Here is a 56,068-nt window from a genome sequence, read left to right on the forward strand (position 1 = left end):
TCAGTTGTTAGGCATCTGCCTTCGGCTCAGGTCATGATCCCAGGGTCCTGGGATTGAGCCCTGCATCGGGCTCCCTGCTGTGCAGGGAGCCTGCTTCTCCCTCTCCCACTCCCCCTGCTGTGTTCCCTCTCTTGCTGTGTCTCTCTCTGTCAAATAAATAAATAAAATCCTAAAAAATAAATAAAAAATCCAATCTGCAAACTTCTGACTGGCTAGTTCATTTATATTTATTATAGTTATTAATATACTGCACTGAATTGTGCCGTTTTACTTTGTAATTTCTATTCTTCCTGTTCCTCAACTCTATGTCTTTTCTTTTTTTTAGAGGGAAATTTATAGCATTCAATGCATATATTAGAAAAAAAAGAAAGATCTAAAGTCAATAATCTAAATTTTCACTTTAGGTAACTAGAAAAAGAAGAGTTAAATCCAAAGTCAGCAGAAGAAAACAAAAGTAGAGCAGAAATCAATGAAACTGGAAATAATAAAGAAAATCAACAAACCAAAAGCTAGTCCTTTGAAAACATCAATAAAATTGATAAGCCTCTAGTCAGACCAAAATAGAAAGAGAGAAGACACGAATTTCTTATATCAGAAATGAAAGAGGGGACATCGCTACAGATCCCATTAAAAGGATAACATTAAAAGAATAATAAATGAATTTATGAACAACCCTACACACAAATTTGATAACTTAGATGAAATGGACTAATTCCTTGAAAGACACAATCTGCCAAAACTCACACAAGAAGAATTAGACAATCTGAATTAGCCTGTATCTATTAAAAAAAAATGAAACATAATAACCTTCTAAAAGAGAAAGCACCAGGCCCAGAATTGATTTACTGGAGAATTTTACCAAACACTTAAGACACTGTACCAATTCTCTACAATATTGTCCAGGAAACAGAGTCAGAGGGAATGCTTCTTAACTCATTCTTTACGGCCAGTATTAGCCTAATACCAAAACCAGATACAGACATTACAAGAAAACTACAAAGCAGTATCTCTCACGGACACAGATGCAAGAATATTAGCAAAAATTAACAAATAAAATATTAGCAAATAAAATCCAGTATTGTCTAAAAAGAATTATGCACCAGGACCAAGTTGGATTTATCTCAGGTTTGCAAGGCTGGTTCAACATTCAAAAATAAATTAATGTCCTCTATCACACAACAGGTTAATGAAGAAAAATCACATGATCATATCAACAGACAGAGAAAAACAATTGAGCAAACTGGGGGAAAAAAAAGAGATAAATCTAGAAACAGACTCTTAATGACAGAGAACAAACGGATGCTTACCTGAATGGAGGGGAAGAAGGGGTTGGGTTAAATAGGTGATGGGGGAATTTAAGGAGTACACTTGTTGTGATGAGTACCAGGTGATGTGTGGGATTGCTGAGTCACTATTGTACACCTGAAACTAATATAACACTGTATGTTAACTGGAATTAAAAGAAAAAACAAAAGAAAAAATAAGATACAAGCATTTGATGAAATTCAATATTCATTCATGATTTAAAAAAAAAGCAAACTAGGAATACAGGGGAATTTCCTAACTTGATAAAGAGTATCTAGCAACCAATCAACCAACCAAACAAGACTCTTAACTATGGAGAACAAACTGATGGTTACCAGAGGGGAGTTTGGTGGGGGGGATGGGTAAAATAGATGAAGAGGATTATAAGTACACTTACCATGATGAGCACTAACATACAGAAGTGTTGAATCACTATATTGTACACCTGAAACTAATATAACACTGTTAACTATACTGAATTAAAATTTTAAACAATTTTTAAAAAGAGTATCTACCAAAAACCTTCAGCTAACATCATACTTAATGGTGTGAAAGTCAAAGCTTTCCTACAAAGATTAGAAAAAAGGCAAGATGTCTCCTCTTACCACTGCTTTTCAAAATTGTACCAGGAGTCCTAGCTAATACATGAAGATATGAAAAGGAAATAAAAGGTACACAGATTGGGATGGAAGAAATAAAACTGTCTCTGCTCGCAGATGATATGATCATCTATGTAGGAAATCCAAAGATTAAAAAGCTCCTAGAACTAATAAGCAATTATAGAATATACATTATAGGAGGGCGCCTGGGTGGCTCAGTTGGTTAGGCGACTGCCTTCGGCTCAGGTCATGATTCTGGAGTCCCTGGATCGAGTCCCGCATCGGGCTCCCTGCTCGGCAGCGAGTCTGCTTCTCCCTCTAACCCTCCCCCCTCTCATGTGCTCTCTCTCATTCTCTCTCTCTCTCAAATAAATAAATAAAATCTTTAAAAAAAAAAAAAAAGAATATACATTATAGGAAACTAATATACAAAAGTTGATTCGTTTCCTATATACCAGCAACAAACAAGTGGAATTTGAAATAAAACATTACCAGCAGAGCACAGAGAATTTTTAAGGTAGTAAAAATACTCTATCTTTCTGTAATGATGGATACATGTCATTATGCATTTATCCAAACCTACAGAACATACAACACCAAGAGTGAACCCTCAGGTAAACTATGGACTTTTTTTGGTGATTACGATGTCTTCATTGTAACAAGTGTACCACTCTGGTAGGGGATGTTGATAATGGGGAAAGCTATACATGTGTGGGGGCAGGGGATATACAGATCTCTGTTGCTTCCTTTAGATTTTGCTGTGAATCTAAAACTCCTCTAACAAAATAAACTCTTTAGGTACTTTCTAAAAATTATTTCCACTAGCAACCCTTAAAAATGAAATACTTAGGTATAAGTCTAACAAAGTAGGTATTAGATCTATATGAAGAAAACTATAAAACTCTAATGAAAGATATCAAAGAAGAATTAAATTAATGGAGAGATATCCCATGTTCTTGGATAGGAAGACTCAATATTGTCAAGATGTCAGTTCTTCCCAACATGATCTACAGATTCGATACAATTCCAATCAAAATCCCAGCAAGTTATTTTGTAATTAACAAGCCAATTTTAAAGTATATATGGGAAGCTGAAAGATCCTGTACAACCAACTCAACATTGAAGAACAATGTCAAAGGACAGACTACTTCAAGACTTTCTATAAAGCAACAGTAATCAGGATAGTGTGCTACTGAAATAGACAACAGATCGGTGGAACAGAATAGACCCACCTAAATATGGTTAACTGATTTTTGACAAAAAAGCAAAGATAATACAATGGATAAAAGATGGTCTTTTCAACAAATGGTGATGGAACAACTAAACATCAACATGCAGAAAAGATGAATCTGTCACAGACCTCATATCCTTCACAAAATTTAACTCAAGCTGGATCATAAACTTAAATGTAAAACACAAAACTATAAAGCTCCTAGAAGATAACAAGAAAATCTAGATGACCTTGAATATGGAAATGACTTTTAAAGAAATCAGTGATAAGCTGGGTTTCATTAAAGATTCTGTTCTGCAAAACACAATATAAAGAAAATGAAAAGCCATAGACTGCAAAAAAAAGTATTTGTAAAAGACACATGTGATACATAACTGTTATCTAAATTGTATAAAGAACTCTTACAACTTAAAAAAATGAACCACCCAATTAAAAAAATGGGCAAAAGAACTTAAAAGACACCATACTCATTTTTATTTTATTTTTTTAAGATTCTATTTATTTGAGAGAGAGTGAGAGAGAGTACAGGCCAGGGGGAGAGGCAGAGAAAGAAGGAGAAGCAGACTTCCCGCTAAGCAAGGAGCCTGACATGGGGCTTGATCCCAGGACCTGAGCAGAAGGAAGATGCTCAACTGACTAGAGCCACTCAGGCGCCCTGACATCATACCCATTTTTAAATTAGGATGTCTTTTTACTTTTGCATTTGTAAGAGTTATTTATATATTCTGGATTCTAGACCCTTATCAGATAAATGATTTCCAAATTTTTTCTCCCATTTCTGTGGGTTATCTTTTGACTTTGATAGTGTCTTTTAATGCAGAGACACTTTTACTGGACTTAATTTTGATGAAATCCAATTTCTCTATTTTTCTCTCTTGTTGCTTTTATGTTTGCTGTCTTATTAAGAAACCAATGCCCCATAAAAGGTCATGACTTACCCTTGTATTTTCTTCTAAGAGTTGTATAGTTTTAGTTCTTACATTGAAGTTTTTCAACCATTTTGAGCTAATTTTTATAAATGGTAGAGTCCAAATTCATTCTTTTGAAGGTGGATATCCAATTGTCCCAGCACCATTTGTTGAAAGACTATTATTTTTTCCCCTGTTGAATGGTCTTGACACAAATGTCAAATCAATTGACCATAAATAGGAGTTTATTTCTGGATTCTCAATTCCATTCCATTGATCCATGTATCTTAGGACTTTTAGTAATACATTAATCATTTATTACATCCATGAAACAAAGTCCTTGAAGGCAGGGGAAACATCTTTATTCACCGTAGTATTTTTTACTCAGCACTTAGCAGACCCTCAAAACATGTTCACTGAACAAATGAAATCAATAATTTACTTTTGAGGAAAGGAATAGGAATGGAGTCCACAAGAAAGATGGGCTCCTTTCCTCTCATACAGTACTTTACCATTTGATGTGGATTTGGAATTTTGGCATTCCTTCTCCATTATTTGCAATGGAATTTTTTTTTTTAAAGATTTTTTATTTATTTATTTATTTGAGACAGAGAGAACGAGAGAGAGAGAGCACATGAGAGGGGGGAAGGTCAGAGGCAGAAGCAGGCTCCCCACTGAGCAGGGAGCCCGACGCGGGACTCGATCCCGGGACTCCAGGATCACGACCCGAGCCGAAGGCAGCCGCTCAACCAACTGAGCCACCCAGGCACCCTGGAATTTTTTTTTAAGTTTCAGGTGTACAATTTACTGATTCAACACTTACTTACAACACCCAGTGCTCATCACAAGTGCACTCCTTAATCCCTACCACCTATTCTTAACCCATCCCTCTACCCACCTCCCCTCTGGCAACCATCAGTTTGTTCTCTATATAGTTAAGCATCTGTTTCTCGGTTTGCCTCTTTTTTCCCCCTATGATCATTTGTTTCTTAAATTCCACACATGAGTGAAATCATATGGTATTTGTCTTTCTCTGATTATTTCACTTAGCATAATACTTTCTAGCTCCATCCATGTCATTGCAAATGGCAAGATTTCATTCTTTCTTATGGCTGAGTAATATCCCATTGTGTGTGTGTGTATGTATATATGTATAAGTATGTATCTTCTTTATCCATTCATTGGTCAATGGACATTTGGGCTCTTTCCATAATTTGGCTATTGTTGATAATGCTGCTTTTATAAACATCAGGGTGCACAGTATCCCTTTGAATCAATATTTTTGTATCCTTTGGGTAAACACCTAGTAGTGCAATTGCTGGAGTGTAGGGCAGTTCTATTTTTAACTTTTTGAGGAACCTCTACCCTGTTTTCCAAAGTGGCTGCACCAGTTTTCATTCCCACCAACAGCACAAGAGGGTTCCCCTTTCTCCACATCCTCACCAACACCTGTTGTTTCCTGTGCTGTTAATTTTAACCATTCCGACTCATGTGAGGTAGATAGCTCATTGTAGTTTTGATTTGTATTTCCCTGATGAGTGATGCTGAGCATCTTTTCATGTGTCTGTTGACCATCTGTAGGTCTTCTTTAGAAAAATGTCTATTCATGTATTCTACCCAATTTTTAACTGGATTACCTTTTTTAGGTGTTGAGTTTTGTAAGTTCTTCATATATTTTGGAACCACAAAGGCCCCAAATAGCCAAAGCAACCTTGAAAAGGAAAAGCAAAGCTGGAGGCATCACAGTTCAGATCTCAAGTTATATTACAAAGCTGTAGTGATTAAGACAGCATGATAACTGGCACAAAAAGAGACAGATCAATGGAACAGAATAGAAAATCCAGAAACGAACTCAACTATACGGTGAATTAATCTTCAACAAAGCAGGAAAGGATATCCAATGGAAAAAGGATGGTCTCTTCAACAAATGGTGTTGGGAAAACTGAACAGCAACAAGCAAAAGAAACTGGACCGCTCTCTTACACCATACACAAAAATAAATTAAAAATGGATTAAAGACCTAAATGTGAGACAGGAAACCATTAAAATCCCAGAAGAGAGCACAGGCAGTAATTTCTCTGACATCAGCAGTGGCAACTTCTAAATAGGTCTCCTGAGGCAAGGGAAACAAAGGCAAAAAATAAACTATTGGGACTTCATCAAAATAAAAAGCTTCTGAACAGCAAAGGAAACAATCAATCAGCAAAGGAAACAATAAAACTAGAAGGCAACCTACCAAATGGTAGAAGATAATGGCAATTATTCATTTTAACATTTACTGAACATCCTGTACAAAAATATGGGCACCCTAAAGTTGGCAACTGAGGAAAAGAGGTCATGAACTCAAACACCAACAATTAAAAGCTGTCAAGTGTTGTCAGATAACATAAAGAAAATGCTCCTGAAGATAGAGCAGAAATCACTTTCAACCAGGATAGCTAGGAGTATCCCCCTCTCACTCATAAAGTCTTCTTGAAGGGCAGTTAATACCTCAAATTTGCTGCCAAAAGAATTTTTTGGGGAAAAAAAAAGGAGACAGGAGTTTGAATTTTACTAATATTGTTTGGGGGTTGATTAGCTCTCGAGAGAAAGAACAGCTATTCTTCTAAAGCAAATTCCTGGGACCTACTGTTTTGGTTTGTCTGATACATATACCTCAAAAGTGTAACATGACCTATAAAATTTTAAAAACATAAATTTTAGATTAACACAGGATTAAATTCAGATGGCACAGGACTTAGGCACCTAAATCCATGGATCTTAATTATAATTTTAGGCCTTCCCTTCACTGCCTCAGCCAACCCAATTATTGTCGTGCTGATTTTTTTTCCCCCCCCCCCAGAGAGGAAGAGAGAGAGAGGGTGGGAGGGAGGGGCAGAGAGAGAGAGAATCTTGAGCAGGCTCCACACCCAGCACGTGAGCCTAAGGTAGGGCTTGATCTCACAACCCTGAGATCATGTCCTAAGCCAAAATCAAGAGTCAGATGCAACCGACTGAGCCACCCAGGTGCCCTTCTGTCATGCTGATTTTGAAGAAAGATATGTATTCAAAGCTTGGATATAAGATTTTTTTAAAAATCTGCTAGTAGAACATGTAAATATAAACTTACATTGTGTGAGTTCTTTCTTATTAAAAGATCTGATACCAAAAATAGATGAAAAAGAAGTAGAAGACAGTGCCATATATGGGAAACAGTCTTTGGACTTGGTTAACAGTTTCTCCTAAATATGACCTGAATCTCTGAGCTTGTGTGTGTGTGCATAAAATGGAGGTAATCTCCTTCCTCAGAGTGGTTATAAGGATTTCACAAGATGATATATATGTCCATAAAGTAGGTAATCAATAAGGTTCCAACATTTCATAATGGGAAGAAAGATTAACACTATTTAAAAAGCCTTTCCTAACAGATACTCAATACCTTTAATGCAGAGGGAAAGATTATCAAAATATTCCCAAAAGCACAACTCTGAAATGCCAGTTTTGTTCTTAAAGGACTCAAAACTTTAATGGTGTTTACATCATACAGTCAGGAAGTAGAACCACCCCTCAAAAAAGAAAAAAAAGCAAAAATGCCAAGATCTTCTCCAACCACAATTATTTTTACTATGAAACAGAATTTCCTTACAAATTAAGTAGTTTTTACAGTGGTGACATTTATCACTGATGTGATCTGTTTAATATGACTGTAGTCAGAAGGGAAGTTGGGCCTGTTATTTTTCCAGAAATTGAAAAAAGTACCATCATTAAGATAAGGAAGAGAAAGATTTTTATCCATCTTTCTGGGACATGTAAGGTGAGAGTGCAGTCTCACAGTTGGAGAATTTGTGGATATTGCTGGAGGAATTGGAGATGCTCTCTAGCAAGCGAGTAATCCCTCTTCCCCGAACACTGCTGTTTTGGCCAGAAATTCTCACCCCAGATGGATAGTCACCTAAGGATACTGGAAATACAAGAAGAGAAATGTAGCAATTTTATGGTTTTATTATATAGAGATCCCTTGATTGACTCTTATCCCACTGTAGACCTTTCATGAATAGGACAGAAATTCTTAGTAAAGGAAAACAGATGCTCAGAGTAAAGGCAAAAGGCTGAACAAGAATATTTTTGTTTTTAGCCCCAGAAACCTTAATTGAAGTTCTTCAGGCACCACTTGAAATTTTATGTCCCTAGGTTTTAAATTTTCCTATCTGCCCAAAGACATCACAAAACTATAAAACTATAGCTGCTACAAGAATAACAGGCTTTATTTTAAATGCCTTGAACAAAATTCTGGAGGCTAAGTTAAATTATATTAAAGTGATACAAAAGTGTACATATCCAAATTGTTTAAGGTGCTAATAATGCCAAATTAAACTCTCAATTCAACAAGATCTGTATCTTAAAGCTAATTTAGAGCATCTGTTTAAGTACCATACCATACGCTATACTTGCTAAGGTACATTCTCAGGAAATAGAAGGTGCTTACCAGTGGGTGTGTTTGGTCTTTGTTCCTGATTAGAAGGGCTGAAATGAGAAAATCCTGGACTCTCAACCCTCAGCTTCTATAAGTAACAAAGAAAAATACAAGGGAAAGTTTTATTTCTTATCCATTGTTGGATCATTTACTTCAATTTCAAATTATTCTTTGTAAAATACCAACTAACACCCATTTATCCAACATCTAATCAACTTTTGAAGAGTACTGCTGTACAGGGAAGCAGAAGGTAGTGTTTGGAGGGGAATTACAGGGTCAAGAGAGGGTATTTTTAAAGATGAGATTATAGCATGTTTCCTGATAAGAAGGATTCAGAACTGAGAGAAACCCTGATGATGCAAGAAAAGAAGTAAATTGTTGGGAGACACATCTTTGAGCAGGTAAGAGAATAAGATCTAAAACATAAAGAGAAGGACTGGTTTTAGCAGGAGCACAGACAATTCATGCATTAAAACAGGAGTTAGGGCGCCTGGGTGGCTCAGTTGGTTAAGTGACTGCCTTCGGCTCAGATCATGATCCTGGAGTCCCTGGATCGAGTCCTGCATCAGGCTCCCTGCTCGGCGAGGAGCCTGCTTCTCCCTCTAACCCTCCCCCCTCTCATGTACTCTCTCTTTCTCGCTCTCTCAAATAAATAAATCTTAAAAAAAAAAAAAAAGCCAGGAATAAAAGCAGAGTACATGGTAGGTGTGGTGGTAGGAATATGTAGAAAATCTCTTCTGACTGCTTCTATTTTCTCAGAGATTTGGAGGCAAGGGCATCAGGTATGTCAAACGAGGATTGAAGTAACCCTAGGAGACTGGGAGAAATGGACAACTGACAGTGTTCCACTAAGGGCTCACGTGAAGTTGGTAGCGATATTTAATAAAAACAGTCAGTATAGACAGTTTCTTTTCAGCCTCATTTAGCTTCATGAGTATAGGAATAGAGTACGTGAAGAGTTAGATTTAATCAGGGTTAGTGTTTGCCAACCAACTACTGATTATATCAGTAGTTTATTCTACTTTGGGGGTTTCCTTTCATTGTTTTATGAACTACTTTTAAAGAACAACATTTATTTATTATCTACTATGTTCCAAGGCAGGGCTCTTGGCATTTTCATATACAGTTGCATTTAATCCTACAACTACTAGCCCTTATTACTGTTCTTGTTGTACAGATAAGGAATCAGCACAGAAAGTTCAAATAACTTGCATAAAGTCACACAGCCTGTATGGAGCAGGCCTGAAATCCAATTCAGGAATTCTAACTCCAGAGTCTATACTCTTAGCTGCTACGTTGTTAGTAGTATATAAAGGCTTACTAGTAAATAAATTGCAAAGAGGGAAGAAAGGCGGTAGGGAAATTAGGTAGATTTTAATCAAATTCTGAATCAGGTCTTATACATTTTTGAAGTAAATATTTTCAATATTTACATTATCTACATTCATATTTTAATTTTTGGAATGAATTTTGGAGATGATTTGTATAAAGACTAATTGTTAATGTTAATTTTCTTAAAACTTCATTAAATATAGTAGAAAAATACACCAGGAGGGAAAAAAGATTTATGCAACTGGGTCCAACTGGATTAAGAAGTGTTTGACATTCCAGGGGTGCCTGGGTGGCTTCAGTCAGTTGAGCAGCCAGCTGACTCTTGATTTCAGCTCAAGATCTGAGAGTCCTGGGATGGAGGCCTGTCCACCCTGGTCTGGCTCTGAGCGCAGCAGGGAGTCTGCTCCCTCTCTTTCTGTCCCTCCCCCTGCAAGCTCTTTCTCGCAAATAAATAAATATTTTTTAAAAAGTGTTTGACATTCCATAAAGGATTTAAAAAAAAAATGTTTTAGAAAAAAGGGAGAACCAAAGTCTCGATCTCTAGCTGCTATTGACCAGGACCACACTGAGTAGCACATATAAAGTGATCAGTAGCTCCTAAAAGTCAGTTACCTGGTAACGCCCTGCATCCAATACAACCATTTTGGGTGTCACACTATTGCTGGCCTCATAATCCTGAAGCGGTACATGAGTCTCTGTGAGCTGGATTCCAAAGAGAGTGGCCAGAGAGTTACTGATGCAGTACCTTTAAAAGGAAATAAGAAAAGCTCATTATCAGAATCTGATCTAATTCATTCTAAAATGATTCATATTTTAAAAATTTCTAATATAAAGAGAAAGCATGTAAGATCTATTGTCCTAAACTGGGGGGAAAAAAGAAATTTAGAGATTTGGAGAAGAAATGGGAATGGGTAGCAATACATATCATAAACTGGTCATTAATGGTAAGCAATACTCCGATTACCAGATAAAATTTCAGGTTCATTATAAGGGAATAGGATTAAGAGTAAAGATTACCAGAATTCTCCAATGTTTAAGGCAGGCAAAGGGCAGCAACAGAAATTAGGCTACAACTTTATAAACACTTTTTTATCCTCAGAACCAACTGTAACCAGCCATGTAAAGGGACCACCAGAGCACCCAAAGATCCAAGGCTCCAGGTGCTTTCACTATAAAAGGAGAAAAGTATCTCTATTTTTTGAGCACTTTAGCAAGGAAATGCTGTTGCTAATGATATTAGGGATTTCATGTCCTACAAGGAAAATTTTCAGTAAGTGCTTCTGAAGGTTCACCCAAATTACTCAGGTGGTAACTATACTAAGAAGTATGACATGGACAGAATAATAAAAGGAACATGAAGTTTAAAAAAAAACCCAAAAAACCAAACCTGTCTTAGGAGAGAATTATGGAAATAGAGGTGAAAAGCAGCAGCAAGCAAAATGGCAAAGAACTCAGTGCAGAATACAGCATTACGAAGAAATGCCTTTCTCCAACTTACGCAATTTTCTTGCAAACAGCTAAAGCACAGAAGAGAATATCGTTTTCTTCATGCCACTTGCACCTGTACAAAAAACAGGACTTTAATATCCTTAATGGCAACAGCACTGCTTAAAGATTTTTATATGCCAGATTTCTAACTTACCAAGTTAAAATCATTTAAGAAAAACTGACACTATTACTCAAAGATTAAGGTTTTTCATTTAACAAACAAAAAATAGATTTTTAAAAAAGGTTTGTTTAAAATGTTATCTCCTCTGATGTAAATTCATGATGCTATGCAAACCATACATAACTGTAACAGGTAAATTCTACCTTGAAATAAAATAAGTGTTACAGAGACGCATTAATGACTGGTTAATGTGCAGTTGTTCGACAACTGTTTACTAAGTGCATACTATTTACCAGGTATTGTTCTTGGCACTAGGGACACAATATTGAATGAAACATGGGCTCTTGGGCGTGGAGCCTAGTTTAAAAAAAAAAAGGGATGGGGGAGGAGGAGGGAGAAGAAAGAAGAAGAAAAAGAATGAAACACAGAAACTCTTACCCACACAAAACTTACTTTCTAGTAAGGAAGACAGATCAAAAAAGATGTAGGCATAATACACAGTAAATTAGATAAAAACAAGTTCTAAGGAGGAAAAAAATATAAAGATGAAAAAAATGATATGAAATGTTGGAGAGGTGACATTTTAGAAAAGGTAGCCAGGAGAGGGACCACTGAGAAGCTGTTTGAGTGGGGACCTTAGAAGTTTAATAATTAAGAGGAACTGCCGAACAATATATTTTTACAATGGAAGCCACTATATACCTGTATCTTTTCACTGAGCACAGTCTACTGAGACTCAGAACAGTACTACCTGCATACTAGCAAGAATTATTTAAAAATTACAAACATGCTAAACACTAAGTGTAAAAAAATCAGTTAATTACACTTAAGTTACTTAACTGAATGGAAGACTACACCTAAATATAAGATCAAGAATTTCTCCTACTGCTTTTCTAAAAAGTGATTCAGTAAATAGGACTCATAAAACTGCAACTCTAAAATGAAGGCTTAGGTTGAAACTAAGCCTATGTTCTTACATATGCACAGAATCAAATATTTAAATTTCCAGTTAGTTTTGCTCCTTTTCCAGAACTTAAACCCCAAGTTTAGTACCTCATATACACATTTCCACTGCAGATCATATCTGAAATAAAAGCAACTGAAAAACCAACAATGTATTCCAGGATTAAAAACAAACCCAAGAATAAACCTATAGAAATCTGATCCCAGGGAAAAATACTTCCAAACCTACAGTTACACTGTTAAAAATGACACTGTTTTCATCTGTTTTTACTTAAGTTTTTATTTAAATTCCAATTAGTTAACATACAGTGTAATATCAGTTTGGGGTGTACAATTTAGGGATTAAAAACTTACATACATCACCCTGCACTCACCACAAGTGCACTCCTTAATCCCCATCACCTGTTTCCCCCATCCCTCCAACCCCCTCCCCCTGGTAACCATCAGTTTGTTCTCTATAGTTGAGAGTCTGTTTCTTGGTTTGCCTCTCTCTTTTTCCCTCCTACAATCATTTGTTTCTTAAATTCCACATATGATGAATCATATGGTATTGGTCTTTCTCTGACATTTCTTCTTGATTCTCTTCCCCAAAATCATCCCACCAATCCCCCTAAAAATAGGAGTGTATTTTCTAGTAAAGAAAAATTCACTCTAAAAATCTGTCAAAAATCAGAATTGCTTTGTACACTTTGTTAAGCTATTAATATTCACTTTGCAGTCTCAAATCTAGCCCTAGCTTTGACACATCTTATATGGGCTTCTTTTATGAAATTTTACTCTAAAGTCATAAGGTCACAAGTGAGTCGGGTCTTTTGGGTAAATCCGTCCAACACTATCTCATTCACTCAAATGATGTGTCACATAAAGGCCTTGACACTCCTCTTTTCTTATCTCAAAAGGTCTCAATGATCTCCTTTCCTCCTATTTCAGGATTACGATCCCGCCTTCTTTTCAAGGATAACCCAGCCTTTCCCTTGCTCATAACCATGATCACCTGACAGGTACAGAGGTTCTGTACCCTAGTCAAATGGAGTCACTAGCTTCTCTTCAACAGTTTCTGTGCTTTCAGTCCTTTGAGTCACTGTTCAGGCCCTTTTCTCCTCTTGGAAGTCCTCCTTTCAACCTAAATCTCTGCTCATAGAAATTCTATTCATCTTTTCAGGAGAACCATTTACCCCATAAAGTATTTCATATATTTTTAGCCCTTACACTCAAGTGATTTCTCCCTGATGTATCATAATCTTTTGAAACACTTTTATGAATTATCAGAAATTATCATATACAACTCCAGTGTCTTTATTGCTCTTGTCAGACAGGAGGCACTGAGGGCTAGGACAATCATGCTACTCTTTCCCATATTTCCCACAAAACCTAGTCTCAGGCCTTATGTACAAGAGCTACCCAATATTGGGTTAAAAATAAAAAACTCGATAAATTGTGCTAAGAAAAAACAATTCTAAAGTGACATCAAAATATAAAACTGCACCCCTTAAAACTACAATTCTGGGGCTTCTGGTTTAAAATGCATAAATTTATCTCCTTTGCTCCCAAGACTCTACCAAATGACAGTCAAAGAATAAAAACAGTAGCAGTCCACAATAAAGGGAAAACAGAAAGAGGCCTCCATGGAAGAGAATTTAACATATGTGGGATACAGAAAGTAAATGAGGGCATAGTAACCAAGGAGGCTAGATAAAGGAAGTCACAGCCTTCAGTCCTCACAGACCCAGCTGCACAGGAGATCTGCCTACCAGAAGTCAAAAGAGGCTCTGAACCCATGCACATGTCCCTGGCCAGAGAGCAGAGGTAAGACAGGAAGCTGAACTTCTTCTGAACAAAGAATGGTCAAGTTCCCTGACCCTGTACAAAGAAGTAAACTGCTCTTAGGAGAATCAGGCAGCGAGAATGGGTGCTGGTACCTCAAGGCAAAGCCCACAATATTGTGGCATTTAGGATTCTGCCTCAGCTTAACATCTAGTTCCCTCATCTTCTTCCCCTACAATAAAGCCCAACTAGTTGATAATCCCCAATGAATACAGAGCATTTACTCAGCTTTGCAGCCCAATTTCTAAACATGAACACAACCAAGGACAATCATTCAAAGAAAGCATGCAACACAAGACAGGAACACAACTCACAACCCCAAAGAATGAGACAATCCAGAGAACAAAAGCAAACAAACATCCTTGCCCCACCAACAAGTACCCCAATGAAATGTGAAATTATTGCATCTATGATCCTACTTTTCTTCCTCAGATCTTTAACCCAAATCAACACTGATGATGGCTATGACAATATGTAACATGATAGTAACTGCAGGCTGAGAGGTACTGAGACCTCCAAAAGTCAGCCGCTGCCCAGTTTTAAAATGTCAGACCTTGTTAGGGCTCTGTGCTGGGTCCTCTTCTCTTTTTGCCCTCTGCCAAAGTGACCTCATCAATATGCTGTAAGATCCATTAAAGCAGAAGACTGGTCTCTCTTCACTGTATTTTCAGTGCCCAGAACAGTGCCTGGCACATAGTGAAATGAATGCTAGCATTATCCAAACCTCTCCACTGAGTTCTAGACCAGGACCACCAGCTGCCTGCTTGTTATTTCTAGAGCTTACCTCACCAGGGCCTCAAAACATTCTAAACTTGCTCCTCTCTCTCTTCCCCATCTATAAACCTAAGCATGGTCTTTATTTCTTTTCAATCTCCCTTCCGTATCCAGTCCATCAGCAAGGTCTACTGGTTTTTACCCAGATGAAATCTACTTATTCCTCTCCGTTTCTACTGTCACCCCTCTCCAAGCCATTTCTTGTCTAGACTAGAGAAATAGTCTAATAGTTATAGACTGTACTTCCTTGTTTGCCCCTTTTCAATATATCCCTTAAAAACTCAGGAGATCTTTTAGAAACCTAATCAAATTCTGTTAATTCCATTTGATAAAATTCCTTCCCGTACTCCCTAAATACAGAGAACTGATGGTTGCCGAAGGGGAAGTGGAAGGGGGAGAAATGGGGAAAAATTCCTTCCTGCAGCTAAGAAGGCTTATGGTATTTATGGTCCTTGCTTATTTCTTTAACCTCACCTTGTGTATTCTCCCCTTTGCTCACTACTTCCAGTCACACTGACTTAACAATTTCCAGTAAACACCAAGCTTTCACCTCCAGGCGTTTGCACCTCTCTGCCCAGGATGCTCTTCCTTCCATTTTTCACATGGCTACATCGCTCTCTTGCTTCAGATCTCAGTTTTAATGTTACATCCTCAAAAAAAAAGTCTTCCTGAATATTCTAGAAAGTAGTCTATCTTTCTACACACTCTGCTTAAAGAGGAACAGTATCTTGTTGATTTCCTTCTTAGCACTGATCACAAGCTAAATTTACCATTTTGTTATTTACTGAAAGTTTCACTTTCCCATTAAAATGTTAGCTTCAGGGCGCCTGGGTGGCTCAGTGGTTAAGCGACCGCCTTAGGCAGAGGTCATGATCCTGGAGTCCCAGGATCTAGTCCCGCATCGGGCTCCCTGCTCAGCGGGGAGTCTGCTTCTCCCTCTGACCCTACCCCTCCCGTGCACGCTCTCTCTCACTCTCTTTCTCTCAAATAAAATCTAAAAAAACTTTTAAAAAATGTTAGCTTCATGAGGGCAGAGACCACACTAATCTTGTTCACCACTGTACCTTCAGCACAGTGCCTGGGACAGAGGAGATGCTCAATAAATACTGGCTGATTAAATAAAAGCTGCCTTGTTTCATCCATCAGTCATACACAGTGAATTAATTCAAAGACAATTATGACAAGAAACAAGGAGAATGGCAGATTTGTAAGAGTTATAAATATTCTAGCCTTCAAAATACCAGGATAGTCATCAATAGCCTGTTTAAGATTCTGATACTCACTTTGTCTAACTGTTCTCAATTTCACCAATACCTACCCATTTCTCCTAAAGCTAGAGACAAAAAATTACAAACTTTAACGTAAAAGCAGAAGTTTAAGAGAAGTGTTTGAAATGAGCCCCATCTGCTTATATTAACAGATTCCAACAATAGTTTCTGTTGGCTACTAAGCCCAATCTCCCTTCTAAAATGCTATATATTGGAATCTTACATTAGGAAGCTCAGAAGAAGGCAGACCCATCCTGTTCAAAGCAATTTATTACCAAAGTGCTTATAGTACTATGTAATAGTTTCATCATAAACAAAACCCATGGCACAGCCCTCAATGTCTTACACCAAAGCTACACTTGTTGCAGCCTGTACTTACCCAACTGAGCTCAACACTATTTTTTCAATTTTAAAACATTTTTTTTCACATTTTAACTGAAGTTGGAATGCATCTTACAATTGAAGGTATTTTACAATTGCTATTGGTCAGTCTAGAATTAGTTGCATTGCCTGAACATGTACAAATTTGCTTGTTCTTGATGATAAACAACTATAACTCATTTTAGTCAATAAACCATTTGAAGATTATTTGAGAAAGTATTGGTTTGTCTCTGAACAACTTCTGCTGATATCATCTGATAAGATCAAGAAAGAACCAGCATCAAAACTCACAGACAAGGTGTTTGTCAGTGGCAAAAAAGTATTTTAATAGATTGGCATATAAATACATATAACCATTAGTAGGATTCATTCTAATTCATATCATTCACTTTCTTTGTAGAATACTTACTCAGTCTATTCTCTTTTTTCTCCTAGTAATCATATATTTTATCCCTCCCCTAAAATATTTTTCATTTTTTTTAATTTAAGTATAGTTGACACACAATGTTACATTAGTCTTAGGTGTACAACGTAGTAATTCCACAAGTCTATACATTACACTATACTGACAAGAGTAGCCACCATCTGTCATCATACAACACTATTACCATACCATTGACTATATTCTCTATACTATACTTTTTTCTTTTTAAAGATTTTATTTGAGAAGCATGTGCACACACAAGCAGGGGAAGCAGGAAAAGGAGAAGCAGACTCCCTGCTGAGCAGGGAGCCCAACACAGGGCTTGATCCCAGGACCCTGGGATCATGACCTGAGCCGAAGGTAGATGCTTAACCAACTGAGCCACCCAGGCGCCCCTATATTTTTCATCCCCAAAACTTATTCATTCCTTAACTGGAAGCCTGTACCTCCTACTCCCGTTCACCCATTTTGCCCATTCCCCCACCCTCCCCTCTGGCAACCATCAGTTTGTTCTCTGTATTTATGAGCCTGTTTCTGCTTTTGTTTTTTAGATTTCACATATAAGTGAAATCCTATGGTATTTGTCTTTCTCTGACCTAATTCACTTAGCATAACACCCTCTAGGTCCATCCATGCTTTGCAAATGGCAAGATCTCATTCTTTTTTTATGGCTGAGTAATATTCCTGTGTGTGTATATACTCATATATATAACATCTTTTTTATCCATTCATCTATGGATGGACATCTGGGTTGTTTCCATATCTTGGCTATTGTAAATAATGCAATAAACACAGGGGTGTATATCTTTTCCAATTAAGTGTTTTCATTTTCCTTGGATAAATACCCAGTAATGGAATTACTGGATCATATGGTATTTCTATTTTTAATTTTTTGAGCAACCTCCATACTGTTTTCCACAGTGGCTGCACCAATTTACATTCCTACCAACAATGTACAAGGGGAAAAAACCTCTTGATTTCCAGTGGAGTGACTTCTCAAGTTCACACCCGAGCCTTTATATGGGGAGTGGAGTCCACCAAACACTGGGGGAGAGACAGAGGGGAAATAGAGAGCCTAAGATTAAATTATAATTATTCCACAATGAGAAGATCTGTAAATATTCAGAATCTTGACAGATCAGAGGACTGACCACAGCAAAGAGACTTAAAAGTGCCTGTGAGGCTCTAGGAGGTAGTCTGGAAGGGAGGGAGGGAGGGAGGGAGGGAGAAGAGTCATTTAGAAACTGTGTGGAGGGGGAAAAAAGCAAAGAGGAAAGGGGAAAAATTTAGGATTTTTCAGGACAAAAGAAAACAAAGAAAAATGGGAAGCCCCACAACCACATCCCTGCCACCCCGAAAGTATTCAAAGAAACCAGTTTGCTACAGTGACAGAAGAGGGAGCACTTGAACTATGAATCTCAAACCTCCCCAAACCACCAGCCCTGTCCAAGAAATACAAAGGAACAACATACCTTCATCTACAGAAAGCTACTACAAGAAAACTGAAAATGAGACTCAAAACACTCTAGCTGATAACTCCTACCCTTACCTTCTTCCCCTCCTCTGCCAAAAAACCATGAAGGGAAAACTGTAACATAACACTCTGTTGAATTAAATATCCTCAAACAAGAATTTTAAGATATGAAAACATGCCCTGAATGAGAAATTTCAAAACTAAGAACAGAAATAAAAAGAAATAAAGAGTTGACAAAACTCTGGAAATAAAAATTACAACAGAAAAGAACTAAATTACATACACATGCTGGACTCCCTTCAGAAGAGAAATTAAATAGAGGAGAACTAATATTAAACTACCATCAAAGACAAATCTCCAGAAATAAGACCTGATTCTGCATACTGAAAGGGCTCACCAAGCAGATGAGAAGACGGATCTGCAATAATATATTCAGAGAAATGTACTAATAAAACTATTAGACTTTAAATATGAAAATATATTCTTGGGGCGCCTGGGTGGCTCAGTCGTTAAGCGTCTGCCTTCGGCTCAGGTCATCATCTCAGGGTCCTGGGATCGAGTCCCGCATCGGGCTCCCTGCTCCTTGGGAGCCTGCTTCTCCCTCTGCCTCTCTCTCTCTCTCTCTAATGAATAAATAAATAAAATCTTTAAAAAAAAAAAATTCTTAAGGTCTCCAGGCAAAAAGATCAACTTAGAAAGGCCAAGAGAATTAAATGAGCAAGCTTCTCAAAAGCAACACACAAAGACATACAAAAAAATACAGCTGTATTTTCTAGAAACTCAAGGAAATACAGGTCAAATAAAAAGTTTTCATAAGGCAAGAACACCGGGACTACTGGTTCCTAAGAGCCCTAATCAGTCTACCAGATCAAGATTCAGCAAAATTTTTTTCTGTAAAGGCACCAAATACCACAGTAACCAGCTTAAAACTACAGAAGATGTAATGAAACATAGAAACACGATAGTAATAGGAAACTTTTAATACACCATTCTCAACACATGACAGATCGAGTAGATATAACTCAAGCAATTAAGACAATTTTTTTTTTTAATAACGAAGTTTGTAGCTCTTAATCTCCTTCACTTATTTAGCCTATCCCCTCACCCACCTTCCCTCTGGCAACTACCAGTTTGTCCTCTGTAGTTAAGAGTCTGTTTGGTTTTTTATTTGTCTGTTTTGGTTTTTAGTGTCCACATATATGTGAAATCATGGTATTGATGTCTTTCTCTGACCTATTTCACTCAGCATAATACCCTCTAGGTCTCTCCATGTTGCCATAAATGGCAAGATTTCATTCTTTTTTATGGATTAGTCATATTCCAGTGCGTGTGTGTGTGTGTGTGCGCGTGTGTATGTGCGTGCGTGTGCGCATGCACGCGGTGCACATGTGTATTGTGTATACCAATCTTCTTAATCCATTCATTTATCAATGGACACTTGGGTTGCTTCCATATCTTAGCTATTATTCCAAATGTGTATTTAAGGGTGCATGTTCTTTTTGAATTAGTGTTTTCATTTTCTTTGGGGAGATATCCAGTAATGGAATTAACTGGATCTTATGGTATTTTTATTTTTTAATTTTTTGAGGAACCTCCATACTGTTTTCCACAGTGGTTGCACCAGTTTACATTCCCACAAGTAGTGCACGAGGGCTGTTCCCTTTTCTCCAACCCGTCTTTCTTAAGAGATGAAACAACTTAAACAACTCAAAGTAGATCTCATGGATAATAAATACACCCTAATAGTAAATATTCTTCTCACACACCCACAGAACATTCACAAAAATTGATTTATATATTAAGTTAGCAAAAAACTGCATAAAGTAGAAATATTATGAACAAAACTGATCACAGTGCAGACACCAGAATTTACTAACCAAACTAGAATGGCCTTTACATCTGGATATTTAAAAGCCTTATATTAACTTGTGGGTTAAAACTACAGAATTTTTTTTAAATGACAAAATACTGTATATGTTAATCTAGGATAAATAAATAAAATCTTTAAAAAAAAATTAGAAAATTAATGAAGTCTGAGCCCCCAAAATAGAAAAAGAACACAGTACCAAGAAAATAAAAGCAGATAATGAGGAAGAGAATTAAAAAAAATCTACATCTAATAAAATCCTGTTGTTCTGGGAAAAAAAAATAGACAATACATTAGCTTCATTTAAAGAAAAAAAAGCACAAATATACAAGAATAACCACTGAAACAGAAGGAATTTTAAAAGTTATAAGAGACTAACTTTGCAGACTTTTAAACAAATTTGGAAACATATAAATGTACAATATCCTAGAGAAATACAGATTACCAATATTGATCCCGTTAAAGTTAGAAAGCCTAATCAAACTGATTTTCATAGAACAGATAAAAGTTATCAAAGAACTGCCCCACAAAAATTTGCGCAGTCCCAGATATGCACAACTTGTGTAAGAAAATGTTAAGTCTTTAAAGACCCAAAAGTAGATTTGAGAAATGGAAAGACATCTCTTGTCTTTAGATAGAATTCAACATTATAAACATTTCAGTTCTCCCCAAGTTAATTTATAAATTTAATGCAATCCAAGGAGTTTTATGGAGCTGGATTGAAGTGAAGTGATACTTCTGAATATACGTTTTTGTTTAAAAACATTAAAAAGATAAGAGAATCAACAAGGATGGGAAAAAACAGAAATGGAATAAAACAAGCAAATGGACTGAACTATATTTCAAAGGAATAATTTAACCACACTGAAGAAGGGGGAAGAACCAACCCAAATAACTTTTGAACAAAGTATTTTGACTATATGCCTTCAGACTAAAAAACAACTGAAAGCAAATTCTGAACTATTAATTTTTTTTTTACAGGGTATCACTTAATTCTCTAACAACTGATTTTTAATTAATGTATTCTAGGACTAAACAAGAATACTGAGTGCCAGGTTTTTCGCTCAGAAAAGGGAAATACAAAAATAGAAAACTGGAAAACAGTATGTGTTGAACTGGAATTATAGGTAATTAGTATGAACTCATGGTGAGACAGACATAAAAATGTGTGTGGAGGGAGTGCCTGGGTGGCTTAATCATTAAGTGTCTGCCTTTGGCCCCAGTCATGATCCCAGGGTCCTAGGATCGAGCCCCGCATCGGGCTCCCTGCTCTGCAGGAAGCCTGCTTCTCCCTCTTCTACTCCCCCTGCTTGTGTTCCCTCTCTCGCTGTGTCTCTGTCAAATAAATAAAATCTTTAAAAAAAAAAAAATGTGTGTGGAGGCTGTGTATATATGTAGCTCTCTCCACCAAGGGGAACTAGAATCAATAATGCTCTAGCAGGAATGAGCACACCTAACACCCACACCCTATCTCCTAAATATGTCTTCCATTTAAAGGAACCAGGGCTCCATGGAGAAATGGGTAATCCAAAGCTGAAGCAGGGAAAGCACAAGGATGAGCCTGGAACATATTAAGCCAGAAAGCAAAGCAGCATTCAGAGAATGATGAAGAAATGTCAAAAGGACACAGAAACCACTGCTTTGAAGGGACTCCCACTGGCCATAAACATCAGTCAAACCTAGCATAAAAAATAAGTTGATAGTAACAGATTATAGCCCATTAAAAAAATAGGAATCCATGAGGCCATACTCATTATTTTTTAAAAATAAAAGCTCTCTTGGGGTGCCTGAGTGGCTCAGTCGGTTGAGCAGCTGACTCTTGGTTTTGGCTCAGGTCATGATCTCAGAGTCCTAGGATCAAGCCTTGTGTTGGGCTTCCTGCTCAAAGGGGAGTCTGCTTGAGGATTATCTCTCTCCACCCCCCCCCTCGACGACTCTCTCTCTAAATAAATCTTAAGAAAATAAAAGTAAAGCTCTTCCTTACAGTAGAATGCCAACTAATAAACATAAAGGGAACAACTGGATTAGAAAAATCACCAGTCCATAAATATAATAATTACTGATTCAGGCAAAAGCCATCAATGGATGTGAAAATTAAGAGGCAGACTGAAGTTTGAGAATATCTACCAAATTTCAAAATATTTCCCTATAAAATATTAATCACAAGGTGAAAACCAGTAACTTTTCAAAGGAGAAATCTGGGAGGCACCATCTTAAGTGATCAAAGTTATCATCAGTAATGGAACAAAAGGACTTCATATGCATCCAATAGGACACACTGAAAAGAACACACTGAGAAGACACATAACGTACGTGGTACTCCTGCCAAAAATATATAAACTCAAACTAATCATGAAGAAATACAGGCAAACTAAAACTAAGAAACATTCTATAAAGTAACCGGCCTGTACTCTTCAAAAATGTCAAGATCATGAAAGTCAAAGTAAGTCATTTGCAAATATCTTCTCCCATTCTGAAGGCTGCCTTCTAGTTTTGACTTTTTTCATTTGCTGTGCAGAAGCTTTTTATGTTGATGACATCCCAGTGGTTTATTTTTGCTTTTGTTGCCTTTGCCTCAGGAGATATACCTAGTAAGAAGCTACTACAGCTGATGTCAAAGAGGTTACTGCTTGTGTTCTCTAGAATTTTGATGGTTTCAGGTCTCACATTTAGGTCTTTCATCCATTTTGAATTTATTTTTGTGTATGGTGTAATAAAGTGGTCCAGTTTCATTCTTTTGCATGTTGCTGTCCAGTTTTCCCAACACCATTTGTATATTTATAAAGAACTGATAAAACTGAACACCCAAAAAACAATCCAGTTAAAAGGTGAGCAGAAGACATGAACAGACATTTCTCCAAAGAAGACATACAGCTGGCTAACAAACACATGAAAAGATGCTCAATATCAAAACTACAATGGACATCACCTCACACCAGTCAGAATGGCTAAAATTAACATAGGAAACAACAGGTGTTGGTGAGAATGCGGAGAAAGGGAACCCTCATACACTAATCGTGGGAATGCAAACCGGTGTAGCCATTCTGAAGAACAGTATGGAGGTTCCTCAGAAAGTTGAAAATAGAGCTACCCTACAATCCAGCAATTGCACTACTAGGTATTTACCCAAAGGATACAAAAATACTGATTTGGGGGCATGTGGGTGGCTCAGTCGGTTAAGTGTCTGCCTTCAGCTCAGGTCATGATCCCAGGATCCTGGGATCGAGCCCCGTGTCAGGCTCCCTGCTCAGTGGGGAGTCTGCTTCTCCCCCTGCTTGTGCTCTCTGTCAAATAAAATCTTTAAAAAAATACTGATTCGAAGGGATACATGCACCCCAATGTTTATAGCAGCATTATCAACAATATCCAAACTATGGAAAGAGCCCAGATGTCCATGAACTGATGAATGGATAAAGGAGATGTGGTGTATGTGTCAGCCATAAAAAGAATGAAATCTTAGAGGAGGGGGGCAAGGTGGTGGCAGAGTAGGGGACCTTGTTTCATCTGGTCCCTCGAATTTAGCTGGATATCTATCAAACCATTCTGAACACACACAAATTCAACCTGACATGCAAGAAGAATTATCTGGACCTCCACGAGCAGAAAAATGACTACTTTTTGCAAGGTAGAAGGTACAGAACCTTGAATCTTCAGGGGAAATATCGAAGATAAATGAAGAGGGGAGGGGGCCTCCATAAGCCAGCCACTGGAAAGTGATATAACACCGGAGTAAAAAATCAGGCCCCCTGGAAATCTGCTCTAGTGAGAGGCACCCCTTCTGAAAAGGGCACAGGGGATGAATAAGGCAGCATTCTAGGGGGATCATTGTGGTCTCAGGATTCCAGGAGACTCACAAAGAACGGGTGAGCCTGAGCCGATAGAGTGCCCAAGCAGTGGAGTGGGGAGACTGGTTGTGGTCAGCGAGCCCAGAGGGGACTCTCAGCTCCGGACACCATAAACTGTAAGCTGCACTGGTAAAGAGATCGCCCTCTGCCTGACCACCCTGAAAAGGACTAGAAGGTGTGGGCTGTTTAACATCCTAGGAGAGATGTAAAACAGCTTGTGCCCAAGACAGGGCAACAGCATTCAGGGCGGTGTGGCCCACGAAAGGACACTGGGGCAGCACCCAGCATGACGAGGGAGCTGCAGAAGAGGGTGCATGCATGAGCCCATGACCACTAGCAGTTGTGGAGTTACAAAGCGCAGAGATGCTCCTGGGTCCCCGTGACTCCCCTGGGAAAGGCGTGGCAGGCACGAAATGCACAAGTCTGTGGAGCTTGATACGTGCAGAAGTAGAGATGGTTTGACCCGGATGGCGTGGGGACAGCGACATTGCGGCTGTGGGCCAGAGATTCCCGCACGGCCATATTTGTTCCAACCCTCTAAAGAGAAGTGGCAAGCCACCAGGGAACAAAAGCCACACAGCCAACCAGCTCACATTAAGCCCATCCCCCTGACAAGAGGTGGGGCAACTCCACGCAGGCAAAGAGGCCTGAGAAGCCGAGCAGCAGGCCCCTCCCCCCCGAAGACAGACGAAGAACAGGTGAAAGATAAGCTTACTTCCCAGAGGACTGTAAAACTCCAGCACCAGGGGAAAATAATATAGGGAGCTCCAGGTGTTCCCTCACTACTCCTTTACAGTTCAGGCTAAAATTTTCTTTTTCTTTTTTTTTTTTTTTACCCTGTTCCTGTTTCAAACAGATTCTTATTTCCCAACCTGTTTTTAAGTCACTTAACTTTTATTTTTTTCACATCTATATTTTATAGATTTATACCCAATACTAGCCCATTTTTCACTCTATTCAATTTTATCTTGATACATACACACACACACACATATAAGTTCTGATTTCTTTGCAATTTGGGGATATAGTGTCTTCTAACATACAGACCAAAAATCAATCAGGAACAGGCAGATCACCCTGCTTTGTCCACCCTGAGAGATGATAATCTCTCTCCCCGCTCCCGCCCCCCCCCTTTTTTTTTTCCTTTCTTTTTTGTTGTTTTGGATCATCTTGGCCTTGGTTGCATCTGTGGTAGCTTTTGACCACTTTGGATTTTTTTCTAAGGTGCATCTTGCTTGGGTCATGGTTGATACTTTGGACTCTGTTCATTCACTCAACCATCCCTCAACAGAATGACTAGGAGGAAGAACTCCCAACAAAGAACCAGAGACAATGTCCTCTGCCACAGAACTTGCTTATATGGATATAAACAAGATGTCAGAGATAGACTTCAGGATAGCAATTATGAAATCAATAGCTAGGCTTGAAAAAAGCATAAGTGACAACATAGAATCTCTACGGGCAGAAATGAGATCTAACCAGGCCGAACTTAAAAATGCTCTGCATGCGATGCAGTCTAAACTGGATACTGTAACAGCCAGGGTAAATTAGGCAGAAGAATGAATCAGTGATCTAGAAGATAAGCTGATAAAAAGGAAGGAAGCCGAGGAAGACAGGGATAGGCAGCTAGGAGCCCATGAAAATAGAGAGGTCAAGGACACCATGAAACATTCTAATGTCAGAATTACTGGGATCCCCGAGGGGGTGGAGAGAGAAAGAGGACTAGAAGGTATATTTGAGCAAATCATAGCTGAGAACTTCCCTAATCTGGAGAAGGATAAAAGCATTCATGTCCAAGAGGCAGAGAGGACCCCTCCAAAAATCAAAAATAGATCAACACCCCAACCTATAGTGAAGCTTGCAAATCTTAGAGACAAGGAAGCTATCCTGAGAGCAGCTGGGGGAAGAGATTTCTTACGTATGGATGGAGGAGCATCAGAATAACATCAGACCTATCCAGAGACCTGGCAAGCCAGAAAGGGCTAGCAAGACATATTCAGGGTACTAAATGAGAAGAACATGCAGCCAAGAATACTTTATCCAGCAAGGCTGTCATTCGAAATGGATGGAGAGATAAAGAGCTTCCAGGACCAGCAAAAAATGAAAGAGTATGTGACCACCAAGCTAGTCCTGCAAGAAATATTAAGGGGGATTCTATAAAAGAAGAAAGACCCCAAGAGTAATATAGACCAGATATTAACAGAGACAATCTATAGAAACAGGGACTTTACAGGCAATACAATGGCACTAAATTCATATCTGTCAATAGTTATTCTCAATGTGAATGGACTGAATGCTCTTATCAAAAGACACAGGGTTTCAGATTGGATAAAAAAGCAGGACCCATCCATATGCTGTCTATAAGAGACTCATTTTGAACCTAAAGACACCTCCATATTGAAAGTGAGGGGATGGAGAACCATTTATCATGCCAACGGACCTCAAAAGAAAGCTGGGGTAGCAATTCTCATATCAGACGAATTAGATTTTATTTATTTATTTATTTAAAGATTTATTTATTTATTTGAGAGAGCGAGAAAGTACATGAGAGTGGGGAGGGTTAGAGGGAGAAGCAGGCTCCTCGCCGAGCAGGGAGCCTGATGCGGGACTCGATCCAGGGACTCCAGGATCATGACCTGAGCCGAAGGCAGTCGCTCAACCAACTGAGCCACCCAGGCGACCACGAATTAGATTTTAAACCAAAGACTGTAGTAAGAGATGTAGAGGGATACTCTATCATACTTAAAGGGTCTACCCAACAAGAAAATCGAACAATTGTAAATATCTATGCCCCCAACATGGAAGCAGCCAACTACATAAACCAACTAATAACCAAAATAAACAATCATATTGATAATAATACATTAATAGGAGACTTCAACACTCCACTGAGAGCAATGGACAGATCATCTGAGCAGATCATCAACAAAGAAGCAAGAGCTCTGAAGGACACATTGGACCAGACGGACCTCATACATATTTACACAGAACATTCCATCCGAACACAACAGAATACTCATTCTTCTCAAGTGCCCATGGAACTTTCTCCAGAATAGACCACATACTCGGTTACAAATCAGGTCTCAATCTATACCAAAAGATTGGGATTCTTCCCCGCATTATTTTCAGACCACAATGCTTTGAAACTGGAACTCAACCACAAGGAAAAATTTGGAAGGTACACGAACACTTGGATGTTAAAAAGCATCCTGCTAAAGAATGAATAGGTCAACCAGGAAATTAAAGAGGAACTTAAAACAATTCACGCAAACCAATGAAAATGAAAACACATCAGTTCAGAACCTATGGGATACTGCAAAGGCAGTCCTTAGAGGGAAGTACATAGCCATCCAAGTCTCTCGCAAAAAATTAAAAAATCCCAACTGTACAAGCTAACCTTACACCTAAAGGAGCTGGAGAAAGAACAGAAAAGAAAGCCTAAACCAAGCAGGAGAAGAGAAATAATAAAGATTAGAGCAGAAATCAATGAAACAGAAACTAGAAGAACAGTAGAACAGATCAACGAAACCAGAAGCTGGTTCTTTGAAAGAATTAGTAAGATCAATAAACCCCTAGCCAGACTTATAAAAAGGAAAAGAGAAAGGACCCAAATTAATAAAATCTTGAATGAAAGAGGAGAAATCACAACCAATACCAAGGAAATAGAGACAATTATTAGACCTTATTACCAGCAGCTATATGGCAACAAACTAGGCAATCTGGAAGAAATGGATGCATTCCTGGACACTTATAAACTACCAAGATTGAAACAGGAAGAAATAGACAATCTGAACAGACCCATAACCAGCAAGGAAATTGAAACCGTAATCAAAAACCTCCCAAAAAATAAGAGTCCAGGGCCAGATGGTTTCCCAAGAATTCTACCAAACATAAACATGAAATTATTTCAAAATAAAAAATACTTTCAATTTATTTCACTTACATATTTCTTATGTGTAAGTCTAAGAATCCTATGTAATAAAACGTCTGTTTAAATAAATATATTCTTTCATCAGTACAAAAACCCTAAGTGATAAAGCACCATGTCAGTTATTTGGTAGTGTGTTTTGTTTCTAGTTGTAGACAGAATGACAATCAATGGAATTTTATTATTCAAAGAAATAATAATTCCAAAGTTTCATAGGAAAATACTGCCTGTTGATGAGAAAGGAAAAATTAATCCTGCCATATTTTCTCAGTTCAAAAAGTCATAATCACTATCACAAAACCACCATACCTTGTGTTGCTAGAATAATCCCACATGGCCACATCTAGGAGGCTCCGAACCCAGGTTTTAGAGGGCTCCTTAAGAAACTTTTGCTGGTAGATCCCCACTACAAGATCTTCTACAGTGAGAAGTTCTAGATCTTGCCTGATTTCTTCCATAGGTAAACAGAAAAAGACAAACAATTACTGAATTTAGGCACAGAGAACATGTATACCAAAACGGAAATAGAGTTATTATAATGCACTTCAACAGTGACCTAGTTTTACTTACCTGATGCCTTTGCCATATGCTTCAAACACCAGTTGACTCTGGCTCTGTCATCAGACTGGAGAAGGGAAAAAAACTACTTTTATTTTCTCCTACATTGAGTTAATTTTAATCAATTGCTGTCCTTTCAAACTGGGGAGGTGGGGGTGGCAGGAAGGGAAAGACTAAAGAGTTTGTGACAACTAAATGAGAACCATAAAAAAGAGCAACATGTATTTTAAAAGACTACTGCTTTTAATAACCAGTTACATTTATAAAGCAATGTTAACAGACTCTCTGAAAAGCAAGGGAAATCTAGGGTAGGCACATGAAGAAACCAATGTTCAGAAAAAGATAAGGTAATCTGTTCATGGTTACACTAAAATAGTAAGGTTAAAACCCAGTTCTTCAACTACTAGCTAAAAGAATTTAGACAAAATAAAGAATAAAGGCTCTCTAAGATTACAAAAGAGGGTCAAGAGATTGCTACAAAAACAGTTCTGAATAAACAGTAATCTTACTTAGAAGGATGGGTGTGTACAGATTAGAACACCCTTTCTTCAGAGTAAAAAGATACTGAGAAGATATTTCAGCAGGAGAAACTAAAAACATGAGATCAAAGTAGAAATACATTCAGCTTTTGCAGTCTTCAGAATCCCTATAAAACCACAGGAATTATTATACCTAATCACATTCAAAACAATTCACAATGAACACGTTTTAACACACACAGCTAACATACAAGCAAACTTACTTTCTTTGGATATCTTTCATGGATCTTTCAGTATCTAAGTGGATGCCTTAAAAAAAATTCTTACAAAAAAAAAAATTCTTACAATGAAATTACCTTGCAGTAGATAGGTGGCCAGTTTCCTGCGTTTGGGTGAATAAACCTATAAAGGTTTTGTAACACAGTTGCTTGGTCATGCCCAGATTCAAAGTTTGAAATAGGAATCTTGTGACTAGAATCACCTGAAGGGAATAAAAAGGAGGAAGGAGTTCAAAATTTGACCAAGACAAATATTATGAAGTGGGTAAGGAAGTAGGAGTTCAGGAAGACAGTACTGGGTAACTCATATTTAAGCACTTGTACCAAGCCTAGTTATGGTTAGGTACTTTTTTATCCCATAATCTTATGGGATAGGGGATATACACATATTAGAGAAGACACAACTGACAATCACAGAAGTTAGCACAGTAGGTTAATAGTTGGCAAACAATGGAGTCAGGACTCAAACCCAGATTTAAGAGCCTCTATGTTTTCACTATTCCCATCTACCTTTCATGAATCTGTTTTATACATATAAGGCTGAAGAACTTAACAGCAATGACTGCTGTTTAAAAGGTTGTAGGATTAAGATTTCCACTTCCAGTAAAAAAAATGGACAAAATAATTCAGACCAACCTCCCACAAAAATTTAAAATATCTGAGGATATCAAGAGCACACACAGTAGCAAGAAATTATTAGATCCAGATGCAAGAGAATACAGAAATCCAGAGAGGCTCTCCAGAGAGCCTAGCTTTGGGGGCAGTTTTCCCCCTGCAGTTATTTGCTAATTCCAGAAGAGGAAATTGAACAGCTGAGAAGTGTGCTTTTGACAGCTTTTGGGACCTGGTTTGCTCGGCCCCCAGCTATCTAGCAAAAGCAAACATAAATCCTCTCTGGATGAAGGGAACATCGTTATAAGCCCCAAATTACTTTAAAATCATTTTTTCAGCATGGCAGGGAAAAGGGTGGACAGGAAGGTGGAAGAGGAGAAGCCTGAGAAGCCAAGGTAAGCTGGAGCCTCTGGAGTAATGGAGGGGAAAGTTCCAGTCGCAGTGTTGAGAAGCGAGCTGCTGAAGCAGCAGCTTGCAGACTTCCCAACAAAGCCTACAAACATCTCCAAGTTTGGATTTGCCACAGGTAGTCAGACAACAAAGAAAGCCTCAGCCATATCCATCAAACTTGGATCAAATAAACCTAAAAAAACGGTTTCAACTCTTGCTCCAAAAACCTTTTCAGTAGCAGCAGCTTTTAATGAAGAGGAAGACAGTGAACCAGAGGAAATGCCTCCAAAGATGAGAATGAAGAATACTGGAAGGGATACATCTACATCCCAATTCCTTCAATAAAGTAAAGCATGGTTTCTCTGATAACCAGAAGCTATGGGAGCGAAATATAAAATCTCATCTCAGAAGTGTCCACAACCAAGACAAATGATGTGTTTTGAAACTGGAGGATGGCGTGGGTGTAAAGTTAAAAGGAATCCTTTTTTAAAGAATGGTAACAGAATATCCTTGGAGCCACCATTTTTTTTTTTTTTTTTTTTTAAGATTGGGTGGTGGTACTCTAATAAGAGTTTGAAATTAGAGTTAATTTATGTTTTGTATTCAGATTTCACGACGTTTGCTAATTTTGTAGTATCATGTGATTAGTTTCCAAAAGGTTACAGATAATTAAAAAAAAATCAGAAATGGTACTTTTCTAAGAATTGCATATTTTTTTTAAGACACAACTATTAGCACATTAAAAGGGAGGCAAAAAGTTATCATCTATTTAAACTGCAAGCAATTACTCTTAACTCCCTTATTAACCTAACCTGTCTGGCTCCCAGGAACAGCCTTATAGAGAGGGAGTATTGTATTGGGAGGAAAATGTTACTGGAATATATTAGATAAAATTAAAATACAGCTTTTTTTCCTAACGGGCCTTTGTTTTGTTTCAAGTCATCATAAACGAGGTATTGCACTGCTATCAGTTGGTATAGATGCTTAGCTCTTTAAAAAAATTTTTAAATTTCATGTAAATTGTTGAGTATTTGAAATAGCCCACTTGACCTTAATGGGTCTTGTCTACCTTCATTAGTCTTCAAAGACCATTTGCTACCAAAGTAAATCAGTATTTTGAATGTGCTTCCCTTGGTGTTTGTTATTAGCTAGTCCCTGTAAGCATTTCCACCAGATCCTGAGGCATCACAAGGAAGCGCTTTTCAAATACAGACCACCACCAAAAATTTAAATGTACATATAATAAATATTTGGCTGGGTTTTTTTTTTTTAAAGGTAGAACCAAAAAAGCAACATTGTATGAAGATGAAAAGGAGAATGATGTACTTTCTGCAACTCTGTTAAAGCTTAAGTTACTAATTTGTGAAAGTGATTTGGTTGGACTTAATACAAGAATTCTTATTTTAGCACAGTAATAGGATTCAAAGTGTATACATATTAATCAATGACCTCTCAAAAGTACAGCTTAGGTACTGAAGGTAAAAGAAAATGTATGGGATCTTTGACCACATATACTTTGTTAGATCTATGTATTGTAGGGTTTTAAAAAAAATTTTGTATATTCTTTTCATGTGATTTTTCACATCTTTAAAAGCATAGACACAGATAAAAGAAACATACAATATAATGATTTCCTTGAAAACTCCTGCAGTGTTTAATTTGGAAGCAGCTTCAGACTATTTTATTGGTGATAACTACTGGCTGGGCTCTTTTAATAGGTAATAGAGAAGCAACCTGTATACATCCCTAACACTTTGTTCATTTGCATTTAAGTTTAGAGTAAGCCCCAAACAATGGAAATGTATATAGAACTATTAGTTCTTACATGATTTAATTATATCAAGATACATGAATTTAACTTGCTTTAATGTAAGTAAACTTTCCACTTTTGTCCATTTTACTGTTTACATTAACATCGCTCTCCTACATGTTCTTTTCTGGACTCAAATGAAATATTAACCTAAGGTCAAGATGGGAGAGGAATGACTGAGATCAATGCCTTTACTAAAATGCCAATAAATTTGGGGTACCTGTGTGTCTCAGTTGGTTAAGTGTCCAACTCTTGATTTCTTTGTTCATGATCTTGGGGTCCTGAGATTGAGCCCCATGTTAGGCTCCAAGCTCAGCGGGGAGTCTGCTCAAGATTCTCTCTCTCCCTCTCTCCTCCTTCCTGCCCTAAAATAAATCTTAAATACCAATAAATTTGTCACACTAAAAAAAAAAAAAATCATTTTTTCAGTCTATATGAATAACCAGGTACAGGGGCGCCTGGGTGGCTCAGTCATTAGGCGTCTGCCTTCAGCTCAGGTCATGATCCCAGGGTCCTGGGAGCAAGCCCCACATCGGGCTCCCTGCTCAATGGGAAGCCTGCTTCTCCCTCTCCCACTCCCCCTGCTTGTGTTTCCACTCTCGCTGTGTCTGTCAAATAAATAAAATCTTAAAAAAAAAAAAAAAAGAATAACCAGGTACATGAAAAAGAATGAAAACCAAACCAAATTTGACAGGAAGAGATCCAAAGGTATTCCAGCTACTGAAGTTATTCAGCACAGATTTTAAATAATCATACTTATATCTGAGGAGATCAAATTATGAATTTCAGCATATAGTTATAAAAAAGGATACAGAAGAATTTCTGACAATGACAGACTAGAGAAAAGCTGAACAAATGAAACACCTGCTTGAAAGCACTGCAGATAAAACAGCAGCAAGGAATTAGGGGTCCAAAATCCTGAAGAGGAAGAAATGCTAGAGAGCTTCATTCTGACATTTGGGTTCATTGGTAATTTGGGCATTTACCAATTCTGGAAGAGGAGATTTAGATTCTGAGAAAATGAGTTTTCAACAGACCTAGACTTGTAAGAATTAAAAATATTACTCTACGGGCACCTGGCTGGCTATGTTGGTGGAGCATGTGACTCAGTCTTTGGGTTGTGGGTTCAAGCCCCATGTTGGGTGTAGAGATTACTTAAAAATAAAATCTTTTAAAAAATATTACTCCAGTATTACTTGAATTTTTAATTATATATTTAATATATACAATTGTCTTCTGGCTTCCATCGTTTATGCTATCAAGTCAATTACAAATTTCACAGAGGGTCCTTTGGTGGTAATCTACCTTCCCTCTTTTTTATAGATCAACGAGAAATAGATGGGACTCTTAAAATGTCTGAACCCAATTTTGTATTATCTCAATCTCTGAAATTGGACTATGGTACTCTGAGATGGCTAGTGACAGTAGCTTTCTGCCAGAATCAATCATAAATTTTTTTTGGAGAGGAATAACAAGTTTTCCTACCTACTGTTCAGCACTCAAAGATAATCAGAAATATGAAGAGATCTGATACCGTGACTGAACATCAAGATAACCAACAGATCCATAAAGAAGATCTCTATAATAGGGTTATCAGACATAAGACTTTTTTTTTTTTTTTAAGATTTTATTTATTTGACAGAGAGAGACACAGCGAGAGAGGGAACACTGCAAACAGGGGGAGTGGGAGAGGGAGAAGCAGGCTTCCCGCTGAGCAGGGAGCCCGATGCGGGGCTCAGACCCTGGGATCATGACCTGAGCCGAAGGCAGACACTTAACGACTGAGCCACCCAGGCGCCCCAAGACTTTAAATGTTCAGGAAAATAAAAAAATAATTGATAATTTCAGCAAAACCATAAGGAACCAAAGGTAAATTCAAAAAACTGAAGACACATTCTCTAACCCATATTAGGACGGCAAAATAACCCTGGTAACAAAATTAGGTAAGACTAATCTCAGTCTTTAACATGATTGCACAAATCCTAAAACAAAATATGAGCAAACCAAATCCAGCAATTTCTTTAAGAGCTATGTAGTGACTATATTGCGTTTACTGCTGGAATTTAAGGTTGGTTTAGCATTAGCAAATTACCAAATGAACAAAAGACACAAATCAAGTGAGACACAGAAAAACCACTCATTAAAAGGTACAACTGGTATCTCTAACCAAGCTGGGAATAGAAGGGAACTTCTTAACCCTGATCAAGAGTGCATACAAAAAATGAGAGAAGAAAAAAGAAACAAAAGGCACAGCAAACAGCATACTCTAATGGTGAAACATTAGAAACCAGAGTTCCTAGCCAGCACCCTAAAACAAATTTTTAAAGTTTTAAATAAAAAATATATAGATTAGAAAAAGGTCATTTCACAGATATGACTAAGGAATTTACTAAAAACTCAAGAGTTATAGTTTAGCAATGGCTGGATAAAACTAAACTACAAAAGTAAATAAAAATATAATTCTAGGAGATATCACTTATAAATAACAAAATTTATAAGCTATAAATTTAAGATATTAAGATCATTGTGAAAAAAATTATAAGTATTATAAGGCCTTACAGATCTAAAAAAATAAGTAGACTCCTGTTCACTGATAGAATATCATGAAGCTGTCCATTTTCTCCAAAATGATCTGAAAATTTAAAGGGAATCCCAATCTAAATGTCAACAAAGCTTTTTGTAAAGCACTGATACTCTGACTCTAAATCGTATGGAAGAACAAAGGATCAAGAATAACGATGATGTTCCAAAACAAAGTCAAGGAACTTGTCTAAGTATTAAAATATTGTGTTTAATGGTATGGGTACCAAAAACCAAGTAGACCAATAGAACAAAATAAAAGATATCAAAAAGACCCAGGCATCAACAGAAATGTGGCACTACATACTGAGGAACAAATTGCTTATTGAATAAATGATGCTGAGACAACTGATTATCCACATGGGAAAAAAATGAAAAAAATCTCTACTTCACACCATACACAAGTCAATGCCAGGTGGACTAAGAACTTGGATATGAAAAACAAAACAATAAAAACTATCATTTGGGGCCTTCAGGTAAAAGAGGATTCTTAAATAAGACACTAAAACCCCTCAAAACGTAAGGGAAAAGATTGATACATTTACTAAATTAAAAATAAACACTTTTAGTCATTAAAAGACGCCATAATGACAATAAAAAAATATAATGCACAAACTGAAAATAGGTATCTGCAAATTAAATCAATCTGCAATTAAGTCTGCAATTAAATCAGATACATAATAAAATTCCACAAACCAATGTAAAGGACAATCCAACAGAAAAATTGGGAAAAGATAATGTTGAGTTAAAAAAAAAAAAAATACAGGCACAGAAAGAAGCACTCAACGTTAATTATATAAAAGTTAAAAAAAAAAGCAAAATTAAATACATAATTTAAATAAATATATATTCACAGGATGCCTGGGTGGCTCGGTTAGCATCCAACTCTTTTTTTTTTTTTTTTAAGATTTTATTTGACAGAGACAGCAAGAGAGGGAACACAAGCAGGGGGAGTGGGAGAAGGAGAAGCAGGCTTCCCGTGGAGCAGGGAGCCCGATGCGGGGCTCGATCCCAGGACCCTGGGATCATGACCTGAGCTGAAGGCAGATGCTTAACGACTGAGCCACCCAGGCGCCCCAAGTGTCCAACTCGTGATTTTAGCTCATGTCATGATCTCAGGGTCATGGGTTTGAACCCCAAGTGGGGCATGAGCACCGAGCCTGCTTAAGATTCTCTCTCTCCCTCTGCCCCTCCCCTCCATCCCCCCAACCCCCACTCATGCATACTCTCAAAAAAAAAAAAATGTACTCACAATAAAACTATTCAGAAAAGAAAGGAAATGATTAGCACAAAATTCCAAATAGTGTCTCTCTTATAAAGAGGGAGGGGGATGCAATCAAGGAGAGATATAATGACCTTCAATGATAGCACACTGCCCTTATTTCTTCTGCTGACTGGAGAATGCACTGCTGTTCATGAATATTCTTTATACCTTAAGTCAATGTTACATTCTTTGTGTATGAAGATTTTAAAAGCTGATAGACCTTTCGTATAGGAAGCTGAAAGCAGTTCTCAAAGCTTTGCTTGTTTTAAAGCAAAACTTCTCCCAAGAAAATTAAGCAGTAAAATGGACAGAATCAGAGCTCCACTGGTTAAAGTGAGGGAGAATGAGAAGGACCAAAGACCTCCTACCCGCACAAACTCATACAGAACCTGAAGTACCCTTTCCAAGAAAAACATGGCAATGAGGATGAGGAAATCAATAGATTCCATATCAATACCTCTTCCAAACTTGAAATTCTTTGATTCTAATGTGCTAAACCATCATGCCCATCCATGAAGTATTCACTTGATCTCACTTCACTTTCACTTAGCACAGGAGCATTTGAAAGATCTACATGTACATTCCTTAGCTCCTACTCACTCTGCATCCACATGTAAATTTGCTTCAGTGTATTCCTCTATGAACCATGATCTTTTCCTAAGCATCAGGTTGATTACACCAGCATAAGCATTTTTAGTTATGTCAACATAGCCATCACTCTAATACAGTCATTTATGTATCTTCTTTAACCGGCACACTTCCCAGGGTTACCAAATTGGCAATTTAAGACCGGTCTAAATTGGTGAACTCCCAAAGCAGCTCACCAATGAGCTTTCCTGAATGAATTGTATTCAATGTTAATTAGTTTAAAAAATAAATTAAGAAAACATTCCTAGAGTCTTTAATAGGTTTCTCTTAATCTGGTTAACTTGAAAATGTTGTAAAAAGAAGCCTTAAAAACTTTTTAAAAATCAAGTATTTATCAGAACCAAAATAATGAACAGTAGGGCCAGTGGCCTGCTCGCAAACAGCAGGGATTCCAATGCACTCAACCAATGAAAAAACCAGAAACAGCTGAAGTAAAAATGAAGTTAATCACCAGCTAAGTTTCTATTTTTGTCTTACCACCACCTATTTAGTTAATAACTTCAGATGATGTAACACGTGGGGAGATTAGCTAGATTCACACTTCAAAATCTACAACAGAATTCCTCTTCTGTACTATATATGTTTTTCATTCAAAGCTATAAAAGGACCAACTAAAAAAATTTGCCCCTACTTTGTTCCACAGTCTACTGCCCTGATCCCAGGCAAACAAAAAAAGTCTAGTACATATTTTTCACTAAGACTGGAAAAAACTCAAAGGACATAACCAAAAGGGACTCTAAAATATTCTTTTCATTTATAAAGAACAGCATTATAAATATAACAAAATAGCTGCTTGTTATGGCAGATTTGAAAAACTTATTTTTAATTTCAAACACTTCTATAGGCTAGTTGTCTACATTTTTAAGTAAAAAAAATGACACTTTTGAATGTAAATTAAAAATAAAACTATTATCATGATTTTCATTCTAATCACAGAGGAAACTGGTTAAAACCTAGTTCGTAGAAGAGTTCAGTTCAGAGTTTAGGTATACAGTCATATCCTTTGGTATCCCACAAGTCTATTTAATTTTAAATTTTTTAAGGATCACATACACCACCTACCATTTCTATGAAGATTCTCCAACAATAACGTTATTCTTCCCCCAACTTATGTTTTATGTGTCCATGTAAAATCTTAACCAGGTACATACACACTCAATGCCTATTATTCTATCCATTCCCCCATACTTACTTGCAGCCTGACAATGAAACCGAAATCCTCGTGGAATTTCACCTGTAATACAAAATATTTTGTTGAGAGCAGCTCTCTGGTTTTGCTAGAGCCATATGCCATAGGATGGACTGAGTCATAACATAGGTAATGGCTATTGCTATGTGAAAATACAAAAAAAATTAAACTTTCATAGAAGTTTATTTTTTTTTTAAACCAAAGGAATGATGACTATTAAAGAATTTTGGTATATTTGGTATATTGTCTAAACTACTTTAAAAAGGAAGTTACTCCTTACAGAAAAGAAATAGTAAAGAAAACTTGCTTAAGGAGTCTTAGCTAGGGGTCCACGAGGCCCTTAACATAGGGCCTCATGTACGTAGATCTAAAAAAAAAAAAAAAAGAAAAAGTCTCCAAATTCAATCTTTTTATAATGTTTTACAACTGTATGAAGAAAAGTAGTTATTTAATTTATCCTAAGCAGCAGCTCTCACAAGTGTGAGTAGGATGATTAGTTTCTGTCATTGAAACACAAGAAAAAGCGCTGGCTTATTCTAATGAATTTTAAAGCAACTGACAAAACAAAAGATGAAGTTCTTCTTTCCCCAACCTCTACCCCTTCACTCTTCTCCCTATATGTTTCTCCTACCTGCCTTTAAAGGTATACTGGTCCTTTAACTATCCTCTTGGGAACCTAATGGAATCCTAGGTCTTCATCACTACTTGGTTTGCTGGGTGGAACAGCCAGAAGAGCTCCTGAGAACATCCAAGAGACTATTACGTGTCAGGCTATCTTCACACCTTCTCTCGTACTCCTTAGAGCAGCCAACGATACGTATTAGTCCCACTTTATAGATAAGCTAATAAGTTCAGAAAGGTTAGGAACTTTGCTCAAAGTTATAAAACAACAGCAGGTTAAAATCTAGTGATCTCCAAGGTGAAGGATGGGTTAAAGAAATAAAAGCACAAAGGCATAAAAAGCTTTTAGAAAATTCCAAGATGTAAGGCCACAGGTAAGCAAACAACAGGCTATTTTTCAGTCATACTATCAACCCAACTCTAATACTTTCTTGAGATTAAAAGCTTAAACTAAAAAACTCTGTGTAAACACCTAATTCTTAACAATTTTTCAACCAATTATAATGAAGTCTTACTACACTTTAAGAACTATACATCAGCCCTTAAGAAAACAAATCCTGTTGAATAAAGTCAACATAAAATGAATACTGTTTAATATCTAGCATCTACTCACTCTACTTACCAGGATTTATAAAACTGTGGAAATCTGCCATAATACCTTCTTGGAGAGAATATTTAACACAGCCTATTTCACAAGGGAGGAAGCGCTGTTCACAATGAGGAGGTAGCTCACCATGGCTAAAAATGTTCAAAAAATAAAAAATGCCTCCAAGGAGAGCTAAAAAAAATAAAAAGAAAAAAAAGTAAGACAACACAAACAGTTGAGAGTTGAATCCTCTACAAAAGCAAAAGTTTTAGAACCATTTTCCTTGTGTTCCCATAATCCTAAAAGCTGGAAAAGAGAAAACTAATCATCTGTACCAGATAAATGAATCAAAATTTTTATAATTACACTTATCAAGAATTACAGTGGTAACCACTCTGCATGAAGCAACGAAATTATTCAAACTTGAAGCCAGCTCTACATAATTTAGCTAAACATAAGCCCCGAATTTTAGGAATGACTTAAGAAAAGCTGTGACCCATATTCAACAAATACAAGAGGTTTGGGAAATAAAGCCAAGTAGAATCAGTATAGAAAAACTCTGATATAAACTATGGACAATTTAGTTCACTCTTCACTTTTTACCAATATAAATAAGAACACTGATAAATTCTCTAAAGAAAGAAATATGAGAATGTGTGAAGGGTCTTATTTAACAGGATTGGCCACATTTAAGAGTGTTAAAAGTTGGGACACCTGAGTGGCTCAGTTGGTTAAGCAGGGAGCCTGCTTCTCCCTCTCCCTCTGCCTGCCATTTCCCCTGCTTGTGCTCCCTTTGTGTGACAAATAAAATCTTAAAAAAAAAAAAAAAAGACTGTTAAAAGTTTATTAATCTTCAACAAAGTCAGAACACAAAACAGCCAGAAGGAATAACAAGGATTCTTATTAGCTAAGTTCTTTCCTAGGCTAGCTCAGTAATTCAACCTCTTTATAATTTAAATGTATTTAAGGGTCTAGCTGTAAACACTTAAATTTAAGAAGTATATTTAGTAACATATAAAGTGGTTATTAACCAAGAGACCAGATTTTTGTATAAAACCAAACAATCTCTCCACTGTTATTTCAACAAATGCAAATTACCCGATCTTTTACAACTTTAGCATTACCATATTTGAACCCTTGTAGGCGATTATTCTGAAATGCAGGATCAAAATGAACAGAACACATAAGTACTGATCAATATATCATTATGTTTTGTGCACCCACACTTATCTAAGCGTTTTGCTTTTGGGATTACTCTACCTTGATCACTTTTTAGAGACAAATTTGACATATCCGGGGGTGAAACATTCTGCCTTGGTACAAGCATGCCTGGCCACCTCAGTGGAGTGGAAACAGGTTTCTAAAGAGGAAGAAAATAATTGATCACATACTCAAACTCTTACTGGGCACTTTATACAAATACTTAAATTCAGCAAAATACCTGAAAAACAGTTCACAGATTACTTCAGTAACCTCTGTAGGCCAATGAGCCCAATGAGTAAATAAGCATGTATTTGTCAGTGACACCAACTCCCAAAGGCAGACAAGGGCAACATCTATAAATATTCTGAATCAAAAGGTGAGTGGTAAATGACCAATTCAACAACCATTTGCCCACTACTGATAATCTAAATTAATCCCCCAGTGGCCAAAAGAACATCATTCGACAAAGTAATTTGTTTTTCACTTAAACTAAAAACCCAATCATGCTGACTTCAAGACTCAATGAGTACATATACAGCATGGCTTACATTTTGAGGGAAAAGGTCTTATAAGAAATTATAGTTAAAAAAAAAAAACCAAAAAACCAAGGTTCTCCCGTATAACTAAGTACCAATTCAACTGATTAGAGCTTCTATTCAAACATACATCCACAAAATAAAAATCTCTCAAACCTAAAGCAAGCAAAGCGCTCTTGAATTTCAATCCAATGTTGACAGTTTAAAGAAAGAATGGAATTTTACTATGTAAGAATGGAAACAACAGGGGCGCCTGGGTGGCTCAGTCGTTAAGCGTCTGCCTTCGGCTCAGGTCATGATTCCAGGTCCTGGGATCGAGCCCCACTTCAGGCTCCCTGCTCTGCAGGAAGCCTGCTTCTCCCTCTCCCACTCCCCCTGCTTGTGTTCCCTCTCTCGCTGTGTCTCTCTCTGTCAAATAAATAAATAAAATCTTTAAAAAATGGAAAGAACACGGAGGGGGAAAAGTCCACAATTACCCTGAATTTTCCTGATACAAATCAACAAGAAAATTTTTATTTCGTACTTTACCATTCTACTACACATAAATGTACCCAAATCAACTTTATTCAACTCTTACCTATAAGGCACACTAACATTTACCAACATGTGCAAGTTTTGTTATTTTAATATTTTAAACACAACAGCGTGCCTGGTTTCAGGTGTAATTTAAAAAGAGAGAATGGTCCAAGCTACTTTTTTTTTTTTTTAAGATTTTATTTATTTATTCGACAGAGAGAGACAGTGAAAGAGGGAGCACAAGCAGGGGGAGTGGGAGAAGGAGAAGCAGGCTTCCTGCAGAGCAGGGAGCCCGATATGGGGCTCAATCCCAGAACCCTGGGATCATGACCTGAGCCGAAGGCAGACGCTTAACGACTGAGCCACCCAGGCGTCCCGGTCCAAGCTACTTTTAAACATTAAAAAAAAGGGGGGGGTCTTTAATCATAAAGGGGTTTAAAGGAACCCTTAGAGATCATCTAGTACAAACCTTAAAACCCAACACTCTCATCACTGATCATGGTTTATTGGTTGCAGGTTTCCTAACAGGAATTCCCCCAGCCTTTCAACACCAAATAACAACATGTGCCCTAGTTAGGAAACCTGTTGGCTTTTTAACAGCATTCTGACACCAGGGGAGAAAAAAAAGAAAAATTCTTCTTTGCGCTAAACTGAATCACCCACTAGTCCACCCTTGGCATTCACCCACTCACTCATCCAGCATTTAGTGAACATGCCTATGTGCCAGGCGGGTAGCGGCTCTTCTCAGGCTAACTTTACCTGCTTCTCTGAAGGCCCAGCGTCCTTTCCCTGGGCCGCTCTCCACTCTCGAGCCATTTCTGCATATTTCTCCTTTTCTTCCTCCCTCAAAAGCTTGGGGACATTTAAGGGGGTTGAGAAAGGAGAGAAACAGCAATGAGGACCGAGCGCCCTAGGCCCCAGAGGCAGAAGCCCAGACATTACAAGTGGTTCCTGCGTTGGTTTGCCCTAAGGCGGGAACGGGGGGCTTCCTTCCCCTCCAGCAGGGGCCAAGGGGTCACTGGCCTCCTTGAGGCCTCTTTCCTTGTCGCCTCGCCCTCCCACTTGCCCAACTGCCTGGTCCGCCCCCCTGGGCCCCCCTGCCCCCCACTCCCTCCAGTCTTACCGCCCAGTCAGCAGAGCAGTAGGGGATGGCATTAGCTACGCGAGCCACAGGCAGCCCTCGCCTCCGTAATTCGGGGATCTTCTCCTGCACAAAGAAATAGTAGGCATTACGGCTGGCCCTGCGGTTTGGCATGGCGAGCGAGGTCAGGATTCGACGACGTGAGCCAGAGACACCACAAGCCGCCGGCGCCCTAGCCGGGCTCCCGCCCTTAGTAACCGAGGCAGGCGCCTGCGCGCGAAGGCCTGCAGCTCTCGACCAATTAGGGCGCTGTGCGCAGCCGCACTGGCCTCACTGGGAGAAAAACAGTCTGAGACTGACTCGTGGGGCAGTGGGGGTGGGGTGGAGGGGGAGCTTGGTCACAGGTGCAGTGCATTCTGATTGGCTGGGTTGAGGCGTTGGCGGGGTTGCTGTCGCGTGGAAGGTTTGGCGCAATTCCTGTACATTATTGCGTAATATGTGTCAAAGCCGGTAGAGGAAAAGAGGACTAGTGAGTGGTTCAAGTTCTTTCATGTTTTGTAACTGTAAAAGGCCAACTCTGTGCCAAGCGCCGTGAAAGGTGTTGGGTGGGGGACAGAGTGAGGAGCACGACAAAAAAGATCTTTTCCCTCCAGAAGTTCACAGTACAATGGAGAGAGTTTGAGGGGAAGATGACAAAACAAGTGCATCAACCAGTATGGGTTTTTCTTTTTTTTGATTATTGCTTTTTTGTTTTTCCCCCATTCTTAAGTTAAACTTGTTATAATTGCAAAGAATATGTTTTTTTAAAAAGCAAATTTTAAGTGTTAGGAAGAAAATGTACAATAAGCTAGATTTAAAATAATGTCCTTGAATAAAATTTTATAGATTTCCTCATAAAGGTGGTGTCATTTTTTTGTTAGTTTTATTCCTGGTATATATTTGGAGCTACTATGAAAGCTTTTGTTTCCATTGCATCTTTTTTTTTTTTATTCTTTAAGTTCAATTTAGTTAACATATACTATATTATTAGTAGAATTTAGTGATTTATCAGTTGCATATAACACCCAGTGCTCATTACATCAAGTACCTTCCTTAATGCCCATCACCCAATTATCCCTTGTCCCCACCCCTGTCCCCTCCATCAACCCTCAGTTTATTTCCTAGAGTTCAGCTTCTCTTATGGTTTGCCTCCCTCTCTATTTTCATCTTATTTTATTTTTCCTTTCCTTCCCCTATGTTCTTCTGTTTTGTTTCTTAAATTCCACATGAGTGAAATCATATGGTATTTGTTTTTCCCTGACTGAATTATTTCACTTGGCATAATATCCTCTAGTTCCATCTACATCATTGCAAATGGCAAGATTTCATTCTTTCTGATGGCTGAGTAATATTCCATTGTATATATATACACCACATCTTCTTTATCCATTCATCTGTTGATGGACATCTGGGCTTTTTCCATAGTTTGGCTATTGTGGACATTGCTGCTATAAGCATTGTGGTGCATGTGCCCCTTCAAATCACTATGACTGAATGGGTCAACCAGGAAATTAAGAATTTAAAAAGTACACAGAAGCAAATGAAAATGAAAACACGACAGTTCAGAATGTTTGGGATGCACCAAAGGTGGTCCTAAGAGAGAAGTATATTACAATACAGGCCTTTCTCAAGAAACAGGGAAGTCTTTTTTAAAAAGATTTTATTTATTTGACACAGAGAGAGACAGCCAGAGGGGGAACACAAGCGGGGGGAGTGGGAGAGATGGAGAAGCAGGCTTCCCGCAGAGCAGGGAGCCCAATGCAGGGCTGGATCCCAGGACTCTGGGATCATGACCTGAGCCGAAGGCAGATGCTTAACGACTGAGCCACCCAGGCACCCCCTGAGACAGGAAAAGTCTTAAATATACAACGTAATATTACATCTAAAGGAGCTGGAAAAGGAACAGTAAATAAAGCCTAAATCCAGTAGGAGAAGAGAAATAATAAAGATTAGAGCAGAAATCAATGATATAGAAATTAAAAAAAAAAAAAGAACAGACCAACAAAACTAGGAGCTGGTTCTTTGAAAGAATTAATAAAATCAATAAATCCCTAGCCAGACTTATCAAAAAGAAAAGAGAAAGGACCTAAATTAACAAAATCATGACTGAAAGAAGAGAGCTCACAACCAACACCAAGGAAATACAATTTTAAGAACATATGAGTGACTATATGACAACAAATTAGACAATTTGGAAGAAATGGATGCATTCCTGGAAACTTATAAACTACCAAAACTGAACTAGGAAAAAACAGAAAACCTGAACAGACCCATAACCAGCAAAGAAGTTGAAGCAGTAATAAAAAATCTCCCAACAAACAGGAGTCCAGGGCCAGATGGCTTCCCAGGGGAATTCTACCAACTATTTAAAGAAGAAATAATACCTATTCTTCTGAAGCTGTTTCCAAAAATAGAAATGGAAGGAAAACTTTCAAACTCATTTTATGAGGTCAGCATTACCTTGATCCCAAAACCAGACAAAGGCCCTACCAAAAAGGACATTTACAGAGCATGGATGGAAAAACTCTCAACAAGATACTAGTCAATAGGATCCAACAATATGTTAAAAGGATTATTCACCACGACCAAGTGGGATGTATTCCTGAGCTGCAAGGGTGGTTCAACATCTGCAAATCAATCAACATGATACACTACATTAATAAAAGAAAGGACAAGAACTATAATATCCTCTCAATAATGCAGAAAAAAGCATTTGACAAAATACAGCATCCTTTCTAGATTAGAAGTCTCCACAGTGTAGGGACAGAGGGAACATACCTCAATATCATAAAAGCCATATATGAAAAGCCCACAGTGCATTTCATTCTCAATGGGGAAAAACTGAGAGCTTTTCTCCCAAGGTCAGGAACACAACAGGGATGTCCATTCTCACCACGGTTGTTCAACATAGTACTAGAAGTCCTAGCCTCAGCAATCAGACAACAACAACAACAACAACAAATAAAAGGCATCCAAATTGGCAAAGCAGTAGTTACAATAACTCTTAATGTCCTTGTCTGTTCAGTCCATCATCTGTGTCATTTCTGGGTCTTGTTCTACTGATTGATTTTTCTCCTTATTGCTTCTTTGCAAGCGTGGTAATATTTGATTTGATGACAATTGTAAATTTTATCTTTTTGAATGCTGCATATTTTTGTCTTCTTATAAATATTCTTGTGCTTTTTCTGGGACAGAGTTATGTTATTTGGAAACAGTTGGAGTATAGTTTTTCCTCCTTTTGAGGCTTGCTTTTATGCTTTGTTATTTGGTATCAGAGCAAACTTTAGGGCTAATTTTCTCCTCCGTTGATAAATACCCTTAGTACTCTGCCTGACAACCCATGAATTTGGAAGTTTTTCCATTTTGGCTGATGGAATCACAAACTATTTCTAGCCCTGTGTGAATTTCAAGGATTGTTCCTTCTAATCCTTTCAGGTTGTTCTTTCTCTGGCACTGTGTAGTTTCCTCCCACACATGCACAGAGCAATATTCAGCTGGAGCTTCAAGGGAGATCCTTAGCAGATTTCCAGAGCTCTTTCTTTGTACTGTTCTCTCTTTTCTGGTACTCTGCCCTGCAAACTCTAGTCACTGTGACCTACCTAGACACCAACTCCATCTCCTCAACCCAGGGAGACCACAGGGCTCTGCCTAGGTTACCCCTCTTGCTGGATTCTGGATACTCTCTCCAGGCAGCAACCTGGGGCCATCAGATGACTCACCTTGTTTGTTTCTGTTCTTGCAGGGATTACTCACCTCTGCTCCTCTATGTTCAGTGTCTGAAAACATTGTTTTATATATTTGATCGAATTTTTATTTGTTTAAGATGTTGGATAAAGTGATTCCCTGTTATTCTACCTTGGCCAAGATTGCTTTACCTTATTTTGATATTTTATTTTTTATTATTTTTTAAAGATTTTATTTATTTATTTGAAAGAGAGAGAGAGACAAAGCGAGAGCAGGACCACAAGCAGGGGGAGTGGGAGAGGGAGAAGCAGGCTTCCCGCCAAGCAGGGAGCCTGATGTGGGGCTCGATCCCAGTACCCTGGGATCATGACCTGAGCTGAAGGCAGATGCTTAATGACTGAGCCACCCAGGCGCCCCTTATTTTGACATTTTAAAACAATATGTAGATTTAACTGCTAAATTTTTAGATATGTAATCAGGACAAATCTCTCTGAGGAGACACCATTTAAAACAAGAAAGGATACTAAAAAATAGAGCTAATCATGTAAAGAATCAAAAAAAAAAGCATTCTAGATGGAGGGAACAGCATGTGTGAGGGTCTCAGACAATAAATAGTTTGGTGTATCATCAGAATAGACAGAAGATTGGTTGATGTTACAGTTGTGTGTCCACTCAGGTGGAGAAGGTGCTTGCTGAGGATGGAGTGATCAGCAGGAATTTGGAGATGGCACTGTCCAGGGTTCAAGTATTACTAAGTATGTGGGTGGTCATTGAAAGATTTTTTTAAAAGTGTCATGATATGGTTTACAGCTGAAGAAGATCAGTCTTTTTACTATTTGGAGAATAGGTTCAAAGAGGCAAGAATGGGCATGGGGTGACTAGTTAGGAGGTCCATTCAGAAGTCCATGTGAGAGGTGATGGTGACCTAGAACAGAAAAGAAACAGGAGAAATGAAGGGGAGAGAATGGTTTCAAATTGTGCTTTGGGGAAAAAAGAACTAACTGATGGATTGGATGTAGAAGTGAGAGAAGGGGAGGAATTCTAGAGTTTTGGCTTAAGTAACCCAGTGGCAAGTCATGTCTTTTTCTAAAATAGCAAGAACTGGGGGAGGGAGGACAGTGCTGGTACCAAAGAGGGTCCAATGCTCCTCATAATTTCTATTACCTGCTCCTTTCCTTCTTTGATACAACTGATTTTTTTTTCAATCTTACCTAAGCAAAGTCCTATGTAAATGGATCAGTTTTTCCCTCTTTCCACCCAGATTGATTTTCTTATTCAGAAATTCTGGAGAGTGGTAGGTTTTGGTTGGGATGTGGATGGCAGGGGGATCAAGAATTTAGTTACGGATGTGTTAATTTTGAAATGCCTCTTATACATTCAAGTGGAGATGTCAAGTAGGCAGTTGGTTGTCTATGCCTGGTGTTCTGGGCTAGAGACAGAATTTGGAAGCAATTTGGGCATAAAGATGGTATTTAAATTCATAGAAATGGATTAGATCACCTAGGCTGAGGGTGAAGAGAGGAAAAAAGTTTCTAGGATGGAGTCCTGAAGAACACCAGCATTTAGAAGTCAGAAGAGGAAAACCCAGCAAAGATGACTAAAAAGGAATGTCTGAAGAAGCAAGGAGAAAACCAGGGAAACCAAGACAAGAGGAATATTTACAAGAGGAAGTGCTTCATTTATTCAATAAGTACATATGGAAAGTCTGTGGAATACCAAGCTCAGTTTTAGGGCCAAGAACACATTAAACATTACAAAGTTTATAGTGAGGAATGCAGACAATAAAGAAACAATTATGTATATAATAAGATATCTGAACATATTATTGGACAATAAGTCCAATGAAGAAAAATAATGCAGGATAAGGGAATAGGGACTGATTGAAGGTGCAATTTAGGGTGGTCAGAAAAGACCCTATTTGAGGAAATGAAATTTAAGCAAATAGTGGAAGGAAGTGAGGAAGCAAACCATGAAGATGTCAGGCAAAGAGCATTCCAAGCAGAGGGAATAGCAAGTGCAAAGACCCCAAGGTGGGCACGTGTCAAGTATGAGTGAGGAACAGCAAAGCAAGGCTGTGGTTGCAGTTAAGCAAGCAAGTAGGAAAATAGAGATGGATATTGGAGAGGGAGTTTGGGCCGAACCATGCAGGGCTTACAAGGCCATCGTAAGAACCTTAGATTTCACTTAAATGGGTAAGAAGCCATTGGAGGCTTGGAGGACATCTACTATTTTTTTTTAATATGAAGTATGAAGTGATTTTCAACTAAGTGAATGTTATGAAACCACCAAGAACACATGGCATTTTAGGAAAATATTTTTCCTAATGCTAGTTTTTTTCTGATGTTAGTTTAAGTTAAGGCCCTGACCTTGTTCAGTGTGCATCCTGTGCTGATGATAATAGTAATCATAGTTAATATTCACTGAAAGTGGGGCGCCTGGGTGGCTCAGTTGGTTGGGCGACTGCCTTCGGCTCAGGTCATGATCCTGGAGTCCCGGGATCGAGTCCCGCATCGGGCTGCCTGCTCGGCAGGGAGTCTGCTTCTCCTGTTGACCCTCCTCCCTCTCATGCTCTCTGTCTCTCATTCTCTCTGTCTCAAATAAATAAATAAAATCTTTAAAAAAAAAAAATATTCACTGAAAGTTACTGTGTCAGACTCTCTGCTAAGCACTGCACAAAGGCCATCTCCTTTCTCCTCCTTACAACAATCTTGTGAAACAGATTATAAAATCATCCCCATTTTGCAGAACAGGAAATTGAGGCTTAGAGTAGTAGAGTCCCCAGCCCACACAGCCCGTGAGTGCCTCTGACCTCTATGAGATTCCTGCTTCTTTAGCATCCTTATTGCAAGCCGTTCATTATCAATACTCAAGGATGTTTATTACATAATGCTTTGCCAAAGCAAAAGGAGGAATTTCCAAGTTCCTCATCGTCTCTAGATGTTGCCCAAATGCACAACCATACTCTTGAGTAACTCCGCCTGAAGCCTAGTTGATTCCTCTGCTTTCCCAGTCAGGTCATGCAGATTCTACCTTGTGTCTCCCTGCAATGTCTCTCCCACTTACTGTTTGCTTCCCATTTCTGCTACCCTGTAGCCTAGTTTTGGTGCTCGTTCCTTTTTGGGCTCTCGTAACGAGCTCTCACATGGAAGAGGCTGTCTCTCTTCCCATCAATCCATCCTACACGCTGTGGCCAGAATAACTTGGCTGAAACACAGGTTTAATCTTACTCTTCCCTGAGAAATCCTTGTGTGGTCCGTAGCCTGTGGAATTAAGTTCAGACCTGGTAGCCTGGCTCCCCTTGGTCGGCCCTCAGCCTCCCTTTCTGGCCCTGTTGCTGACTCTGCCCTTTGTGAAGCCATGTTCCAGGCAGCAGACCCCACTCTGCTCTGTGCCTGTGGCTTGTGTCTGAACTACCTCCTGTTGTGTTTCTGCTTTTAGAAGTTCTGTCCAGATCATGTTTAAGGTTTAGCTCAGGGATTACCTTTTCTTGAAAAGATCTCTGACCAGCACTCCTAGTGAGTAACTGACCTCTTTCCGTTTGCTCACCACCACCCCTGGCGTTTGTCCTAATATAGGTCCTGTCACACCCAGTTAAAGACCATACGTCTGTCTCTTCCCCACCCCAATACACACATTGCTACATCTCAACTGTAAACTTTTTGACATAAGGGTCTGTGACTCATTCATCTTTAAATTCCTTTCATCTTAACTCTCCAGACAGCATGGTATCTAGAATATAGTAGGCGCTCAATAAATGTGTATAGACTAAATGAATGAATTCAGGGAAGAGAGAAGAAAAGATGAGGAAAAGAGAAGAAGACCCTAAAACAGTTTGTGATTAATTAGACAAAAATCCACATGGCTCATCTCTGTGTCTAAGGCACCCACTCAGAACTGGGGTGGGAATATGAAATTAACAACTCTATGAGAGAGCCTCAGGACACAATGCCAACACGAAGGTCAAGGCTGCTGTTTTTTAACACTAGCTTTTGAGAGCCCACAAATGACCCCTCTTTTGTGTGAGCTGTTTCCTTTTATGCTCAGTGTTCTGGCTCTCTCATTCTAGCTCCCTTCCTTGCCTGTTTTCTGGGGGTGAGGTCATCAGATAGACATACTTGTTCTGGCTCACTTCTCTCTCTTAGGTCCCATCTTTGACCTGTGCCAGGGAAGAAGGCCTCTAGGAGAATGCTTAGGGCTGAGAAGCAATCCTCTGGCTTAATCATCAAGACCCACTGCCCAAGGCCTTGACAAAATACAGGAGACAGGCCCTCCTTCATCTTTCCCCCTTTGGGCTAAAGGATACTGCTCCATCACTGAAATCTGCTCTGCTGCAGATTTTTGGGGGCAGTTAATGTTGTTCAGGTCTCCAAAGGACACGAATATTGAAACAAAAAGAAACAAAAGGGAGCGCCTGGGTGGTGAAGTTGGTTGAGTCCAATTCTTAGTTTTGGCTCAGGTGGTGATCTTGGGGTCCTGGGATCGGCCCCGAGTTCGGCTGTACGCCTAGCATGGCGTTTGCTTAAAAAGACTCTCTCTCCCTCTGCCTCTCCCCCCTACCTCCGCATGCGCTCTCTCTCTCTCTCTCAAATAAATAAATAAATCTTAAAAACAAAAAAGAAACAAAAGCAAAAACCAGAGAAAGGGCTCATGAAAGAGAAGCAAGCTTACTTCATCTTTGGCTCTGTAACTCACAAAGAAATTAGAGTTGAATTCTCAGTCAGTAAGGGCTCCCAGGGCCTCAATTACTCATAATTAACTTGATTCACTGCTTAGGATTGAGACAGAATTAGAGCAGGTGTACATTGGGGGGCTTTGTGTCTGGCCAAAGATACAGTCCTGACAAAAACACCTGTCACTTTTTTCTGCCTCTCTCCTTCCTCCGGGGATGTCCCAGAAACTGAGTGGATTGTGGCACAGTTGTATCTTGTGTCCAGCAACTTTCTCTACGTTGTATAAATATTAGAGGATCTAGAAAATTATGCAGAAGATAAAAATGAATAACAATCCTACCCAGAGATAACCATTCCTAGTCTTTTGTTGTTTCCATCTTTTAACTGCATTTCCCATATTTTGGACCATGCTGTAATACAATTTTATGTTCTGCTCTTTTTTCTGTGCATTGTCCTTAGAAATTGTCCTCTGCAGGGAAATTGTCATTAGAAAGCCTCAGGTGGAGGCTGCCCACTGTTGGTGAAGTCTGGCCTCCGGATGGGTCAGGCAGACACCACCTAATTCAGCAACCTACACCCCTGTCCTTAGCTTTGAAGCGTGAGACAGCAGGCTTTTGGGTTAAATCTGCTTCAAGTACATGGAATTTTCAGCACATTTTCCCAATCTTTTACTTATTATATACTTACCACTGTTCTTGGCAGTACAGCTTTTTAAAATTTTTGGCATCATGCACCCTGCATTTGCATTTCCTTTCTTTAAAGCATTTTCTTAATGAAACAATTTATTCCTCAATATGAAAGGACTTCCAGATTGAAAATGTTTCTAGTTTCCAGTATAGGGCACCTAGAATCTCTGATTTTTTTTTTTCAGTTCCTTGCTTCAATTTAGATTTTTTTTAAAACTTATAATTCATCGAAGGTGGTTTTGAAGATATGGGAGATGGGGAAGATAACAAACCTAAAAGGTAGCACAAGGGAAGGAAAGCTGAACAAAACTTAGATAAGAAACACGGTATCTATTTTAAAGTCACAGCTCATAGATTCTTCCTGGAAGTCAAGACTGGAGAGGAGAAGTAGAAATGTGATGTTATCTGTGTGCTTTAAAAAGACCTATGTTAAGCAGAATTCATGTACATGCATGCCTGTGTGCCTGCAATGAAATCATGTTTTAAAGAGGATTCAGCCACATTATATTTATAACCATGGGGTTGCTACCAGCTACCAGCATGTCTCCTTGCGGTGGTTCACTTCTCTTCATGTCCTAATTCTGTTCTAAAGTGTTCGGCTTTGATGAAGCAGTCAGCTAGTCCACTCCCCCTGCATCCCTGTGACACACAATTCTCGCTATGGCTTTCTTCGAGTCCTGCTCTGGTCCCATCCAGGCCTACGTTCTGACATGTTTGTCTCTGGTTGCAGCACAGAGTTTGAAGTATTGGGGATTCAGACCCTGCCAGGGCTGTGAAAAGCTCATCTCTCCTGGGGGATCTGTCCTATCTGGCCAGAAGAAATGGATAACTGGAGCATCACCAGATCTGAATATGAGGCTCATTTGCAAGCAGCCACTCAATAGCTCCCCAGGGAAACAATAAAAGTAATTATGTAGTACCTCTTAAACCCTAGAGTGCTTCAGAAGTGCTGGAGGAAGGCAGTTAAGATGCAGATTTTCAGGCCCCACCCAGAGTTCCCGATCTTGGTTTTTACAAGAGCCAGGGAATCTGCATTTTAAGCAAACACTTTAATGTGATTCTGAGGCTGAAAGTTCAAAAACCACACTTGGAGAAACACCAGGATTCTGATGTCCTCCCCCTCTACCATCAACAATACAGTAAAATAATACCATTGTTCTGCCTTTTTTTCTACTGCCATCCCATAGGCTGCGTGTTTTGAATCCTTAGGTGTACCCTCAAAGTTTCTCTTAACCTTCCATCAGCTTGGTAATAACGGTGCATTTGGGAGGGGCACACACTGTGATTTAATCCGGTTTGGCACCTCCTTAGAGATGGCTGGGAGCCCCAGCCATTGAGGAAGATGCAGGCTAAACCAATTGTTCCTCTCCAGCTGGAAGGTAGACATGCAGAGTGATACACAGAAAACAAATTCCCAGGTTGGTGGACAAGGCCCCGGTGTTCTATGACTCACTCTAGCACAAGCTCCTCCCCCAGTCTCCTGCAACCCTGTTCACATGCACACAGGTGCATACTTAGAGCACACATTCGAAGCTCACTTCTTCGGTGGGCACTCACTTTCCACTTCCAGTGCCCATGCATGTAGGTTCTCTTTGCTCAGTCCATCTCCCGTTTCCAATATCTCAACTCTTAAAAGTTGTCCAAGTTTTGCATAAAACACTATTGTTCTATACGTTTAGACCCTAAACACGGCCCATACTTTTGGGCATTGTGTGCACCTGCCCATGCACACACAGTCACACGCATGCACATAATAAATGGCAGAGCATAATACAAATACATCTTCATACCAACTTTCCGGTCTAGGCGTCCCTTTTATGGCGTAAAGGGCATATGCGTTGGAGTCAAAAGACCTCAGTTCAAATCCTACCTCTGCCATTTACTAGCTACCTAATCTTAGAGAAGTTAATTACATTCTTAGGGCCTGAGCTTCCGCATTAGGGTTAAATGAGAAAGCTTGTAAAACACCTAGGACTGTGCTGAGAACCTAATAGGGAATGTTAGGTACCTCCTTTACTCTTATTTTCTATTTTTCTTTTCTTTTCTTTTTTCTTTATGAAAGGAAATAGTCCTCCAAATCTCTCTCACATAGCATATTAGTGAAGGTTCTTAACTGCAAGTGTCAGAAATCATCTCTGGCCAAAATACACAGAGAGGGAATTTATGAAAGGATATTGGGTGGCTCACAGAAATGCCAGGAAGGCTGAAGAGCCAGGTGCAGAAAAATGGGCTGGAACCCAGAGAGATCTGCACAATACAAGACCACAGCCAAAATCGTACCTCAGAGCAAGTTGGTGGCTTGACCTCTGTCATAGCTGCTTCTGAACACTGGGTGCTCCCGCCCCCTTGGGGCCAAAACCTGATTCTCTGCTGTTTCTGCTTCTATTTTTATTGTTATGTTAATCACCATACATTACATCATTAGTTTTTGATGCAGTGTTCCAGGATTCATTGTTTGTGCATAACACCCAGTGCTCCATGTAGAACGTGCCCTCTTTAATACCCATCACCAGGCTAACCCATCCTCCCACCCCCCTCCCCTCTACAACCCTCAGTTTGTTTTTCAGAGTCCATCGTCTCTCATGGTTCGTCTCTGCCTCCGATTTCCCCCCTTCATTCTTCCCCTCCTGCTATCTTCTTCTTTTTTTTTTTCTTAACATATATTCATTATTTGTTTCAGAGGTACAGATCTGTGATTCAATAGTCTTGCACAATTCACAGCGCTCACCATAGCACATACCCTCCCCAATGTCTATCACCCAGCCACCCCATGCCTCGCCCCCCACTCCAGCAACCCTCAGTTTGTTTCCTGAGATTAAGAATTCCCGCTTCTTTTATCACTTGCTCCAGATTCAAAAAGCTCTGAATGAGAGGGTCCCTGGCCATGCCTGTGGCCTGGGCCAGTACCCCAGCTGGGGTGGGTGGGGAGGTGCTTTAGACTTCCACGGTTGGATTTCTAAAAAATAATGATGTAGGCAGGCTGAGTCTGAGGTCCCACAGGACCAGCTAAGAGGGCTCCTTGGCTTTGTGCAAGATAGGATAGAAATCAAACGTGAGAGGAAGTGAGAACAGAAGGTACTGAAGACAGAGAGAGTAGATACTGACAGAGCATCTGAGGAACTCAGAGAGGAACAGGAGATTGAGTCTTGTCTTTGCTTGGGGTCTGAGTATTTTATTGAGGATTGTGGTCTGGTGTACATGTCCTCCCATATACCCAGGAACCAGTCAAAACAAGGATGAGTGCTTAGGTGTCCTCCATAAGTCACTTATGCCCTAGAGCATAAGTCTTGGCATCGAGATGTCTGGAGTTAGTGATCTACATGATGACCTCACCCAGTCACTCCTTAGATGTAATCTGTTGTGCTGGAAGACTCCAAAGAAATCATTAACTCCTTGACCTGTACAAGGAGGACAGACATTATCTGTACTATAAGACATGAGTGAGGTGGGGATGCGGGTCCTAGCAAGAATAGAGGCAGGAAAAGGAGCGAAAATGCAGTCCTTCATGGGTCCTTTTAGTTTCCCTGTCTCAATAAGAAGGGAATTCAGATGTCAAGCAGTCATAAAAGATCAGTGTCCAGAGTCCTTTCTCACCATTTCTAATGTTCACATCTCATCTCTTTCACATATAAATTCATTCTAAAGTCTGTGGTCTTTCTCTCCAGGAACTCTCCTCTAGCCTAGAACTACTCTGTTTCTGAGGCAATTTTACACCTTCCTGCCTTGTCTCCTTTCTTTTCTCTGTCCAGAATTCCCTATCTTGCCCCCTTTCCACCACCAATCCCTGACCAGTTCAAATCTTCCCCATTCTGCAAATGCTAATGAAGCCATTAGCATTACCATTTCTTTCTTGTGGTGCTGACCCCCCTCCCTAAATTGCTCCTTCCATTGTGTTCTGAGGGCACTTTCACTATGTCTCCATTATCACCTTTGCTCCATTTTACTACCAAAATGTGTTCAATGGCCTAACCTTCCTCCCTCTCCTGGACCCAAGATGAAGCTCTTTAAGGGCAGGAAGTCTGCTTTATTTACATTGTAGCCTTGGTTCTTAGTACCTAGTAGATGCTTAATACATACTTGTTAGCAAAGCATAAGTTTCTTCTCACTTGCCTCTCAACATACACACTCCGACTCCTTTCCTATATATGTGACAGATCCGTTTAAAAAATGGAAATAATCCATGTGAATGCACCCTGCAAACCGAAAAGTGTTGGACAAATACATTTGATCTTAGCCAAAAGGCTGATTCATGATTAAGAGTTGGACGCATGTAAATGACATAAGTGTTTATTTCATTCTAGTTTTACATATTTTCTGTTAAAAAGCTATATGCCCTTATTACGCCTCACAGTGTTTTCACAGGAGAAGGTTACAGTGCGGGTCTCCCTCCTACCTTTCCCGATTCTGCAGAGCCTCTTGTGTCCTTGCGTTGCCAAGAAGAGAAGCAGACTGG

General features: G+C 38.8%; 1 protein-coding gene across 2 annotated transcripts; it reads right to left on the reverse strand.

The window, feature by feature from the left end:
• Positions 1-7,663: 7,663 nt before the first annotated feature.
• On the reverse strand, positions 7,664-42,710 carry MAEL (maelstrom spermatogenic transposon silencer). 2 transcript variants are annotated; one of them, XM_021682673.1, is made up of 12 exons: positions 42,579-42,710; positions 42,215-42,307; positions 40,461-40,560; positions 39,237-39,392; positions 37,997-38,038; positions 29,579-29,703; positions 28,756-28,810; positions 28,495-28,636; positions 11,327-11,389; positions 10,441-10,573; positions 8,509-8,584; positions 7,664-7,974 (listed from the first exon to the last, which is right to left on the reverse strand). In XM_021682673.1, exons 1-12 carry the CDS (start codon positions 42,708-42,710, stop codon positions 7,811-7,813), a joined length of 1,281 nt encoding a protein of 426 aa, XP_021538348.1. In that variant the 3' UTR covers positions 7,664-7,810. The 2 variants fall into 2 exon arrangements, with proteins under 2 accessions (XP_021538348.1, XP_021538349.1); XM_021682674.1 differs by lacking the exon at positions 42,215-42,307.
• Positions 42,711-56,068: the final 13,358 nt, after the last annotated feature.

Source organism: Neomonachus schauinslandi, chromosome 6 (assembly GCF_002201575.2).
Source record: "Neomonachus schauinslandi chromosome 6, ASM220157v2, whole genome shotgun sequence".
Lineage (NCBI taxonomy): Eukaryota > Metazoa > Chordata > Mammalia > Carnivora > Phocidae > Neomonachus > Neomonachus schauinslandi.

What these genes read in the sequence shown, in the direction of transcription:
- MAEL (XM_021682673.1), bottom strand. Translation starts at nt 42,710, where the DNA reads ATGCCAAACCGCAGGGCCAGCCGTAATGCCTACTATTTCTTTGTGCAG. An exon ending in GTTTCATTGTCAGGCTGCAA is followed by an intron (nt 29,704 to 37,996) that starts GTAAGTATGGGG and finishes TATTCCCTTCAG; the next exon opens with GTGATTCTAGTCACAAGATT. An exon ending in AAGACCAAACACACCCACTG is followed by an intron (nt 7,975 to 8,508) that starts GTAAGCACCTTC and finishes CAGTATCCTTAG; the next exon opens with GTGACTATCCATCTGGGGTG.